At 41.6% G+C, this 72089-nt stretch overlaps 5 protein-coding genes across 6 annotated transcripts in view; all 5 read right to left on the reverse strand.

Moving 5' to 3' along the window:
• Positions 1–2167: 2167 nt before the first annotated feature.
• LOC306704101 (interleukin-1 receptor type 1-like) lies at positions 2168–10508 on the reverse strand (the record flags this gene model as incomplete). The annotated part of the gene is made up of 11 exons (XM_079170314.1): positions 2168–2865; positions 3370–3509; positions 3888–4052; positions 4514–4651; positions 4752–4900; positions 5625–5751; positions 6382–6447; positions 8771–8921; positions 9197–9386; positions 9473–9716; positions 10448–10508. 11 exons carry the CDS (start codon positions 10506–10508, stop codon positions 2617–2619), a joined length of 1680 nt encoding a protein of 559 aa, XP_079026440.1. The 3' UTR covers positions 2168–2616.
• Positions 10509–15610: 5102 nt separating this feature from the next.
• On the reverse strand, positions 15611–28525 carry LOC306703798 (interleukin-1 receptor-like 2). Its single transcript, XM_079169871.1, is given in 12 exon segments — positions 15611–17420; positions 17422–17591; positions 17832–18035; positions 18565–18729; positions 18821–18964; positions 20241–20380; positions 20591–20717; positions 22136–22207; positions 22318–22492; positions 23579–23741; positions 24259–24469; positions 28319–28525. Coding segments are annotated over 12 exon segments (1677 nt in total). The 5' UTR covers positions 28386–28525; the 3' UTR covers positions 15611–17381.
• A 1238-nt stretch (positions 28526–29763) lies between these two features.
• Positions 29764–50296, reverse strand: LOC306703690 (interleukin-1 receptor type 1-like). Of its 2 annotated transcripts, XM_079169743.1 has the most exons (13): positions 50185–50296; positions 46762–46925; positions 39293–39370; positions 37948–38200; positions 36838–37030; positions 35418–35589; positions 35166–35228; positions 34543–34678; positions 34229–34383; positions 32828–32971; positions 31714–31881; positions 31145–31407; positions 29764–31009 (listed from the first exon to the last, which is right to left on the reverse strand). In XM_079169743.1, the coding sequence occupies exons 3-13, from the start codon at positions 39366–39368 to the stop codon at positions 30758–30760; spliced, it is 1875 nt and encodes a 624-aa protein (XP_079025869.1). In that variant the 5' UTR covers positions 39369–39370; positions 46762–46925; positions 50185–50296; the 3' UTR covers positions 29764–30757. The 2 variants fall into 2 exon arrangements, with proteins under 2 accessions (XP_079025869.1, XP_079025870.1); XM_079169744.1 differs by lacking the exons at positions 46762–46925; positions 50185–50296 and adding an exon at positions 39459–39690.
• A 2815-nt stretch (positions 50297–53111) lies between these two features.
• LOC306704102 (interleukin-1 receptor type 2-like) lies at positions 53112–58363 on the reverse strand (the record flags this gene model as incomplete). The annotated part of the gene is made up of 9 exons (XM_079170315.1): positions 53112–53257; positions 53624–53769; positions 54484–54619; positions 54723–54788; positions 54883–55011; positions 55812–55992; positions 56541–56715; positions 57874–58132; positions 58279–58363. The coding sequence occupies 9 exons, from the start codon at positions 58361–58363 to the stop codon at positions 53112–53114; spliced, it is 1323 nt and encodes a 440-aa protein (XP_079026441.1).
• Positions 58364–68366: 10003 nt separating this feature from the next.
• The window catches only part of LOC306703826 (mitogen-activated protein kinase kinase kinase kinase 4-like), a 69481-nt gene continuing 65758 nt past the window's right edge, over positions 68367–72089 (reverse strand). The window contains 5 exon segments of the mRNA XM_079169938.1: positions 68367–69020; positions 70120–70259; positions 70608–70767; positions 71196–71345; positions 71447–71547. Of these exon segments, the coding sequence (XP_079026064.1) occupies positions 68937–69020; positions 70120–70259; positions 70608–70767; positions 71196–71345; positions 71447–71547 (635 nt within the window). The 3' untranslated portion in view covers positions 68367–68936.

Below are 72089 nucleotides of genomic sequence, written 5' to 3' on the forward strand. Positions count from 1 at the left end.
AGTAAAGTAACTAAAAAAGTAACTTTAAAAGTAAAGTAACTTTAAAAGTAACTTTAAAAGTAAAGTAACTAAAAAAAGTAACTTTAAAAGTAAAGTAACTAAAAAAGCAACTTTAAAAATAAAGTAACTTAAGTAAAGTTATGACTTTTCGACATGGTACACTGACTTTTTCATGACTTTTTTCGACATCCTATACTATGCTGTTTATAACTCCGCAGCAACTCCCTTCATCAACATCGATTGTCTTCCTTCAGGATGGAGTCCAATCGCCAAAGACGTTGCACTATTCACATTTGTACAATGTGTACTAAATTATTGTGAAATTCTAATGAAGTCTCTCCTGATTGAATGACTTTTTTGACTGTTTTTCGACTTTAACCCCAGTAGAACAAACTGAAAAAACACAATTGGGTTTCATCATTAAATTCTTTTCTTTACTGCATTTGCACATAATTCACTGAACACACAGAAGTCCAGAAGCATCCAATACATAAACTGACCGATGAAAACAAGGTAAAAACAATACGTCTGTAATAAAATACACTTTCATGTTCTTATATGCATAATATAAAAACAATAAAGGAAAATATTTAAATTGCAGTAATTACTATTTACAAAAGGCATTTTCTTTTAAAAGGAACTTTTACAACTTCAGTACCTAAAATAAATCAAACTATATGCAGGTCAGGTGCAGTAGTACAAAAAGGCTTTGATATCAGGAGAGTAAGGTGACAGTTTTACAGCAGGACAGAAAGGCGGGATAAGGCCTGATGAACATTAGGTAGCCTGGAGGAGTTCACCAATGAGGAGCGAGTGCTTTTCCTCCCTTTCGTCTCTGGCCGGTCCAGGTTGCCTTCCAACCCAGCTGATATCACGCAGAAGTTCCAAATCATCAAGGTTGATAGGGTGAGGTCATCGCTAACGGAAATAACGAGCCTGTTGACGAGGGCAAACATATCAATAGTACAAACTACTAAACTTTTTCCCCCTATCATGTCCTACAGCCCGTCAACGGCCTCCCTACTGCACAGACCTGCTTCTTCCTGTTTCGCCTGCCCCCTTACACGAGCCAGGTCATCCTCGCTGAGCGTCTGCGTTACTCCATCCACAACTGCCCCTCCATCGACAACTACATGCTGACCCACAACACCGACGCAGCAGACAGCTCCGACACAGAGGAGTGAAGCGGCCAGCTGTGGTCAACCTGGTGATGAATGTATCTTCTCCCATGCCATGCACATTATGCACTGAACACAGACTTCTATTCGCCAAACCTGTAAGGTAGTGCAGGTAGTCCTGACAGGTAGTCCTGACAGGTATCTTGCAGTGAAGATTGTGTGCTTAAAGTGAAATCTAATGCACATTCTATAACTGATCTATGACACAATAAGGGAGTCACTTATCCTCTGGGCGTAGATACAAAAATATTAATAGTTTAAGAGTTGCTCTGTCACATGACCACTGTTTCAAATGAAAACACCGTTCTTATGAGGAAAATAAACGTCTCCCTCTACTGGATACACGCTGCAACAACAGTTACGTTCAGCCAACGCTTCAGCAATAATACATTTGAGTTTATTCCCCAAAAAGTCAATTATACTAATTATATTTTTTTAAATAATAACTTTATTTTCATATTGAGAAATCCAAACCTTTACAACAGATATAAATAAAAATGTTCCAACAGCTGCGTCTTCATCAATTATACAGGAAGTAAATAACAGGTGCTGCACCTCCTGACAAAAAGTTCATAAAACACAGTAAATACAATCACACGAACGGTAACACAATATAAATAAAGTGCACATTCAGTCACAGCTCCTGCATCTGTAAAGGTCCTGTATCTCTAAAGGTCCTGTATCTCTAAAGGTCCTGCATCTCTAAAGGTCCTGTATCTCTAAAGGTCCTGTATCTCTAAAGGTCCTGCATCTCTAAAGGTCCTGCATCTCTAAAGGTCCTGTATCTCTAAAGGTCCTGTATCTCTAAAGGTCCTGCATCTCTAAAGGTCCTGCATCTCTAAAGGTCCTGTATCTCTAAAGGTCCTGCATCTCTAAAGGTCCTGCATCTCTAAAGGTCCTGTATCTGTAAAGGTCCTGTATCTGTAAAGGTCCTGCATCTCTAAAGGTCCTGTATCTCTAAAGGTCCTGTATCTCTAAAGGTCCTGTATCTCTAAAGGTCCTGTATCTCTAAAGGTCCTGTATCTCTAAAGGTCCTGTATCTCTAAAGGTCCTGTATCTCTAAAGGTCCTGTATCTTTGTAGGTCCTGCATCTCTACAGCTCCTGCATCTCTAAAGGTCCTGCATCTCTAAAGGTCCTGTATCTCTAAAGGTCCTGTATCTCTAAAGGTCCTGGGATCAGCGGTCATGAAACCAGCAGATTGCAGGTGACCTATTACTTTAGAATAAAATCTCTTTTTCCAGATGTTTGATGGAGCAGACACATACTTCTTCCGTTAGTTATGATTATTTTATATTTTCTTACACTTTCTTTAACCAAGAGTAAATAAATGACTATATTAGCAAAATTTTAAACGTAACTGGAGCGTCTGGACCCTTTTTATTGTACATGCTACATATCTGTCATTCCAGTAAAGGTCGGAGTAAATCCACCCGGGTTTCAGATGATAGCCGACTGTGGACATCGTTTGGCAGGTGTGGCCGGCATCAGGTATCTCACTCTCTTCCAGAAGCGGGAGTTCCAGGCGGCGGCGCCCCGCGAGTCCTCGTGCCACCTGATGGGGGCGCTCTTGAGAATCAGGTGCTGCAGGCCGGCAGGAAGGTGTGCGTATCCTTGTGGGCCCTCGTCCCCCAGCTGGATCAGAATCACACTCATCTCTCTCTGCAGCAACGCGTGGTGGAGCCCCACCTGGAAAACGATGAGGACATTTATGTTCTGACTCCTGGACGTTGTAGTTGGATGAATATTCTCCCTGGAGAAGTTGCAACAGTTCGTTTTTGGGGCAGTTGTCTACGGATAATTGTCTGATTATACTGTTGATGATCTCTAATATTATTTCATCTTGACCACAAGAGTTTTACCTTCTAGACACAACCTGACGAGTGAATGTTGACTTCTGGATTCACACGGGACAAGAACCGCGGTCTTGGTGATATACATATAGCTACAAACAGTGTGTGACAACAGCCAGTATTTCAGTTTTTTAATTGTTATTTTTTGGGGCTTTTTGCCGTTATTTGATAGTAATAATCAGCAAAAGGCTGTGGGTCTGATTCCCGTAAGGGCTCAGACTTGGTGCGCCCCGGTATTTCTCACTTTTATAAGTGTTAAAGGGAACTTACCTTTAATTCAAAACTGCCACACTCTGCAGATAAACTCAGATGTAATGACTTCCTGCTGAAAGACTCCTACCTGCCAGTCAAACCCTCCTATGAGCGGGTTTTGGGGAGAGATGGGATGCTGGTCTGGGCTCTCTGACTCTGAATCCGGGGTGAGGATGACCATCAGCCTCCTGCTCTGCTTCATGCGGTCCTCCACCAGCTCCAGGCGGTCTGTGGGGTCAGACACGATGTTTGAAAAGAATCCCAGGCTGCTCTGAAGCCTAAAGGAGCCTCTGAAAGAGCTTCAACATGTCGGCTCTAAGAGTTAGCTGCTTATTCTTTCATCGCAAAAGCACCATCGAATGCAAATTTCAAAAAAGAGAAGAAGAAGAAGAAGACAGAAATGATAGGAGAGAGAGAATAAAACGACATCATCGTGTCAAATAAATTGTTCTTCAAAACAATTTGGAGAAAATAAAAGAAGTAGTAATGTTTATGCAGAGATATGAGCGGCGCAAATAATGGTATTTTGAAGTTTCCAGTGGTTTTATCCATATTTGTGTCCATATTTGTTTGTAACTAAACAATAAAAACACATTAAATGACGACCTTCTCCGGGTACGTCGTCCCTCCCGTGGATGAAGAGTCGATATCCGCACTTCTCCTCGAGGACGGAGGGCAAAACCTTAGCGACGAACTGACAGAGCGCGTCCTCGGTGACCTTGTCCACGCTCTGCATCTGGTAGACCACGTAGGCGTCGAACATCCTCCCATCTAACAAACACAGGCAAAGTCATGGAAGCTGACGAGATTTGTTGTTATTCGATCGTTGTGACGCCTCTTATGAATGTGAGTGCGGCGTAAAGAGCTCCTGGAAAAACACTGCGGTCGGTGAAACTACTCTGGTCTCACAAAGGCTAAACAGAAACTGTAGCTGTTTGTGATTCTTGTGAAGGAAAAGATGATCTCATTGTTTCAAAATATAATTCCTCCCCGGTTACACAACCCGTCTGACTCATGGTCACCAAGGCTACGATAATTCACCATCGGAGAGCGCAAACTGAAGTCACCAGGGTGAGAGAAGAGCCTGGTGGTGGGAAGTTCATTGACTTCATTATTTATTCTCCTGATAGAAAGAAAGAACCTCAGACTTTCCTCTAAGTTGTGCAGCCCTCCATGCAGAATGCTTTGACTTCTGAGTCCTCCACAGATACACAAAGAAAGACGTTCCTCACCTTTATCACAACGGCTGAGTGGGAAGCAGGGTCTGAAGAAGAGAGCGAGGTCGATGGCGAAGCACTTGACCAGCACGGCGGCCAACACACAGAAAAACAACACACACACTCCTCCGACGACCAGCGGGATGATCGACTCTGGAAAAAACAAACGTTTGTGTCAATGACGTATTTCAATGAACAAGTAACGCCTGTGAGGCCAAAGTCTGATGTACTCGTCCATGATCCCGACACCGACCTCTCGGCTTCAGAGTCAAAGTGACGTTCCGCCGTGTGTACATGCCGTCGCCTCGGCATACAAATTTAGAGTTGAAATCCTGAGCAGACACTTTGTCGATGGTGAGGATCGCAGTGGAGATGGTGATCTTTGAAGGGCTCTGATCGACTCTGACAAAGAGAAATAACAATGAAGTGACTCATTGCAGCCAACAAGAGCAAAGAAATGCACCAAAAACTAGATTTCATAGCTGCGGTTTCTCGTCATGCTGGTGGATTTTCCCCTAATGTCGGGTTGAAATGTTCATTTACCACTAAAATATCTCGACATCTGCACAAAAGATCGGCACAAAATGTGGTACAAATATTTATGGACGACTTTAACACTGGACCAGTTGAAAATGTTGGTTCAAAGTAAAATAATGATATTAATTTTACTTATGTGGCACTTTTCAAACTTCAGTACAAAGTGCAAAATAAAAATAATTATATTCATGTAAGTAAGTAAAATATGGAAAGGGAAATAAACTAATATAAAAACAGGTGAAGAACAGGTGAAGAAGTGGTCTATTATATAATATAATACATCAAAATAACAGAATATTGAGAACTGTTGGATGTATTTGATTTTTCCCACAGGGTAAATTGTTAATCCTCTTTTCATCGAGCTAAATTTAAATTTGTTTAATACTCTGGTTGGCTAAATACCCGCAAAACTAATATCATTCCAATCAGCCGCAGCTGTACTTTGTTTAGTGCTAATTAGCTAATGTGTTAGCATGCTAACACGATAAACAAAGATGTTAAACATTACCTGCTGACTAAATAAATAGATATTATTACTATAGATAGAATTTACAAGTCATTTATTTAGTTGTGTTTTAGTGACGCTCACGGTTTCATGGTTTCGTTGTATCCAGCGATCTGGTGCGGAGAAACGCCGTCAATGTGCCAGCTAGCTTTGCAGTTAGCTTCCACGTTAGTCCCGCAGTGAACGGAGCAGGTCAGCTTGATCCCAACGCCTGGTGGAAAGATCACGCTTTTATTTTACAAATTAATATTTCTGGGTGAGCAGGATTGACAAGCAAGATTATTCTTACTTTTAATAAACGGACAAATTTGGAAGTGAGTTCTCCAAATCTTTGTGCGTATAACCTTAAGGTATTATACAACATTTCAATGTTTATGTTGAAATAAAGACAAAAATGCTGTGAAATCAACTGTTATTTTTTAACCTTTTCAACTGCAAATCACCAAAATCATTTTTATGTCAGATTACGAGGTTACACGAGGTCTTATGTATGTTTTATTATCTCATCTTAAGTTGTTGCCACGTGCGTTTTGTCTGCAGATAAATATAAATATATATACTATAATATGTATTTCAGTCCCATGGAAGACATTAAAGTCTGGTAAATGAAAGATTTACAGATGAGTCCAGGTATGCACCTCTCTGGAATTATCAAGTTTTTTAACTCTTAAAGGATCTCTATTGGTTAGTTAATCAAGTACCAACAATTCTTCTTCAATTCAACAAAAATACAGCACAATTCAACCGATTGACTGAAAAGCAACACAACTACAATAATCAATAAGTCGTAGGTAAGGTGTAAGTGTTTCAGTGGATAAAGGGGTCGTGGTTGTTTGCTTACCTTCCTCGGCTAACTGCTCCTTGTCGGCTGGAGAGATGATCTCGATGTCTGAGTGAAATCTTTGATCTGTGAAAACAAGACCCAGCAATGAGATTAGATCGGCTGTTGTTTGTGAAATGTTGCATGCGGGCTGTTTTTCCAACACTAGAGTTTACTTTGTAGAGAACATTGGTCGTTTGTTGTAAAATCCACACCGACGACATGTTGCAGTGAAATGTGTGTCAGGCAAGAAATGGATTCATGTTCATTCTTAGTGTTGGACGTGAACGAACAATCTTCAACACTGAATCCTTAAACTGGAATCCAATCTTTGTGGATTCGTCCCTGAGTGTAAAAAAAATAATAATTCAGTAAATGATTAGTTATTCCTGAAGTCCAAACTAAGTTCTACTGAAAACCATTTTAAATGAACACATTGGTTGTATTTCGTACCAACCGGTCCAGAGAAATGTTGGCATTGTACGTTTCTTCAACTGATTACTTTGAATTTCGACCTTTCTGATCCAAGGAATGTTTTATGAATATGTTTCATATCAGCCTTGTATCACGCTTGCAGAAATGCACAATGCCAAATAAGTGGTTAGGATTAGGCAACAGACTTGGCTGAGGTTAGAAAAAATGATCACGGTTTATCTAAAAATGATAACCAAACAACATAAACATGTAACGCAACAACGTAGCGCAAAAACTGAACAAAATCAGTAGTTTTTAGCAGTGGAGCTCCTCTTCAGTGGCGACTGAGAGTTCATCTCGTGGTGACCGTCGTTCATAACCGACTGCTGAGCTTGTAACTTGATAAACAACTTGTTAAGCCTTGTTTTGTGCTAAACTGAACACGCCAGTTTAAACCAGCACCAGACTGAACGTTCAGTACAAAACTATTCAAATAAGCAAATATTTCTATTTCTAGGCCTAAAAGATAAAAACATAGCATAGCATTGCACATTGTGCATTGAGTTGAATTAAAGTAGATACTTTGTAGAAAGGAGATTTAAGGAAGGGAAGTCGAGTTCAAAAAGCTGATTCAACATTCAAAGCTTTATTGTTCTACACACAAAGACACACTCCACAATACACTTTTTGAGGCTGCGGTTTTCTTTGATTTCCATCTATACACACTAAACTAGTACAAGAAAAGAAAGGGGGGAGATGACTTAGCAAAAATATAAAAATACATTGTAAAACGTATATAAAGTACAGTTTAATTAGGCAACAGACGCAAATTGTAGTGCAAATTCCAGCGTGATTTGTGTTTGCAGCAGTCGTATGAGTTTGTGCAGTACATTTAGATATGTAATACAATACTTCAGAGGTACAATATGAAACCAGTGATTTTATACATGAAGTTCAGTTGGCCTCTCAGGTCTCCATATGGCTCCAGAAAACCCCCCAAATTAAACAAAACAACAAGTTTGGTGTAGCCCTTCAACTATATGTTGAGGTGAGCAGCGCATGTCTTGTGATATGGCAGCAGTGGTTTAAACAAGTTTATATGTATTATGTGTGTGTGTGTACTTAGATAGTTGAGGGTGGGTCGGTATCTGAGGGTCTTGTTTGAGGTCTTATGGGAGATGTTCTGCAGAGATGGAAAGATCGTCCTCATGGATTTCTTGCTCTCAGCGATGAATCACGCGGTGTTTTTTTTCCACGTCGCTTTTTCTTAACTAGCAGGGTGTTGCAAATGGAGGACGTGAGGTTCAGCAATTCAAATTCAAATAAATTACAGTCAGCGGTACATTTAATTAACTTTTTACAACCAACAAGTTAGATAGATATTCTTACCTCTAATTGAACAGTGCATACGTAAAGAAAAACAGATCAGATATTCATTTTGGGTTGGTCACCGTTGACAAATGTTGACTGTGTCAACGTATTAGCCAAAAGACTCTTTGTTGATGACTGTGCAGTTTACTTGTAAATTTCAAAATTTCAAAATTGCAAAAACATTATTAAAATAAATCTTCATTGTCTGATGAATTGACAGTTAAGTTTACCACTCAGCCAGTAACTTTACATTTACCTTTATAAGGGCGCCACAGTCATTTGAGATCTTCCTGCTAACTATGCTAACAGGGGACGCTATGCTAACAGTTTAGCCTATTGGGAGAAAATGAAAATGTGCAACAGCACTAAAGCTAAATGTGTGGCTCAGTCATCAGATTACTTGTCTGTATGATTGGAGAATATATACAGCTGTCAATTAACAAATTGGCCATTAAAATGAAACTTTTTAAACTCCTGCACGTTCACCTTGTTGTTCTGTATTATGTTAGCGTTCTGTGTAGGTGGAAGATTTAGTCGCCACAGTGGGATGAAAATCAATCAGGAAACACATGGATGATGTAAATCATTAGTAACAGTACATCAAAACCAGAAAATGCTCCCTCACCTATATGTTTCAGCCACCTGGAGGCCGACGAGGTGTACTCCATGCCGTTGTGCGTCCAGGTACACATGCACGTGTAGATGCCCTCGTTATCCTTGGTAGCATTGTTAATCCACAGGTCTTTTTCGTGTTGGTCTTCAAGGGGTTTGGAGTCCTGCAGGAGGGGCCACAAACGTGCAGTAATTTGAAGAGGGAAATAAAGAAGGAATGAAATAAAGCCATATGAAAAGAATTTGGAAACAGGACATAAGAAGGACTTTGTCCACAAAAAACAAAACCAATAGATTGCATTTCGTGACTTTTTCACAAACTGCCGTGATACTGCTGCTCAATTTAACGAGGTCATTTCTGTTAAACTGATCACATGACTTAAGTTTCCAGGTTTAAACCTGAGCACCATCACACCAGTGTAACTGTAATCACACGTACCTTGTTCCAGCTGAAGGTTCCATTCAACATTTCACAAAAGTGTCCGATCGTGGATGGACACGGGACCTTCTTGTTCCCGTCAGAGTTCCTTATTTTTCCGAAGAGGAGTTCGCTGTTAAACTTGAATTCTTTTTTGAAAACCCTAAAGGTTACGTAATAGTTGTAACACTTTCCTGATGAGCTGTTTTCCCTGAAAAAAAAAGAAGTGATTACAATCAGGGATCGTATCAACAGATCATCTCAGTGTGAAGAACGTATTTCAGAGAGTATCCTGACCGAGCGGTGTAAAAGCCAGAGTCCTTCAGGACGGGGTTCAAGAGGAAGAGCGCTCCCCCGTGGTGATGTACGTTCTCGTTCTCGTCGCTGGTGATATTCTCAATCTCATCGTCGTTATTATTTCTGAACCAGGTGAACTTTTCATCCAGACTCTCCACTGCGAAGGGCACAAAATAAAACGGCTCCCCTTCAATCAGGTTGTACGACTCCGGGGTGCTGTTGTAACATCGGCGCTCGGCTGACTCTGAAGATGACAGAGATGATGGTGATGAAGATCAAAGTGAAAGGCATGGTGTTTATTCATGGGTATGTACATTTTAGGTTTACTTAACAAACCTACTCGGTTTGGTTAAAATAACGTTACCTAAAATACTTATACTTGTTACATAACAAAACTACAGTAAAACAAGTCCAAATACTTCCTTTAATCACCTTTTTTGACTTTCTCTCTATTTTAAACAATCTGATCTCACAGGGAGGAATTTAAATAGCGTGACATGTCAGATATTATCGCGTCTTATTTAACAGCAACAAAACCACACAGTTTAATTTATGAAATACACGACGGTTGGGCTTAGAGTAAGTATGGAAACATGCGTTTACATTGCAGTCAGTACAGACGACATGGCATACAAATTACACGCAAAAAGCAAACATTGTTATTATATAAAAAATGATTATTGATTTGGTGAGAATAACAACGGCTTGATACAGACAGGATGAAGTCCATTATACTCTGAATATAGTGACTGTTATAGAACTATATATAAATATAGATCTCTTCATGAATGTATTTGTGCACCTACACTCCATCAATGTAAGTTTCAGTGGTCCATTTAAGAGGGAGCTTCCTCTACATGTGCAGCTTCAGCACTATGAGGGTCCATCCTGGACCTGTGGGTCCACGGGGATCAGCTAACAGCCGCATAAGCAGATCCATTAATGCACTCCTCTCCATCATAATGCATGCCCTACCTGCACATTCACATGTAGTCATCACCATGAAGATGAGGAGGAGAAGTCGGGAGGTATCCATTTTCTGAGAGAGAGAGAGAGAGAGAGAGAGAGAGAGAGAGAGAGAGAGAGAGACGGGGAGAGAGAGAGAGAGAGAGAGAGAGAAAGCACTTAAAGTTAAGCCTCGTGTGTTTTTGTGCTTCTAGTTGAATAATTAACACGATATATATTCGTGCACTTTTTAGTCCTGCAGGAACCTTCAACCGTGCTGCTTCCTGTTCCTCAGAGTCCCCCCTTCCTCTCCCACACACAACGATACCATCATGGCAGTTTCGAAATAAGTGGAGTAGGAAATTCTTATCAAAGGTCGCGCGGGCGGCTGTTGAAGGGACTAGCAGCAGGAAGTGAGATTAGATTTCTCGGTACTTGTTATATTTTTTGTCCTTTTTCATGTTATAAGATGACATGAAAATGTCTGTTTAAGTTACATGTAATATACAGTCCGCCATGTTTCTACAGAAGCCCAGAATGGACAAACCCAGTGCTGGACTATTGACATTATTATAACCGTGTTGCACCATAAATACAACAGTCTCACTGCATCGTGTTTTAATGCCTAAATGGGATAACTAATAAAATGATAGTTAATACGAATAGTAAGAATCTGATTCGATACAATGTAATAATTCTTTATTGTGTATATAGCCCAATGCCACAAATGTGCCCGAGAGGTTTTAATACAGTACAGTGTGGGACACTCTGTCCTCAGACCCTCACATCTGAAAAGGGAACACAGAGGGATCACTCTCCCAGGATGGACAGAAGTGCAATAGATGTCATGAATACAGAATGAACCACATAACGGTGTAAGTCGAAAAACATGTTGTATGAGCAGCAGCAGTTTGCACGCATTGGAAAATATGACGTTCTCAAACAGTGTCTGCCGAGGAAACAAGGATCTTATCTCAAGCAAGTTCCTCTCCTGATAAGACGGAAAAGATGCAGGTTACACAACCCCGGCCATTAAATACAAGTTCCCGTAAAGACATCAGCAACTTTGAACAACCGTTTCATTGGAAGGCATTAAGAAACACTTAACTGGAGACGATTACGTGACGTCTGTTTGAGAAAGCAGCGGCCTAAGTGCACATCCCGCATCCTTCAGTCAACCCACGTCTCCAACTACACTACGTTCTCAAGTACGTTTAGAGGGGGAACGGTTCTCCTCCCAGAGAGAGGCTGCAGCTTGAAACACAAAGTTAATGTTACAAACAACGCAACAAAACAAAAACTACAAAACTACTTTGTTATTTTTAGGCAACAAGCTGTCTTTGGGGTGAAAGTCCTGTGTGAGGCAGTTCACATGGTAGTTTTGTTGGTTGTTAGCGGCTGCTAACTGCTAACTCTGCTGATCAGTTAGTGTTCAGTGAGTTTCTTCTAACAAAGCTGCCTTCTGCTGCTCGAAACAGCTGATGAGAGCAGAGAAACCCAAAGCAAAGAGCTCAAAGAGGCTACAAAGCTCAGACCCCTTTCACATCACTCATAGTCATCGCCTGTTAAAATAAAGATGTTGATTATCACAAACCGTGCTGCATTTCATTCTTATTTAACCTTCATTTAATAACCTCATTGAGGCTTTGAATCTCATTCCCACGGGGCTCCTGATGGCAGAGCTTAAAACACAAATAACACAAACTGCAAAAGGTTAAAACCAACAAAAAAGCATTTAAATAAAGGAAATCACACAAAAGAGACGACAGAATTAAAACAAACCATCAACCAAAAGTCATTCAGTGCTGAAAAAAGTCTATAGCAACATATAAATACATTGATGTAATGTTGAGTTATGGTTATTCATACATGAAGCCTCTGTTCATATGAGACTTGAGACTTCCAACAGAAAGAACGAATGGATTTAAAATACATCATATGAAAAAACAGACTGATGTGGAAAGCGTAATAAAAAAGCATCGGTTAAATACAGTGAAGTTCAGTTAACAGCATGCTCACTAAGACCGTAAATAGAAAAACACCCTGTAGTTTTACAGTTCAATGCCGTTTGAAATAACCATGGAGGACACTACTTAAAACCGCTTCGCTTACCTGGTGAACGTGTGTGCTGACGGCTGGAGTGGCGTCTCCTGCTGCTGCTCTACCTGCTTTTATATCTTCTCTGCTCATCACTGAACTCTGCAGAGCGAGTGAGCAGCAGAGAAAGGAAATCACACACACACACACACACACACACACACACACACTCATTCAACAACATGCTCCCTCCCTTCTCCCACTTATCTCCCTCACACACACTTCACTGGAAAATCCCAAGAAATATCCTGTTTTCAGTGACAGCAGTTTCTAATTCATCATCCTGAGCAAACACAGTAAAGGACATGTGTGTTTACTCTAAGAGGACTCTCTGAGGTGCCAACTGAGGCCATAGTGACTTTATTCAAAGCTAGGCTTGTCTACCCTCTTTTGCATGGGACGTAATAAATATTTACATAATATCTCAGCAGACAGCTTGTGTCAGAGCATCATGTGAGGTACACTTAACAGAACAAGACACTGCTGGTACGTTGTACGTGTATTCCACATGTTGACGAAACTGTCGCGCTGTGTTGTTCCCCAAGGCAACAACCGGATCAACAACCGCCTTCAATGAGCAACGTGCTTCCTACTAACTGACCCGAGTGGCATTTTTGCATCGAGCTAAAGTTATTGAGTGTTACGAGGTATAATTACGAGTCTAAAGAGCAAGAAAGTCCACGAAAAGCGTGTGGAGGGGTGGGGGGGGGGGTCAAGGAGACCGCTGTTTGTGTCCTGCTGTATAAAACCAAAAGTAAACGTCGACTTATGTAAGAAAATCTGCAAGGGACGGTTGTTTTTTATATACGTTACATTACTTTACATTTATATGTTATAACGTTACATTTATATGTTGTTATGCTCATTTTGTTCCGTTATACTTTTCAGTTGCGTAGTTAACTGTTACGTTGCGCTGTTACATCAAATTGTTGCGTTGTTTAGTTCCGTTGTTCCGATACATTGTTTCGTACCGTTGTTCCGTACCGGTGTTCCGTTCCATTACTATGTTTCATTGTTCCATTACATTGTTTCGTTCCATTGTTCCGTAACGTTGTTCCATTACATAGTCACGTTGCTCTATAATGTTGTTCTGTTATGTTTTTTTTTAGTTAATAATTTAACGCAAACCATAATCTCTTTTCTAACCTTAACCGCGTAGTTTTGTTGTCTAAACCTAACCAATCATGTTACAACATTAAACACGTGGCATTGTGCGTTTCTTTCTCTGTTCCCATCAGAACTAAAAGTGGTGACCTCAAATGTCTGCCCCCGTCACACCAACAGACCCGTGTTAGTACAGGAATGTGACATGCAGGTTGTTGCCCAAAAAAAGCTTCTTGCACAGTCGACTGTTCCTGGATACGAGGCTTCCTCGTAATTGGAGAATCCCAATGAAGTAACAGCAAGAAATAAGAAAGTAGACGGTACGTGATTTGCTATGAAATGACTCGACGCGAGTAGAGGACGGTGAGTGCTTTCCAATACAGTGATCAGATGACAGTATAAGTGCTTCATCAGAGCTCATTGTCTGTTGAGACGCAACAGGTTCAGAACAAAAGCAATGCAGAAACATTTAGACACCATCAGTTTGCTGCAGAAGCCACATGTCATAACACGTCACATCTCTACTCATTTTCACAAAGTAAAGGCAGAAGAAACGTTCATCACTCCCTCTCAGCCAAACATGGCAGGTTGTGAAAGAGGCACCAAACGAAATCTATTCGCTCAGGACGATAACAATGTCAATGGAAAGTCAATTAGGATCCTTATTTGTGGTGAACAGACAAATTGAAATGATCCATGAGACGAGGTCAGAGCAATGGACTTGGTATCGTGACAGTTGTGTTGCCTAAACCTAACTGTACGTAGTTATTTTAAGCCCAACCGTGATGTTTTACCTAAACCTAACTAAGTGCTATTGTTGCCTAAACCTGGCTTTTGTTTTGTGCAATTTGTGACACATGGTAATGTGAGACTGTGATGTCACTGTACAGTGATGCTGTCAGGAGACTCACCTTGTGGTTCAGTGTTATTTGCTGTTGGTCAGAGGTCTGTGGGCACAAATGGAAATAAAAAGTAACATGAATACGAACATGAGTAACACGGTGGTGGGGCCTTCTGCACGTCTGTTATGAGACATTATGGAGATGAGTCATTGTGCAGTGGGTATTCGGCTTTAGATGTTTCCCTCTTTGTTGAGGCAAAACATTCTGGCCCAGAACACCAACACACTTTACACAAACATTTGTCATCGGACGTCCGTCGTCCTGATCTTCCCAGAAGAACAGACTGGACGTCAGTGCGGTTGTAATCAATCGAGACCTCTTTAATCCTGACAACGCAGGAAGGAGCGTTAAGGATTTTCTTGCAGTGAGTCCAACTTTCACGGACCAAAGTTCCAATAATATCACATACGTTAGATTTAACGCTCCTCTTTTATTTTGAGTGTAACCACAATTGTTTTTGATGCCTGAAGCTAACTATACCAGTTTGTAATAATCACAAACTGTCCATAACCTCAACCAAACCGTACAGTAGTTGCCATTGGCATAATTTCAAAGGTGAGGGTTTTAAAAACGATACGGGAAGTGACAGATCTGAACTGACGGAGACACGTTGTATACGTCTCTGGTAGAGACCTGTCAATCACTGTGTAGCCCCGCCCCTAAAGCATCCCCTGCTTTATGGTCTGTTTGACTCTAAATGGACCATCATTTACTAAATGAACATCATGCTGTATTGAAGAAGACTTGAGACTAGAGATTGAGACCATAAACTCATGTTTACAATGTTTACTGAGGTAATAAATCAAGAGAGAAGTAGAGTCATTTTCTCATAGACTTCTATACAACCAGAGGAGTCGCCCCCTGGTGGACACTAGAGAGAATGCAGCTTTAACACATGAAGCTTTTGATTCAATTTTCGGAACCTTTATACACACATACCTGTGTCATGCTGCTGGATTTATCTTTGGAGTCAAAACCTTTAGTGTCTCAGTTTGCAAAATCTCCATTCAAAAAAAGTTTTCTAAAAAATATTCTAAAAAAATTGGATGCAATTCAAATTTTAGAGCCAACAAACAAACAAACTGTTGTATAAATATTTATTCATAAAATTAAAATTACAAAAAGAGAAGAGCAAAGTAAAAGGAACAGGATGCCTGAGATACAGTGAGATAAAATGACGAAGATTAGAAAACAAGATGTTTCTCTGCAAGACTGAACAGGAAATGTTGCTGCAAGATTCATAGAATCTCTCAGTCAGCGTGATTCTGTTTGTGCTCGAAGTTTCTACCTAAAGAAAGAGACTAACGAGTTTTTAAGATGAGACGAAGCGTGTTTTCATCTCAAACACATCAGAAGAACGTCAGATAGAAGTGAAACAAACTATGATTCAATTATCTGTTAAACGACCCGATGAAGCCGTCAAAGAGGCTCGTTATCTGTCTGTCCCTGAGAGTGGGCTTTCAGGAGCTTTTAGGGATGTGATGCACTTCAGCTGAGCCCAAAATGCACATTTACAGACTCAGATGCTGACAGGAAACAAGCGATCAGACGGTGACGAGCTGCCCACCGGTGACGTTCACCACGTCTGTTACTGGGTAAGACGTGTGCTGACGGCTGCAGAAACAGACAAAGGCTCGGAAGGCACTGACACCACGCGGAAAAAGCAAAGGTCCACACTGTGTTCTTCCTCCTCCTCTTCCTCTTCCAGTTTCCTGACATCATCATCAAAAATGGACATAGCAGCCAATAGTTCTCATCAGCCTGCTGGCTTAAACTCTGAATGAGCACTGCTGCCTCTTCCGTCGTCGACACGTTGAGGTTGAAGTTCTCACCATATCTGGTGGCCACATCCAGTCAGCCACCTCCATGGAAGGATTGTGGCACAACGGGCCCCTGGGCACGGACACGCTAAAGGGCCCACCCTCTGTTGTTGTTTTGAGTCTATTTGTGATCATTTTGTGTCTCTTTGTGGTCGTTTTGGTCTGCTTGTTGTCACTTTGAGTCTCTTCCTGGTTGTTGCTTGTCTCTCTGTGGAGGCCCCTGACACTTTGGGCCCCTGGGCCTGTTGTCTGGTAGGCCTATGAAGTAATCAACCCCATGCTCATTTCTGTAATAACGTCTCTTTGTTGGTCATTTTGAGTCCCCGTTGGCTGATTAAACCTCCGATCGGGTTGAGGTTTGGCGGTGTCGGAAGGTTTTTGAGATTGTGTGGCGAGATGTCAATTTGATAGATTGTCTTATCAAAAAAGCATCTTTGACCTCATCCTGTCCTGATGTTTCCAGCGTCTCCAAGAGATACAACGATACAACAAAAAGTTCAAAAGCATCAAGCGTCAAGGTTTCAAGTTAGAATTAACGAGTCCCCTCCACCACTGATCCACATCTGGCTGTGGGCTCAACAATGTTAAACTCAAGTCCGGTTCATGCAAATGATGCATGCAGTGATATTTCATGTGTTCGTGTTTCTGGGGAAATTCAAAGAGACTCATTTGAGTGTAAACAAGGTGGATTCCAGAAAGTCAATCAACTAACCAGATAAAAAAACACGCCTGTTCCAGATCTGAGGATTACTAATTATCACCAGGTGTTACGGCGACACTGGTAGATGAACAAACAGATGAAGGTACCCAGAATTTTACCTCTTATCCAACTTCCTGCTGGGTTCCAACGTTGGTGAAGTATTCCTGTTCTGTGCCGGGAGTCCAGCAGATGTTTCTGTCTGTTTGAAGTGAATCTGGTGATGATGAATAACGGATATAAAATATGTTTCAGGGATGCCGTCTGGTTCCCACATGTCAGATAAATAAACCAAAGTCTCCCGAGGAAAAGAGGTCTGAAGGTGTCCTGAAAAGCACGACGTCTCATTTGTGTCTCGGTTCAGACGGCGGTCTGGAGTCTCCCCACGGGCACCGGGGGCATGTGGTACCGCAGGTTCTTCCAGAAGTTTCTGTTTGAGAGCAGCTTGTGGAGTTTGTTGGTTCGGAGGGAGGTTCTCTTCCACTTCAGAGCTCCTTGTTTCCTCCTGAAGTAGCGCAGAGACTCCGGCAGGCGACTGTAATCCACCGGACCGTCTGGAAGAACAGAATACAATCTTGATTTTAAGCCAACCTTCACAATAACGAGTGAGTTTTACAGCATGTGTCGGTGCTTTTCTCAGTGTCGACATCACACACCTGTTAATGGATTAAAAATGGAGAGGAACTGAAGCCCTTCTTAAAAGAATAGTCCAACATTTTTTCATTTTGTTGCTGAGACTTTTCTGAAGATTGAACTCGTGTTTTTGTATAAAATACATAAAAGTCCGTCCTCACCGATTTCCACCAGAATCACTCGGGGGTCGTTCTGGGTCAGCGCGTCGTAGAGGCCGACCTTCTGCTCGTAGCTCAGCTGGTTCTCGTTGGTACACAGCGGAACCTCCTCTGTTTTTCCGTCGGCGGTGGATTTCACCTCGGGCGAGAGGATGATGATCAATCTGCGGCATTTGCGCACCGTGGCGGCGATGACGTCGTGCACCGCTGGCAGAGATTAGACACGGGAAACGAAAGACGAGTCAAATTGAAAACACAGGCCTTTAGATGAAGGACAGATGGTCTTATCAAATGACTCATTCTACAGCTGAACATTTTCGAAACTTGTTCTAATTTCACAAAAAGTATGCAAGGAAATGTCTGACGTTGGTGGTGGAAAGTCAATAAATGTATTGACTCTAGTACTTTGGTACAACCTTGAGGTACTTGTACTGTACTTGAGTATTTACATGTTGTGCTTCTTTCGACTCCACTTCCACTTAGAGGGAAATATGGGACATTTTGAAAGCTAAATTTCAAAATTTCAAAATTTTTATTTATATATCTATAAATATAGATTTATATTATTAATGCAAATTATACAACAAAAAGTAATAAATAATAATGTATAATGATAAATTAAAGTACCCAGCAATTTCCGCAAGTGACAAACAACCGGGTTTGTTCCCTAGCAAACCTCGGCATGGATTCTTTATTAAACCTTCACATGTGAACCAGGTGAGTGTCGGTTGCTGACCTTCTCCCGGGCAGTCGTCCCGCCCTCTGATGTACAGGGAGTATCCGTGTTGTCTCTCCAGCTTCTCGGGAAGGATCTGCAGGACCAAGCTCGCGGTCTCGGCCGAGCTCAGGGCGTCGGCGGGGAGGAAGCTCACATAGGCGTCGTAGAGCTTCCCATCGGGAGCTGCAGAGAGGACGACAGCAGCTGTGCAGTAAAGCAAACAAAGAGAGTTCCCGGCAGCGTGCGGTCGGTCGGATGATTCCACCGACTATACCTTGCTTGGAAAAACGTCTCATCAGCTTCCTGTGGGCCAACACCAGATCCACTTTGAAGACCAGGACGGCGGCGGCGAGGAGCAGAACGGCCAGGGAGGCGGAGAGGCCGTCGGCCACGAGGGTGTAGAAGGCACTGTGGTCGGCTGGAGAGAGAAGGAATAAATAAACCAGAATAAACAAGGAGAACTGGGCAGACTGTCAGGTGTGATCTGTCCCCCGGGGGGGGGAACTTTTCTCGGAAACGAGCAGTTTATTTGTAAATCCCGGTCCAAACAGAAACTCAAATCCTCATTTCACTCTGCATTCATTAGTGACTAAATCTGTGTCACACAAGACCTGAGCTTTGTAGGAATGTTTGACAAAACACACATTCCCTTAGAGGTAAAGAATAAGAATAGACTGATGCATCTACTAGACAGAACTATATATATAATATATAATATATTTCAGTGCAGACACCAGAACATCACATCTTATCCTAAAACGCGGGGCAATAACCTGCAGCTGAAACGGCCTCCACTCTTCTGGTTTCAGGCCTTTGCACCAGATTTCAGAAGCTAAAGTCTGACAATCCGGTTCACACCAAAGTTGGCGGATGAGTTTTTAAGTCAGGGCCTAGAGGACCGTGTCTTTATGTGGACCTGGTTTCGTGCAGAGGGGCTCTGAAACAGGAGCGAGCCTCCATCAACCCAAACCTTCAGAAAGCCCCCGACTCAAAGGTTAGTGCGTGCACATACTTTAAAAAATGAAATGAAGAGATTCATGTCACAGATTTGTTTCTGCTGTGTTTGCACTTAAACATTTACATTGTTTTCACAATGCGTCAAATGATGAAACCTGCTGTTTTCCATGTTTGTTCTTCTTTGTACAGAAGCCCCAAGAGGACAAAAAGAAAAAGTGTGAGTCTGATCTCATTAGTTTTCTCTCCTGTGTTTATGACTTATGAACAGGTTATGAACAGGATAATTATAAGTTCCTCAAACTATTTCTTTTTTTTTTACCTGGGAGAAGGTTTTGCAGGATCATTTTTCCAAGTTACTTTTTTTTCATCTGCTTTTCCTAAAATGATTCATATTTTTTCTCCATGTGAGTTTTTATTTCCATAACTTGCTCACACATAAGTACCTCGTGTTCAGAGTGCATCAAGAAAACTCACATGCAAGAAAACATGAATGCTTTTCGTCCCATTTAGAAGATAAAAAGTGGAGCACGTCAGCCTCTTGTGTTCAGAATGAGTATTACAACAACAAAGAAGATAATGTAGCTGGCAACACGTTTAACAGGAAGAAGAAAAAAGTAAAGGTACAAATGATCCTGGCAAAACAAGTTCTTAAGTTATAGTCCGTACATTCGTGTTGATTCCTGCACATTTCTGTAATGTTTAATAGAAGGGAAGGAAGAGAGGAGAGAAGAAAATACCTTCTTTAAGCCACACGATGCCGTTTGTTTGTCCGGCTGGGTTTAATACCCAGCAATAAATGGGAACATTCAGGAAGTGACGACGGACTTTGGAGATGGACAGAATGGACCGACCGTACACACGGCCTCCCTCGTGCACACTGAAAGGAACAGGACCAGTCAACCAATCAGTTAATAAATCAAGCAACCAAGCATGAAGACAAATGTAATGTCTTTTTCTTGTCTTTTGCTTTTTCCATTCTGCGTCGTTTAAAAGCAACAAGGAGGCGGACATTTTAATCTGTGCATACAAATGCAATTACGTACACGTATTTACGTATGCGTACATGACAGGAAGCAGAAAAACTCACAAGTTCCAGGAACATTTAAGCTCCTCGTGTTCGTCGCTTTCGGTCTCGTTGACGGTCCAGTACATGAGCGTCTCGCTGTCCTCGCTGTAGCCGATGTAGGCCGAACACTTGAGCTTCACGCTCGTGCCTGCGGTCATCATCGGGGGGGGGGAACAAAGCAGCCGTCACTCCACACATCCTGGTACTTCGGTACAAACGGTCACCGGGAGGTGAAACACTCTTGAACTTCATTGTTATCAGTTACAGGAAATGACTTTGGGGAAAAGTCCAGAATGCACGTTGACCTCTGACTAAATCAAACCTGGTCAATAGAAACCACCATTTCAGAGGAGTTTGTATGATGAGACAGGATTTGAAGACCTCACTTGGTCCCTGAACACATCCCACCTGGTGAAGAAAGCCCAGCAGAGGCTCCCCTTCCTGAGGAAGCTGAAACAAGCTGGCCCGCCCCCTGAGCTTCTGGTAAACTGCTACAGAAGCGTGATTGAAAGCATCCTCTGTCGGGGCTTTACTGTGTGAAGGGACCCGGCCCCTGTGGTTAGAACAGCACAGAGGATTGTGGGAGTTACCCTGCCTGACCTGGACACATCACACACCCGGGTCCCTCTCTGTTTGTTCCTCTGCCATCAGGAAGGAGACACAGGACCATCAAAACCCGGACTAACAGGCTGAGGAACAGCTTCTTCCCCAGAGCGGTTTCCTCCATCACCCCCCGTTTATCCATCGTCATATATTTATTGTCTGGTTTTAATCAGAAATGTCTCATCTTAATGTGTTTATACAACTTCATTTCGTTGTATCTTTTTACGATGACAATAAACATCCTTATCCTTTGATGCAAAACTGTTCACTTTGCTGGAATATGCACGTCAGTGTTGTTGCACACAAAGGTCTGAGCTGTGGGAGGGAAAGGACTGCAGACCGAGAACAGGAACACGCTGTGATCTTCAGATTACGGCCTTGAGGTGTGAGCAGACCAACCTACGTGAGATTTGTTGTCAGATTGATTTATTATTATTATTATTATTATTATTGCCAGATCAACCCTCCAATCTTGGAACCCCTGGAAACATACAGTATGTCTTCACTGCTGCTGAGGAAGTAGTTTGGATTTTAATTAATTACTTGATGTTACAAGGCTACACACTTTTAGAGCCACTGACAGTTTTATTTAATTTATTTATTTAATTAATTAATTTATTTATTTATTTATTTATTTATTTATTTATTTTATTTTATTTTATTTTATTTTATTTTATTTTATTTTATTTATTTATTTTATTTATTTTATTTATTTTATTTATCTTATCTTATCAGGGACAGTGCTCATTAATCAACATTTCACTACATTCGGACACAGTTGAACAAATGACTCATTATTCATTTCAAATGCTGAATAGAAACTTGACACCAGTAAACCTGCAGTAAGAGGTGAGAGAGAGATGACTCAAACCTGACAGACATACAGTGTGTGTGTGTGTGTGTGTGTGTGTGTGTGTGTGTTACTATGACAGTGGTTATACATTGTTAGAGAGTGTTACACACCTTCTTCAACCACCACCACTTCCCCTTGAGGGTACTCCATTATGGGCTCTGGACGAACTGTGTCCGTGATATCTAAAGACACACAATGAGTGTAACCAGCAGAGAATAAAGCACGTTATAACACAGTAGGGTAATAACAGGCTTAATAATGGGCTCTATAACAGTGTGGGTGCAGCACACACTCTTGTCAGCAGTCAGCCGGATGCTGCGTGCGGCCGTGTACGTCCGGCCGTCCACGCTGACGTCCACCAGGCAGGTGTAAATCCCAGCATCCTCCTTCAAGGCGGCAGACATCCTCATGAGGCCGTTCTCCTCCACAGAGATGTGGTCGCCCGGAGGCTCCATCAGCTGGCAGTCCTAGTGTCACCAAAAGGACCAGAACGTTACAGAGCACTGTTCACAATAAAGACCACGGTCAAATCACCTGAAAATGAATTCAAATCAGGAGAAGCTCTCTAATAACGGTGTGTTTTCAGGATGACTTCTTGGTCATAAATAGTTCAAACATAACATCCCATAAACCACTAACTGCACTTTTTATCATGCATTAAACCAATGAGGTGACACGTGGAAATGAATAAGCTTTAGAGTTGCTGGTGGACAGATTTTGATTTTTTAATCTTCAGATGGAGCCATGCTAGCTGTGTCCACCTGCTTGCACTCTGTATGCTAAGCTAAGCTAACCGTGTGCTGGTGTAGCTCCAGTAGAGGCAGGAAGGTGAACGAGTGTGTTTCCTAGAATGTCTTTGGGAATAAGAAGTCGCTCTACATTGTTCTTCAATATTTGGAAGTTAAAAAGAACATTATGAAAAGTTGCCTGACTTAAAGGACAAAGATGGTGTTATTGCATATTTATTTTAAACAATGCATCACTTTCCAAACTCCCTGCCCGTCTATATGATTTAATATTTAAAGGCTCAATCGTGTCCTTAATCAACAGCTCCATAAAACAGTTTTTATGGAGGATAAATAGTGCATTTGTTGTGTTTTTCAGCCATATTTCAGTGACTGATGGAACGATGGAGCTCCACCGAGCAAACACAATGAGAAATACATGCAGACAGACGCTCATAGTGATTGTAAATGAGCGACAGCTTTAGGTTTCCTGATGCTACTGTGCACTACTGTGTGCTGCATGTTATCTACAGCAACCAATCAGCAGCAGCAGACGGGCCAGATGTTTTACACATGTACCTGAAGTGTGCAGCAGCAGCAGCAGCAGCAGGGGGCAGTGTTGCATTTATCAAGACACAATGTAAATACAGGACGTGATGCAACCAGAAATAAGGAATATAAATGTATATATGGATCATAAACTATGCTGGCTCTCTCCATTCCTATGCTTTCACTGATTGTTTCTTGGTATTGAACAGGAAGAAGACATGAAATAAGGCGTGCAAATGCACTAAAAAGAGCACATGGACATCACGGAGCTGTGCGTACCTTCATCCATCGTATGTTCCCCACGTTGTTCAGTTTGAAGATCTCTGCCTGTTTGCAGGACACGCCTTCACTGACTCCCAGGGTGAGGGATTTGTTTTCAGGCGGATCAGGACACTTTCCACTGGACACCGACACCCCAATCGTCGCCCTCTGTGGTCCAGACCTGAAGAGGAGGTGGACTGTGAGACCACCAGTAACATATGGCCGTATTTAAAGAATGTAACTAAATAACGTTTAGTATTTAAATCATTCCCTATATATTTAAATATGTATATAGGGAATGATTTAAATAATTAGATTGATTTTCTATTTGATCATTATTCTTTTAATCCTAATTATTCATGAATACACAAAGCAGTGTTGGATCCTTTATGTAGTCGAACCCACGAGTCATACAAGAGATTCACTCAAAATGTTTAGTTTAACTAATGCTAATATTTTTTTTAATTACAAATTAAGTTACAAAATATATATTCAGTTAGCTTAATTTGTTATTTGTATTTAAAAAAATATATTTCAAGTTCTCTGAACTTAAATCAAATATTTCTATTCTCTCAATATTTAGCAATTGCTGCATACTCAGTTAAGTTAAACTTACTTATTAATATTAACTTCCACTGACTAATCCTGAAGTGAATACAGTCACGTGTGCACATGCGCCTGTAGAAGTACCAGAATACCTCTTCTCACAGGTGTAGGATCCATCATGAGACATCTGCACAGGTAGAAACCACAGCAGCCCGTCCCTCACCTCCACTCCGGCGGGCAGCCTCGGGCCGTCCTCCCCCGCCCTGCTCCACGTCACGTTGGTGTCGTCGTCCTTAAAAACGCAGCTCAGCAGGAAGAGGCGGCCGACGCTCACGCGGTAGGTGTCTGTCGTCTCGCTGTGGTCTGCGTGTGATAGTGCAGCGGGAGGTCAGCTGTTAGTCTGTCAGTGCATCGGTAGCATCACAGAGCATCATCAGTGTGACCGGTGAGGCAGATCTCCAGAGTGAACAGTGAACAGTATGGATGACGAGGCTTTATATTAAAGTGTTCACCTTGTGTGATTTTAATCCATTCATCACCAATGACAACAACGAGAGATGTTAATGTTTTGACTCATAACTTTTGAACTGCAACATTTCCTTCTATCGTAATATTATATTGGATTGCTTCCATACATATTGCATATATTGCTTTTGATGCTTTATCTGTCAAAGCACTTTGTAAAGTCTGTTTTTAGAGGTGCTATATAAATACAGTTATGATTATTATTATTAATGCTAAAGATACACAATTTCCTTTGACTGTTAACTGTTACCAGTGATGCCAACATTGAACAACCCCACTTCAAAAGCAGTTGTTCAGTAGTACTCTTATTGTGTCTGTTTTAATGCATATTTTCTACTTTAAAATGGTGCACAGCACAGACCTCTCATAGCCAGCGCTTAGTTGGAGGCTTATAGTAAGTTATATGTGATTTATCTGTGATTTATATGGTCATCACAATAAGCTTAAAGTGCATGTTTTATTCGAGGTGCTGTAGCCTTTTGTATTCTCGTTGCATCCTCGTGTCTTTACTCTCATCGCCACAAGGGGGCACTGCTGCGCACACATTGTATAATGCTGCATTCACGTAAAGTGGGCACTATGGGAAGAACGAATACTCATGTTGAAATATACCAGTAAACCAGTACAAACAACACAACAACACAGACTGAAAGGTCTATTTGTAAACAGCGTAATTCATCTCACCAGATCTCATATTCATATTATTTTAATACCGTTAGAGCTTTCAACCGTAGACTGTATACGGATTTCAACGAGTGTACCCGTTGATTGTTAGATTTACTGTCTTACGTGAACGCAGCATGGCACTCACTTCAAATGGCGGGTCAACTTTACTATGGATGCACGAGACAAACCGACGTTAATGGACATAAAAACAGGCATCAGAGTTTAAATAAATACAGAAGCAAATAAATAAACAGACAACCACAACAATTAGATAATAAAAATGAGGAGAAAGGACACACTTTGAGGACATTTCTGTGGTTACAAAGTTTACGGGCCTGGGATGAGTCCGGCTGTGCTCACCTTTACTTTCAGGTAAAGAACAAACAGCCTGCAGACGTTTGTTAGCAGCTGGCTTTGTTAGTTTGCTACAGTTGGTAGAGGAGTGATACCGACTTCTGAAGGCAGTTTAGTGAGACTCAGTCAGCCTTTATTTACCAATATTCACTGTGATATAACGGTGTATACACAATGAATAGCAGACTGATTGGTTTTGATTGGAAACTCCAGTATTTTGTTAAAACCTGTAACAGGAAGTGATGTTGTCTACCTCATGATGTAACTCATTGGTTGCTGTCTCTTTGTTTCACTCAGTGAATGCTGTATTGACACATGCAGGTGCTTATGATGTGCAATGCTGCACACTAAAATGTGTGTTTGCATGTAATGTTTGTTGTTGGCACACTAAACTCTTCTTATCTAGACTACCTGTATGTCACTATCTTATGTGTTGTAGTAGTTTATATCCAGCTCTGGATGTCGGGGGATGTGGGAGTTGGTGTTTCTTTGCATGTGTGCAAAACATGATTCCTATTTTTTTGCAGTAAAATATTTCAGCTATTGATGTAATTATAACGTCGGTTTCCCTTGTAAAGCTTGCTTTTATTGCGTAACTTCACACCGAGTGGAACAATTTCCTTTGTGACACAATGCTGACGTCTTTCCTGCAGACTCAACCATGAAGGTGTGATACTGAATGTTTGCCACCTTTGACCTATTTCATTTACAGCGGCGGCAGATAGAGAGAAGCTACTGACCGCACAGACCTTTGCACCCTGTCGTCTGTTAGAAAGTCTGTTTAGGTCTCTGCTCACCAGGCCAGATGTCTCTCCACACTAAACCTTCCACATACTGTATACCTCTGCATGTGAATGGCCTCAATAGACACACAATAAATAAAACATCTACTTAGGTTATTGTGTCTATTGAGCAAGCGAGGCCTATTTCTGGATGCACACAGGTACATAACATACAGACAAACCACAGCAGAGGATGCTTTACTCTGTGTTTTTGTTCTAGATGTCTTTTTAAATAATATATTCTGCCCACCTGACCAATAAATAGATACAAACTAAATCAATTGTCTTAATTGGCATCACTTGTCAACCGTGTTTACCTGCTGAAGACCTGCTTGACTTTGTACCAATGTTTCAGCCGACTTTAGTTTCCACGTAGTTTAAAACCAGCGGCCGGCTTTAGTTCGAGCGTAGTTTAGCTTTAGATTACATTAAAACTGTGTGGACGACGTTTCAGTCAACATGAAACAGGACAAAAAGCTCAATATAAATACTGACAGATAGTCTTCCTACTTTAATATATTTAAAGTGAATTAATGCCAGGTATAAAAATAACAACAATAAATATCTGCATGTCTTTCGACCACGATACTGTGATTACAGACCTCGTCTGCCTGATCTGCAGAAGATCTCTGTGACCTCACAAAACACATTTGTGGCCATAATTTAAGAATTGATATGCTGATTATGACAATTTCACACAAATGTCTAAAAAGATGAGATGATGACGTGACGATATTTCGGACAGGAATGGACGTAAACGGTATCTTGACTGGTTGACTGAAGGCGTTGATTTTAGTTTCTATATGAATCTCTTTATTGTTGTTCAGTTCTTATCAGTTAATATTCATCATCCGGCTTCATGACTCACTAAACCATCATAACTTTGATGATTGTTATCTGCTTTCTTTGTTCCCTTCCCATATTTGAACCTGCATCACAATCCCATATCTCTAAATATGATACCTACATATTGTAAATACCTTTCGATTGACGAGAGAAAAGAAATTTGTCAAATGTTTGTTTCATTTGTCTTTTAATATCCTTCAAGTTCCCAAGAAGTAGAGGAGTGAACGTCCGTTCGGGTTCATTTAGCTTTTGATGGTCCGGCACCCGTTAACCGTTCCTTCATCAGTTAATTATGAATAAATAAAAGGCAAATTATAAATGACATACAAGAGGCGCTTAATTAACTCAATGAGCTTCATCCATCCAGTCTGAATGTGTCGTGTAGTTAATGTCGTGCCTTCTTAGTTATTTGTCTTTGCTGAAGTTTATTGGCGTCTGTCTGTCTGTTAGTCCAGCTGTTGTAAATTAATTGATATATAGATTATAAATCAACCTTTAGGGCGACATGTTAACCTATTAACTGTTAACCGTTGACTCTTGAAATACATTTGACATGTTGTTGACAATAAGGTGTTTGGAATAAGAGAAGAAGCGACATGATTATTATTAATAATATAATAATATAATAATATTATGATTATCATAACTTCTTCATGAGTTACTTATTGAGAGATGTTTTAAATCTCAGATCATAATCATCTCATTCAATCATGGAAAACATTTGCTGTAAGTGCAGGAAATCCTTTCTGTGCTTCTCACTTTTAAAAGGAACTCCTAACAGTTTATGTGCACGTGAGTCTCTGGAGTTGTGTTTAACAGGTTCTAAACAGGAAAAGCAGAGTTGACTTTCTGTTTATTGTAACAGGTGTGGAATACGTCTCTGCTTTCTATTTATCTGCTGGTCAGCTTCACCTACGTGTAATTCTTTTACATTTTTTAAATGTTTTCTTTGACCCCTCAGCCCATAGAAGCCACGTTAACTCTGAAAATGAAGAGTCAGCTAATATATCAAAATCACTTTTATAGAAGAGATACTCACTGTGAGCCGCGGTGAACGCTGGAGACATCAGTGCAGACAGCAACACGATCCATCCTGCCGCTGCCATTGTCCTCGTTTGTGGGAAAAGACACGTTAGATTTCATTAAAGTGCTCCACGGTGTCTGCGACATGACTCGTGCTCTCGGCCGCTCTGACTCTCTGCAGTGAGTGAAGGGTTCTTGACACATTTCCTGGCGGCTCTCAGACTCAAACCGACTCCCAAGAAAGGGAAGTGAGAGAGGTTCAGTTTACACCGCGGACGAGACAGAAAGGCAGCGCCCGAACACTCCCAGTGAATTCCCAGAAAGTTCCTCTATTGTTCTCCAGAATACAGCGGATAATAGCAGCCTGCTAAACCCGTTTTCCTCTCCACATTCTGTCACATTTTTTCCCCAAATTCTGTGTCACATTTTGTCATCAGAAAAAAAGAGTCTGAATCAGGTGGTGGATAAAAGTCCAACAATTCATAAGAAGATATTCATAAATATATATATATACATATGAAAACTATAAAACAGTCAATATGAAACTAGTTTCCCAGATGCTGATGTGAAGCATAGACACGTTTAATAAATAAAACAGTAAATACATGTATAAATGGAGCCTGTAATACCTTTAACAGGGTGCTGAGGTTGAGCAGCAGCGCCTCACTTGCACTGACCTTCTTGAGAGCTGGTGGGTTTTCCGTCCTTCTGTCTTCACAGCGTCTCATAATGTTCCTCTCACGCCTGCATTACATGTTCCACTCAACAGAAGAAGAATAAAAAAGTACCTCTGGGTTTTGCACCGCAATGATTAATCCTTAGTTCAGCAGAGCTTCAGCTCAGAAATGTAGGCCAGCAGACCTCATCGGCTTCAGATGTGAAGGTGACAGTTTGTGTATCGTCTCAGTGCAACAACAGAGCTTTAAGAGTGTTTCACGTTTACCTTTGTGGAAGGAATCCCACAAACAACATGTTGAGACCTTTAAGATGCAACTCTCATACGATGTTCTTCTTCACTGATGACTTCACACCGTGTGCATTCTTGATAGAGATAAAAACCTTTGAGTATTAACGCCCTTTAAGGGCCTCCTCATCTCGCTCCATGTCTGGAATTAAATTGAACGTTTGTTGTGATCAGTCAAGTTTAAACCACAATGAAAAGCAGATCCTATTTTGAAGAAATGGTGGTGCATTCAAGGACACTCATCCATCATTTCAGGGAGCTGTCAAACCCTTTTAAAGAACTTTATTCAGACCTCATATCCACTAAAGTCCCTGTTAGCAGCTGTATTACTACATGACATTATGTAACTCGGATAAAGAAATATTAAAAGATTTAAGTCTTTGGAAGATCATTTCTATGTGGTTTAGAGATTAACTTGGCCACATGTAAAGATAAAGAAAGAGGAAGAAGTGAGTTATCACAATCAACTAAAGAAGCGCTCCACATCCGTTTTATTTTTGAAATGTTTCCATTTTATTGACAGAATAGTAAAGCGCATCACCGTCCACAGTCATTTACAATCATTTGGAAGCTTTAGCATTCTGCTCAGAACACTTTAACACGTTGTGTTGCCTTGTTGCATGAGATTATGAATACAAACGTATATAAATAAATGTATTTCTGATAAACATTTTCTCCCTTGGCTGTTGCTCTTTTTCCAATCTGCGGTTCAATAACTGTAAATAAATGGCAATAATCTAATATAAAGTTCACAGTTTGCTGCTCGACCTCTCAATGTATTTTCTTTATGTTACACATATTTACACGTTTCATCATACGTACAGTATGTACATTCATGTACAGTCACTCGTGTGGTTCGATCCGTCTTTCTTTGTCCACGTTATCCTTCAGTCTCCACCTTCATGTCAACACTTCATATTCTGATACCGGTAAACTGAGGAATCCTGCATTAGCATATGATGCACATGGTGCAAAAGTTGCACAATTAGACGCTTTCTTCAGCTTCTAATGATGCTCCCCGTTGAGGTGACAGTTGCGTTGAGAGAACTTTTTTAGTGCACCTTTCTGAGCGTGTACCTGACAGCTTCTGGTGACAATCATAGACGTTGGACCCAGAGCTTTCTGAGGAACCGCTGTGAGGCTCAAAGAGTCTCCGGTTGTCTCCATCTTGGCATTGGCGACACCTTCCAACTCAAAAAGATGATCAAAGAGGTGGATCGTCTCTGGAGCTGAGGCAGGCGGAGCAGACAGCTAGCAACCTGAGACGACGCCCACCTGTCACTCAAAGAGGCCACGCCCTCAATTAAGCCCAACTTTAAACAACTTAATATAATTTAAACGATGTGACTCCAACCTGTTGAACCAAAGGTTGAACATAGAGGTCGATGGGGATCGACTCGCTTTAGGACGCAGGCTCCATCTCTCACCAGTATTTCAGAATTGTCAGTGATAGATTTAAAGACCAGCTTCTCTCTCTGGTCCAGAACCTCGTCAGAAGTTCAGCAGGGCGGTTTTCTCGGCGGCCCTCTTGCCCCTCACGGGCATACGATACCTCATCTCCTTCCAAAACCTGGAGGAGGTGGAGAGGTCCTGTCCTCCTTTCTCTTCGTCCTCTATCGTCCTCGAGCTCTTCGCGTTCTTCCACCAACGCACGGCGCCTTGCTTCTTCCTCAGGTGACGCACGGACTCCGGGAAGAGAGCCAGCTGAGCCGGGGAGATCTGTTCCAGCTCCACCAGGATCACCTGCGAAGCAGAGCTCGAATTAGAAGCGAGGCGCTGAAAATAACTGAAACGGAACTAAAGAAATCTGAAGTACGTTCAGTATTCGATAAAGTGTGACCGGACGTATTGCAGCCTGTGAATATTCATCATTCTCACCTTGAGAGATCTCTCCAGCAGCGCTCTGTGCATCGCCGTCACGCACTCCAGCTGCTGCCTGGTGTCCGGATAGACGTCTTCACTGCCGTCAAAACTCGTGCTGTTCTCACCGTCGTCTCCGTCGTCTCCGTCGTCTCCGCCGCTCTCGGAGATGTTGTTGTTGTTGTTGCTCGCGTGTCTTTTGCTGAGGAACGTGGAGGCGGTGTAGAGCAGGAGGAGGCGGCGACTGGCTTGTATGTTCTCCTCCACTGAGTCCACGATGGCTGAGGAGACACAGCGGAGTTGCATTAGAATAAACACATCATATTTATTTTTAAACGCTGTTTATTGGGATCTCTGGTTGCAAATATGAAGCTAAATATGAAAGAAATCACTTCAGTATAGAGGTAATCAGATTACTGCGTACCATGTCAGTTTTGTTATTATTACATTTTCACAGTTTTAATTCATTAAGATTATTGCTATGGTACCAGTTCAGTATCGGTATGGAGATATGTATGCAGGGTATCGTATTGGAATCACTATTCTATTATCGCGTCAACACTAGTGACACCGCAGAGTGGACTCACCCGTCCCGGGCATGCAGTCACGGCCCGGTATGAAGAGTGTGTACCCGCAGGCCTTCTCCAACACTTGGGGAAGTTTGTGGAGGGCAAACGCCTCCACCTCCTTACTGAACCCGACGGCACAGGGCTGTGGGTACGCCACGTAGGCGTCATACGACTTTCCATCCAAATCTGACACAGAGGAAGAAGAAGAAGAAGAAGAAGAAGAAGAAGAAGAAGAAGAAGAAGAAGAAGAAGAAGAAGAAGAAGAAGAGCTCTTTTAGGATGCTTGTTGTCAAGTCGGATTCAGCCGTGTCACCTCATTACATTAAAACCCTCTGAGCCCTGAAACCTGCTGACGGGATTGAAGAGCAAGTCATTATCATCAGATTCTTTTTTTTTTTCGACGGTCCTTGAACACATCGTGTGCAACACATGCTTCCATCAGAAAAAAGCAGCCGAAACAAAGCCCAACATTGTGACACGTAGAGCTGACATTTCTTTTTGCACGTTGGTAACACTTGAAAACATGTCGGATAGATTCTAGTGTTTTCAAGTTTTCGTAAAATCTATTATCAAAGAAGTTCAACTTGCGTTTCATTTCTTTTGTCATGATCGACGTCATCGTAACTGTGTTGTTCTGCACTAAAGACATCTTGTAGTTCTCTCTACTTCTAGTCGTGATGGTTCTGTTCCCATAGAGGAGCAGAACTTTATATTACAGAGAAAATAAACACAGAGAGAAAAATGTGACGGAAGCAGAAAAACAGCTTTGGGTGTTCAGGGAGTAGAGGTCAGATTTGGAGGACTTGGTGCCGTTCCAATGGGCTCAAAGTGAACACACAGTCCTGCACGTTAAAGCTTCCACTGTTTCATCATCGAGCAGCAGACGACATTTCCCCAGAAGCTCTGCAGGCAGCGCTGTGGTTAGCTTGTTTCCCTTGTTTGCTCTTACTGTTGACACATGCGGTCATGTACTGGGTAGAGCTTAAGCTTTAAGTGATGTAAGCGTGTGTGTGTGTGTGTGTGTGTGTGTGTGGCACTGTCAGAGCGTCACTCTGGGTTTTTCCCATCTTGGGAGCGTTGTGAATGGAGTGTGGGAGTGTTTCTTTGTACAGGCCGTGCTGTGAAGTGTTACCTGTGTTTTTGTAGAGGACTGGAAAGGCTCTCCTGAACCACAGCACGATGTCGACCTTATAAACGTAGTAGACCACGACGCCGACCACGAAGAGAACCATCACACCGCCGAGCACCAGTCCAATGGGGAGGATGATGTTGGGATCTGTAGAGATGAACGTCACACATAAAACAAACCATTTTCAATATGTCAGCACCGTGTGTGTGTGTGTGTGTGTGTGTGTGTGTGTGTGTGTGTGTGTGTGTGTGTGTGAGTGTTGGGCAATATGGACCTCTGTATCTTTAGGCTGAATGGCGATACACAACATATATATATATATCTCTGCATTTATTATGGTTTTATGTTGTTTTACTGTGTTGTTTCTTCTGTCTTGTTGTTTTTTTAATGTTCATGCCGTCTAGTGTTAAACCCGTAGTCTGTAGGTGATGAATAGGAACATGTGGCCCCTTTTTTTGAGTTTTAAAACCAATTTTAATAGAACAAAAGACATCCTGTTAAATCTCGTTAGCAGCAGACAAACTATTCATTTTAGAAGAGCGACGGCCGACGTTGTGACGTCGTCACTCTGCAGCTTTATGACTCAGAGTCGCTCAGTGAGTCAGTGACATACATTAGTTTACTGACCCCGCTGCACTGAGGTTAAACCGCAAAGAGCGAGTGGGGGTTGAGTTGCACGGAGATGCAAACACTGGCTCGTTATGTAACGACAACTAAATCCATATAAACGGTCTCATCCTATATGTCTCGCTTGAAAATACATCGATATACCTTGAAAAGTTGCTCTACCACTCAGCCCAAGTGTGTGTGTGTGTGTGTGTGTGTGAGAGAGTTAAAAGATTGCACCTCATTCTTTCTTATTCCTTTATTATATCACAAGCAATGAAAGCATTGAATTTAAGCAGTAGAAAGTAAGGATCGACCGATATACAGACCGTTATTTGGAGGCGATATACAGTACATTTGCAGTAAAACAAATTTAAAAACAGGGATTCAAAGTCCAACACACAACTTTGTTTAAATGCCTTTAAACATTATCTTTAATGAAAAAGAGAACTTTTCAACATTATCTTTATAAACAATAGAGCCTTTGCTCCTGTCATGCTGACATCTTCTCAAACTAAACTTGCACTGAGAGTTTGTGTTTTTCGAGGTAACGGCTGTTGGTTTTCGGTCCAATGAGACATTTTTTGGGACTGTTGTGGAATAAAAGGCCTTCAAAACAATGTTTGGCTGGAAAGGTTTTCGTTAAGTTGAGTAGACATTATTATTATTTAGGAGGAAACTCATTGTGCCTAAATGACAAAACAGGGAACACGGCAACACGGATGATTTGAGTTGTCATGTGTGAAATTTGCACGCAGATGTTCTGTACTTTGAAACAATGCTACCCTGTGTTTTTACCTGCAGGTAGCATAGAGAAATAGCCAGTGCTGTGGCCCCTGGAGCTCTGAGCCATACAGGTGTAGTTTCTCTCGAAATCCTCCGTCGTCAGCTCAGAGAATATCAGCATCCGCTCCATCCAGACGCCTTTAATGGGTTCATCCTGCTTCCACGAGCTGGTGAGGACAGAAGGACCGTACAAGATGTTAGGTGTCGTATAACTTAATATTCTACGAGCGTTCTTCTACCTTCTAGACTGCTTCTCTAATCAAAAAACTACACCTGAAAAGGGGTCGCTTAAAGGTTAAAACAGAAGTAAAGGTGACGGTGCTGACCGTGGTTTGGAGGTGTAGATACGGTCGGGTTCGGTATTGAGAATGAAGAAATCGTCGGCGTCCTGCCAAACGATATAAACATCCGGCCTCCCGACACACGGGACAAACACCCGGCACCGCTTGCTGAAACTGGACCCTGAACACATGCAGAAAGAATTAACACCAGTTATACTCTGCAGAACTATTTATCTGAATCTATAAACCAAAGGAGCTTCAGACCTTAGCTGTTTCTTACAGTGAAAAGATGAGCTTCAGTCAGAAGTTGAGTCTAATTAAGATAAAACAGCTTATCAAGCACCTATGCGCTGTAATACATCAATATTTAAAAGCCACAAAGAGTTCGGCCTGAGATTAAATCGACTAATTGGTGAAACAGTCGATAGATTAATTGATAGAAAGTTGTGAGTGTTAGCCCTACAATGAGACAGGATTTTACAACTCTGTAAACTTCCTCCTGCTACAATCATTTCATCCTCCCGTTAGACGGAAGGTTAACGGTAGACTTTGCTCTCTAGCTGTGGGTTTGTTTTCGACAAATGTTGGTCTGAAGAAAAGCCAGAGTCGGTTCCAACATCCGCTAATTAATCTGCCAAACACTTTGTTTGCTGCAGGCGGAGACTCACCCATCGGTGCCTTGATTATTTCATTGGCCGGTTCGTGGACTTGTGGAGTCAAAGAGTACTTATCTGAAAAGACATGAAATACAGACGTTGAGGTTATCGAATCACGGGAATATACCGTAAATAGAGTCACTCGCTCCCATCTGTCGTTTGTTTAGTTCGGTCTTGGGAATGTTTGTGCTGCTCACTATGTTGATGATTTTTTTAGAGAAGTGAAGTGCACTGTTAAAGTATAACACCAATGTCCGTTCTAACCTGAGACCCACGCCTCAATGGTCTCTGACACGGATCCCGTCACGCCACCGAGAGTGAAGGTGAGCGTGCAGGTGTAGGGGGAGTTGTTGTTGCGCTCCACCCCGTCGATCTTCAGTTTGGCCGAATCCATGTAGGTGTACCGGCCCTTCCCGTCCACGATGGGTTCACAACCCTAGATGAGGAGAGGAAACAGAAAATGACTACACACGTAATAACTACTTTATTATCAGCCACGTGGTTCTGATTGGTCAAGTCTGATCAATCTTGACGATCGTTTAATCTTTTTTTTTTTTACTCATTTATCCTCCTCTGCTTCAGCTCAGACTTCAACCTCCGGTTCTGCAGAGTGTTGTGGAATATTTCTATGTAGATGCGGGATAAGAGTTGATTAAATAAACAGAGTCTGATAAATGCTCAAAGTATTGTGTCAATTTAATGCTTGCAAGCAGGAGAGTGGACACACAGACACGTATCTCAGTGAACTGTGCAAACCACTGTCAAAGAAATACAAGGCACATCATGTTTTATGCATACAAAAGGTCACGCCTTTAGTGACCTCACAAAAAGGGAGTATAGGGTCTCTGGACATGGGTTGATTTGTTTCTGCTCCTTATCTGTTATCTCCAGGTGCGATCAACTGGGGGTCAGTTCATGCAGAAACAGGAAACAATGGTTCCCTGTTTCTCCTTTTAGTGTTCATGTAAACATCAACACTGGAAAACAGGACCTAGGTTTTATGACCTGATTCACCTCTGTAGGAATGCAGTGTTTATCTGCATCTCGTACCTTCCCCTCAGTAGAACACCCATCTTCCAAAACATCCCAATATACTAGAATATATTTTACCATTACAAGAGTGAAGTCAAAGCTTCACGTGTTAAAGCTGCATTCTCTCTAATGTCCACCAGGGGGCGACTCCTCTGGTTGTATAGAAGTCTATGAGAAAATGACTCTACTCCTCTCTTGATTTATTACCTCAGTAAACATTGTAAACATGAGTTTATGGTCTCAATCTCTAGTTTCAAGTCTTCTTCAACACAGCATGATGTTCATTTATTTTGTTTATGGACATACTAATAGTCACCATGCTGAACAGATAAAGACTTAAAGAAAGTTGTCAACTGAAAAAAGAGAGCAAGTTGGAATAGTAGCAGTACATCATTCAAATTCATCAAATCTTCTATTAATGTAACTTGAATCTATATATGAAATATCATCCTTTTTTAATTTGCACAATGTTGTATTGTACATACCTGCGGGATATTTCAATTAAAATGACCTTCTCTGATTTAGAGTGTGGTGTGAAATTCCCATTTATGCCAGTTTTCCCCTGATTGTTACGTCTGTGTACATCTGGTCCAGCAAAAACGTCTCCACAACATCTGGACTGATGTGAATGAATATTGTAATCACCACTCACTCTGTACCACGTGATGTGGGAGGTGATGTTGTAGCCGTCCAGTGTACCGATGTAGTCCTTCAGAGGGCAGTTCAGCATGTCGGTGACCATGTTGGTCAGTGTTTGAAGAGCTTTCCTCGGCCGTCCACACTCTCCAGGAACCGGCGGCTCCACCACCAGCTTGGTGGCCTGCCGGTAGCACCGAGACGGAGTTCTGGTGAGTGTAAAGACGAGAATTAGCCACTTTTTCTTCTCTTTGATCATGTTAAGAAGATATGAAATATGGTAACAATATTAATACATTACAACAAAAGAAACAGAAGTAATTGTGTCGAGTGCGTTCGTGCAACAACAGCTTCAGATTCTCAGAATTTACGAGGTGCACCTGAATGCACCATGAAATGCTCCACCATGTGGTCTTGTTGCTGGATCCTATGGAAGCCCATTCCCGACAGCAAAATAAAATAAAAAATCCACCCGAAAAAAATAAAATAAAATCCACCCCAAAAAAGTTATATATATATCCACCCAGAAAAAAAAAAAAAAAAGATTATGTTTTTTTTTGCATGTTGTATTTGTTCCGGAAAAAAGTAAAAAAAAAAAGATGTTTTTTCTTTTTCTTTTTTGCCGGAAAAAATACAACATGCAATTCTACAAAAGGTAACTATTACTGGTGACTTTTGTAAATGTTGGATGTTATATATCATTATAAGTATTAATATGTAGAATTGCATGTCGTTTTCATGGAAAGACTGGCGAGGGGATGAAAGGACCTGTGAGGAGATCGTCACTGAAGCGCATGCGCACTGCTAATCTCTTTTGCTAGCAAAAAAAAAAAACATCATAATCTTTTTTTTTTTTTTTTTTACTTTTTTTCCGGCTACAAAAATTCTGGGTGGATATATATAGCATTTATTTTTTGGGTGGATATTTTATTTTTTAATTTTTTTTTGGGTGGATTTTTTATTTTCCTTTGCTGGTGGAAATGGGCTTCCATAGAATTCTCTAAATCTTCTGCAGCCTAAAAACACAATGTGTCGTCTTTGAAAGTTTCTTTTGTTTCTTAGGAAGACAAAACAGTTTCTTTCACCTTCTGTTGATGTTTTCTAGTCTCTACTGATGCTACCGTACCTCAGGATGCTCACATATTCTCCAGAGTCGTCCATCTGTAACTTAAGAAACCACAGCGTCTCCCCGTTCACCAGGATCCGCCCGCTCTGGTCGGCCATCTCTCGGCCCGTCTTGGAGTCGTACCAGGTGATGTTGTACGGGATGGCCGTGAAGTCGAAGACTTCCGGAGACACCAAGGTGCATTTCAGCATCGCTGTGTCCCCGGGAACAGAGAAGACCCGCTCGAACTGGAGCTCGTAGTTGGTACAGTTCTCTGAAACACAAACGGACCGGTCGTTTACTCTTTGTTCATGTCAAACGTGGGATTTTTCCAGCAAGAATTGTTTGGCAATTGTGTTTATGTAGCACAATTCATGACAAGAAAACTCAATGTGCTTAACTTTAATATGATTTAAGAGTAAACTTAAAGGCCCTGATCAGATGCGCACCGCGCTGCATGCTTTGTTGCTGCTTTGTTGTGTTTGCAGTATGTTGAGGCGACTCCAGCTCGAGTAATGACATTGAACTGTATGCCACCCTAATAGTTCATAGCACCGTTTACCGTTTACAGTTGGTAAAGTCATATCCTAGCCTAGCCTAGCATAGCCTAGCTTAGCATAGGTATGCAGATAAAGTCACCGCTTTTCCGCTCTTATTTGAATGTTTTTCAACGCGAGACGTTCAGGGTGCAAAAGCAGCACGCAACTCTTCACTCTCATTTAAATTACAAAAGAAAAAAGTTTAGAGTCTTTACTTTTGCTTCCTGTTTATATCTGCAAAAAAAAAGATCAATCATCAGAACACTGAGTCTGCAGCAAACCTTTCCTTCATATCTCTCTGTCTCATGTAAAGCATGCAGTATTGCCTTCACTTCCTGTATTTTTTAATGCTTGTTTATAATATTTTTGTTTGTTTTAACATTTCTCCGCCAGCTGAAGCTAAAATCACAAGTCGGTTTTGCTTTGTTCCCATCATACACCCACGAGATAACTGAGGCTGCAATGAGGATTTCATTAGTGCACCATCATTTTTAAAACTGTATATATATATATATATATACGTGGCCATCATCTGCCTTTAATGGTCAAAGAGCTGTTGAGTCCAATGCCTCACTCCACCCTCTCAAAATATATGAAATACAATATAATTGGTAATGTGCCATTATAGCTGCACCATGAAGCGTTTCATCTGGAATTCTGTTTATCACAGAAACACCAAGTCACTGCAGTTACACCAGTGGCCACACGGGGGCGGTAGAATGCTTCTGTACAGTCTGGAGGACAGACGTTAGAGTGAGTGTGCACAGTATGCAGGTGTGTTCCAGAGCTCTAGTAGTATTTTATGTATAGTTTTTTTTTTGGCTCACCTTGTTCAAATCCTGCACAGATCCCAAACAGGCCGAGGAGAAACACGACGGTTCCCGGTGTTGATTGCTGGCCCATGGCTGAAAAACACACATTCATCCAACCGTCAGAGATGAACATATACACAAGAAGCGCAGGGTGGGAAGTGCAACTGGAGACACGACTTACTGGAACACTGAGAGGTCACAAGAGGCTTTAATTAAAGTACAGCAATAATCAGCGAAAAAAACAGTTTTCTTTCCCCTTTAAGACAAACTTTATCCTCCCGAATATTTCACAACTTGCGTCTCTCTCTCTCTCTCTCTCTCTCTCTCTCTCTCTCTCTCTCTCCCTCTACCTCTCTCTCTCTCTCTCTCTCTCCCTCTCTCCCTCTACCTCCCGCAGACATAGATGACTAATGTTCTGGTATTTCAGGAGTAGTTCTGGTGCAGAAGCGTCTTACAAAACGCTGCGTAACGCTCCGGAGCTGGCAGGAGACCCGGCATTCCTGAGCACTGCTTTTACGCAAGTGAGTCTATAATGAGCGCTGTAACCTCAGGAGAGACGCGTTTCCTGTTTGTCTCCCAACGCGTCCCGCTGCTAGAGGGGCTGTGCTGCAGTTTGGCGCAATGACCATATTCAGGAAAAAGTGCCAGTTCATGGTGAGTTTATTAATGCGTTTGATTACCAGAACTGCTCACTCATTTGATGACCAACCAGCACGAGCCAGTTATATCAGCTTCATGTACGTCCAGTCATGTGGATGGATGTCCTTAAAGTGTGTGACTAAAGCTGGAGACAGGCACAGACCTCTCTGTGTGTGGACTGACTCAGTTAAACTCAACTCCCCAGAGTGAAAGTATTTCTCAAACACACATAACAACCAAGTAATTCATCCTCATCCGTGACGTCACACGTTTTACTGTCCAGCAAAGGTTTGGCAACCTGATCTGAAGCTTGGAGAAGACTTAAAGTAATAATAGTTCTCGTTATAAAGGATCATTAGACTTGATTCAAAATGTGGTCAATGTCAAACAGACGTCAACCAGAACCCTGCAGGAGTGTGATGCATGATGGGTATGCTCACATAAAAACAAAGAGGGGAAAAATGTATACGGTTTGTCTTTTACCGCTACGCACTGAAAAGAGTTCAATGAACCGGTCGATGAGCTGGAAGGAACCTTGAAAACATCAACGAGTCCTCAGTCAACGGTTCGTATGATGTTTAACAAAATGTGACTCCTCGTTTTCCTGCAAACGGCAGCAACACGTGGAGACTCCTGCCCGTTACATGCGCATACGTGCATTTTCAAACCACTTCTGTCTTCACGGGAAACGTAGTTAGGTTTAAGACAAGATGGCACATTATGTTGAGCCTGGAAAACACACAAGTTAGTTTCCATGAAATTGGTCGGAGTACGTATTGGCTTTCTGTATAAAAATGTAATTTTGTTTTAAAGCGGTGGTTATGGCCCTACTACAGTATCGGTGAATCTAACAGGATACTCATGACCTGCTGGTTAATTGTGAAGTGTGAAGTGTGTCAGGCCACATTCAGATCAGCTGATCTAATCTAACCACATCTTCACCGCATGCATTCACAGTACAGCAGCTCCACGTTATTCAGCAGCTGAAGCTTCGCTGTTTACATACTTCTGATAATTGTACAAATGTCACATCTGGTCCATCAGCAGATCCATTGTTACACGCTCATCTGGTCAAACATCTTGTAAACCTGCGGAGCCTTCCTTTTGTTTTGGGGAAATGTTTATACAAATGATGCACAAGACATCCAGAATATTGAAACATGAAATCTGGCATTTTTGCTCAATATTTATCATTTTAGTGTTGGAGCAAAGACACAGAATATGTGTCTGTATTAAAGGTAATTCAGGGGATATTTAAGGGAGAAAACTTCAAACTTGTGTTGCTTTGTAGTTTGTGTTCTCTGAAAAACTGAAGGCTTGACAAGAAAACAGAAGCCACAGAGACTGTGTGAAAGTTCTGTGGGGGGAAGATGGTGAACGAGAGGAACATTTTCCAGACCGCAGCATCAGCATCTCCATCTCACTACAGGAAGACTCGCTGCCGAAGAGACGCAGACACAAACGAATCGGTGGTTCAGCTGCAGAGTATGAAGTTCTGCAGAGTGTTGTGGTTTGACTTCTCACCACCGGCCTCTTTAGATCAGCGTCTGCACAGACGGTAACCTGAAACTGTTTCCTTCTCTCACCTGCAGTTCACTTCATTTAGTCTGAAGCATGAAATGCAACGAGGTGTTGCTGTCTGAGCAGCAAACAACAGACAGACTGGCATCAGTCTATGAAGCACTTCAATGCTTCTAAAGAGTATTTCATGTTCTCTGGGGTCACAGAGAGCTGGTGAAAACGTTTTTTTAATTATTTTTAACTATTGTTTTTGTCATGAATAATTTGACAAAGAAGGCGGATATAATACTTGATTTTTCTGAGCTTTCACAACACATATAAAGTTGAGTTGAGCCTTTATTTATATTTAAACCTCCGGTTCTGCAGAGTGAAGTCAAAGCTTCATGTGTTAAAGCTGCATTCTCTCTAGTGTCCACCAGGGGGCGACTCCTCTGGTTGTATAGAAGTCTATGAGAAAATGACTCTACTTCTCTCTTGATTTATTACCTCAGTAAACATTGTAAACATGAGTTTATGGTCTCAATCTCTAGTTTCAAGTCTTCTTCAATACAGCATGATGTTCATTTAGTAAATGATGGACATAATAAAATACCAAAATACACGTAAAATATTAGTAGTTTAACTTTTAAAATCATGCAAAGATCTGTTATCTAAATATGCTGTGGTCACTATCGATTCTTCTGTAGGTTATATTTCTCAATAGTCTCGTCTATAAAATGTCATATTTTCTTAAAGGTGATGTCTTCAAATTGCTTGTTTAGTCTAAAACGAGCCATTACAAGTCAGAATTATATTTAAAAAATGGGAAATGCATCAAACAACTTAGCAACAGCTGGTTCCAGCTAACGAAACAATTTACAAGATTCATTGTTTATCATCATTTCTGTTTATTTAATTATCAAATATTTAGTGTTTTCTAAGTCAATGAAATATAACAAACAAAAAGCATTAGAAATGATTGAGACATATTTTACCTTGCTTGGTGTTTAAGCCTAGAAATACTGAAAGGGATAATCCAAAAACAGCAGTATTCAAGTAAATCTTAATTTAATAAAAATGATGTATTCAGAAAAGTTGCCTGTCGTATCTTTTAGAAGCCGGAGGACGAGTGTTTCTCGCCGAGACGCGTCGAGCAGATTGTCAGAGTTGCTCAGGCAGCAAAGCTTCACTCCGGGACGAGCCCAGACAGGACGGGGGAGCGTGGGATGAACACGAGGTCAACGACACTGAGTCACACACCAGGAACGTTTAGCCGAGCGCTTTCTCTCGCTACCGGAGGCCTGAAGCTGTTGGTGGTTGTAACGTGTTCAGCGGTGAGTCACACGGTGTCTTTTGTTTACCGAGAGACGGAAGACCATCCCATTCTGTTTTTACTTTCCTCTCAACGCACTCTTATTTGACTGATAGATGGATAGAGAGAGAGGGGGATGGAGACTTTATTAATCCCGCAAAGGGGACATTGTTTCCGCTACAGCAGCATTTATAGATTCAGGGAACTCAATAAAAAATAACTGAGTACAAAATATGAAATAAACAAAACAGAAGAGAAGAAAAAGTGAAAGAATACTGATAAACACACACAGGGAGCTGCTGCCACGAGCACAGCGCCGTCTTGCATGTTTACGTTATTTTATTGTAATTAAAGCGTTTGTGGTTCTGATGTATTCGATATATTCATCTTAAACGTGTCTCTCTCAGCAGCCCTTCGTCTGAACGTCTCTGCTCTGCGCTGCAGACAGCAGCTCGGTGGAAATATCTTCCTGGCAGGAAACTGTTGAACGGAAAACAAGACGTCTCCCCTGCCAAGCTTGTGGTTGTCTTTTTATAACCGGGCCTGCTTTTTTAACCTCGAGGCTTCCAACTGTGACGTAGCAGCTTGAACATGTGCAGTTCTGTTATTGGAAGAACACGAAGCCGTCACATCGAGGACATCCTGTTAATCAGCTTCTGATCTTTTCCTCAAGTTCAGGGTCCGGATCCTCTGAACGGTGGAGCGTATAGAAAGAATTTTGACTCCTTCGTATGCTGTTCAGACTAACTGCAGCTAAACAGCTAACGCTAACGGAGGTTGCGTTGACTTGCGTGGTGCGTTCAAGCTCTACTCAGTCAAAATGAGTATCAGGAAGGCAAATCCTGTCATATATACCGTTACAGTGCGTTCATCAGCAATCACCTCATTATCCGTCAGGACAACTGGTTGGTAAACGGCAGAATTACACCTTTCACATGATAACGTTATCGATCTGAAACGAGTGCTAGCTCGTATTTGATTGGTCAACGCAGCGTGCTGTTGATTGGTTGACTCCGCCCTTGATTCTGGAAGCTTCATTGGCTTCCACAGCTCGGATGGACTTTCTATCTTTTAACAGGTGAATCATCAGTAGAGCAGTGATATGTGCTAGAAAATATCCAGGTTTTTTTGGGGGGTTTTAATTTAAAGTTGTCTCTGAAATGGGAGCAGCTGTGTGAGCACGTAGTCTTCAAAGGATCCAGATCCTGAAACGAGACCCAGCTGCTGCACCTTATGTTGAGCCACCGGGTCAGATTTTGGAGGAAACTGTTGGATTCTTTTAAACAAAACAAGAAGCAGATGCTGTTTTTTTTTTTTAAAGCTTCTGTTTTCTGGCATCAGCAGAAGAAATGAAAGGTTGATGTAAATATCGTGTTCATGAGCAAAGGCTGCTGGGAAATGTGGCACATTTTAATCAATGTCTCTACAAATGTGAGATAGAAGCTGCTAACAATCTTCTTTTTCTGTGTTTGAGGTACACTTCAGTTGACTGAGTGATATGTTGAAACAGTGACGTAGAAAACCAGACAGACGCTTTTGGGAAACGGAGCCTCACTGACTGAACACATTTGCGCAACGTTTGTTGTCACGGAGCGAGCGGAACAAGCGTCCGTTTGCTTCTGTTTGCACACGGCTAAGTGGTAGCGGAGTTTGTTGAACTACTGAATCTGCTCAGTTGTGCGAACTTTGTCCGTCTGTTTGTGGGACAGCGAGTCCAAGGTCTAATTAAACAACATCTTTCTATTGTCAACCTCGTGTTGTGTTTACTGTTGCCTTTCCTCTCACTGCAGATCCATTTAATCGAGCGTAATAACCTAGTTAGAGTATAAAAAACATTAAATATCAAGCTAAAAATGTAGAGTTTCAACACGGCGACGTGTGAAGCAGCGATAGCAGTGATTTGGTGTCACACCAAGTCCTGATATGAGTCAACATGAACGTGGAGATTCCCTCGTCGTTTACTGACAAACGTGAGGCCACAGCAGCAGCAGCGCAGTGTTCTCTCACCTCCTGTCCTCAAACACTGACTAATAAACTGCTCAACAGCAGAGTTCACCCACACAGCCCGGACTTCACGCCGCCAACCGTCCTCCTCGCTCTGATTTTAAAGATCGATTTAATCAACGTCGTCTTTGTGGAACATTTAGCAAACGGCCCAAAACAAGTTGTTGCTCAATATGGCGTCATCAACGATGATCAACAGACAACTTCCTCTTGATCGACAGATCGATGAATCAGCCGATTGATTCGTCTCTAAATGATAAAAGACAAATCAACAGACGGTCGCGCTGGAGGAGCTGGAACGAGCACACGCTGTTAAAAGTATTATTAAAAACACAGTCACGCGTGAAGCTGCTCACACGTTTAGGATTCAGTTCAGTCTGAGGTTGTGTTTGGTCTCAACTGATGATCTGAGACTTCAAATAAGACAAAAGATCTTCTCAGTGAATCAGGGTCCAGATTAACATGATGGAGAAGTGCTGAGCAAAGCAAAAAAAAGAGCTTTGGTTTGAGTTTTTCTTGAAGGGGAAGAGGATGTGATCTCAAATGGTGATAGAGAATTGAAACCCAGGTCCTCAATGGAGGTCTTCAGTAGATCCTGTGACCGACGCGGCTTTATTTAATAAGTTACGTTAATACAACTCCGCTCTGTTGGAACCAAAGGTTTTTTTGATTCTTCAGGAAAAACTCTAAAGCAGTTTATTTTTAACCACGTCTGAGAAAATCTCTTTTAAACTAAAGTCAGTGAACGCTCCTCAGCTTGGACTGATTATTAAATGATTAGAAAACAACGTGGGAATATTCTGATACAAGGAGGTTAAGTTGAAGCCATTGAGCTCGTGGGAGGTTCTCCGACTGCGTGAGTCATTCAGCTCCACAAAGGGAAGACGATGGGATTCACCCTTCCTCCTGCGGAGCACGAGAGCACGAGCAGCGTAACCGAATCTGAAGTTTCACACGAGGACGCCGCTGTGTTTGGTGGGCGGTGGCAGCGTTTATTCTCGGGGACAAACAGGTTTTTCCTTCTTGGTTTTCGTGGTGAGGTGCTCCACCAGGCTGCTGCCGGGTGTTTCCCGCTGTGGTTCTGATTGTTTTTGATTGTTTTAATGTTCAGCTACACTAAAGTGAATTACATGAGGTGCTGCAGCAGCATGCGTTAACATCGTACCACACCTCAGAAGGCTTTTACTAGCAGCAATAAATCAATATAAAAATCTATTCTTTGACCCGACAAAACAATTTAACCCTTTAAACAAACTGGATACACACACGGTAAATAGAATAAAGTCATTCTAATGCTGGTGCATCACTAACCACACCTCAGTTAGGAATTTACTCATCAATAAAACCCACAGATATCAAAGTCTAACACACACACACACACACACACATCTACTTTCAGTTCTATGTGATCTGGTGTAAAACGAGGACGACCAAAACTCACTCATAAAGCACAAACATCTGCAAACATCTGCACGGTTCACATTTAAACCACAAGCGGAAAGTAAAAGCTCTTTGTTTCCCTGAACGTTTGACTGGAGTTGCAGCGCGAACATGAACTCGCTGCCGTGTCTCTGATCTTTAGCTGGAGATCAATATCACCGTCTATGAATAGCTGAGAATAAGAGCTTTGCTCTGTGTTGGATACAGAAGGTTTAGTTTATCTCGTGTAGTTTATTCATTTTGCACAATTTAAACAATAAAATAAAATAAACAAATATCACAGAGCAGGAAGAGGCAAACTGGGCTTATATGAAGCCAAGATGTTTTTACACGATATGAAATGTGGGAACGATATCAACACATTACAAACAAACAAAAGGTGCCTCTAATGTGAAAGGAAGTGTGTCTTCTTCTGTGGTTAGAGTTACAACACTTCTCTTGAGCAGTTAACGTGCAACGCTTAACGTTGCTTAAAGATTGAGCAACCCTGATTTTCCTAACAGGGCAACTTAATTAAGCAGCTGATCTGAGGCGTAGAACTTGTGTCTTCTGATAAGCAAAAGTGAGCAGAGAATAGACTTTGACTCACCTCGGAAGAAAGCGACTCAGAGGCACCGACGTGGACGAGAGGAAGCAGGCTGAGGGAGGAGACGGAGTAGACGGAGCTGCCAGAGCAAAGCTCACCTCTGACCCTCGCTGTGCAGAGTCTGGACCTCACAGCTCAGCGGTGACTCAGCGGCTCTGCCCCTCTTTCTGTAGGACGACGGCACAAAACAACTCAGACAAAGAGGGAGGTTCTCATCGCACCTCGACCGTCTGCCTTCCATCACACTGTTCAACACAACCTCCCAAACACCTCCCGTCACCTCGACATAGATAACTTCAACCGTAGTGACCTTAATGTAACATAAACCAAAGTTTAGACACAACAACACTTTACTTTACATGCAGAATGACAGATATAAAATATAAAAAGTGTTTTCCTCAGGACTTTGTGACCTCAGACCCTTTTAATAATAATAATAATAATACATGTTATTTATAAAGCGCTTTAAAAGGTACTCAAAGACACGTTACTAGGTAAAAACACAAACAATAGAAGTAATTACAATAAAAACTAAATAGATGACATAACAATAAGGAACAGCACAAGAAACACACATAACCGACTTCACCTCCTTAAATAGGAGAGTTTTAAGTGCAGAGAACGATGCACATTTTAAAGTTGAATGCGTGAATCTGGAGCACGTTGAGAGCAAAATGAAGAGGCTTTATCATAAACACATTGCTTATATAATACGAAAGGCGATGACATGGAAAAAGACCCAGTTTAGCACATTAAACGAGACGATGAGGCAGACCACGACACCACGACACCATGACGTGATGGTCGTGGTGCTTGGTCGTGCACCTCTGACTTTCTGTAACTTCCAATAGAACTGGATTGATGCATATTAATTGCAAATAGAAGATTGGCCACAATCCTAACAGCTGCACAGCAACAGTAGAGTTAATATGAAGACGTACAGAAATGAAAACTAATCACTTTGTTTGTGCAGGCGATGGTTCTCGCTATGCTCGCTATCTTTGCTTTTAAATGACTAAAACTTTTAAAGGTTAATAATAATAGAGCTGAAATACTGATTAATCACTGAATGTGTGAATGTGTGCATATGACTCACACACATCTGCTCTCATGTTGTTTTGGTTTGCACAGGTTTCACTTTATTGTTGTTTTGAAAAGATATGCAGAGTAAAACTCAGTAAAACGCTTTATTGCCAAATATTTGAACTTGTTTTGTTTAGTTTTTCACAAGTTGCACTTTATTGTTATTATCTTGAAAAGATATTCAGTGTAAAACAGGTTCATTGCAGCCTCAATAAGCTATTTTATGCCAAATATTAGTTATTTTTTGCACAGATAGAACTTTATTTGCATTGTTCTAACAACGTGTTAGCACATTGGAGTATTGGAGCGATCTGGTTTACTTGAAAGTGATTGCAATTTTATTTATTCTATTATTTGAAAAAGCACAGATGGAATAGTAGCATGCACCATGTTGTTACCATGTTGTTAACATGTTGTTTCCATGTTGTTTCCATGTTGTTACCATGTTGTTAACATGTTGTTTCCATGTTGTTGGGGCGGTCGGGCAGGAACATCTTTCTTCCTCCAAAGTGTGACAGAGAGAGTTTGAGAACTGCTCTATATGATAAAGAAGTGTCTAGAATCTCATCCTTCAAAGATCAGACTAAAGACTCAGATGGAGCTTTACATCTGCAGGGACAGGTTTTGGTTCCCATCATTTGCATATTGAGCTGACTTCAAAGGCAAAGTGCTGTCTTGCAGCCACACCTGGGCTTCCCCTGGAGAGAGGAATCCCCAGAAGACACATCGTTTCAGCTCTGAGTTCGTCCCTGACTAAATGTCACTGTAGCAGGATGCATGCTGGGAAAACGTGAACTACATTTAAAGCCACACTGTGGCCGTTAAGAACACACTTCCTGACTTTACGAGCGCTCTGTTCTCTTCTCTGTTCTCACACAGTGAAAATGTTTCCACCATGTTTTTCTTTTTCTTGCCCATCGGAACTTCTTTGTGGTCAAAACCTGACTTTTGTTCGTTGGTGATGATCCTAATAACAGAAGACGTGTTTCATCTTCACCACACAGAGTTCAACCTGCAGTATGAGGATTCTGACTCTTTGGATAATTCAGCACTGATACTGTTTAAGTCAAAGCCGTACGTCAGAGATCATCAACTAACAGTGATTTTAAACGTATATATCTGCTGATTACTCTTTTGAATAATAAATGATTTGTTCTATGCTGTCACAGAATAAGGAGGAATCCCAGAGTTGACATTTAAATATCTTTGTTTTGTTCGACCAACAGTCAAAAAGAACAAATAGATTCAGTTTACTTTCACAGAGGATGAAGAAAAGCAGTGAATCCTCACATTCATCCTTTAAAATATGACTTTCTTGATTGTCAAGATTGTTTGTGATTCATTTTCAGTCAACAATCAGTCGATTGTTTCAAAACAGAAATACCGGTTTCATTCATGTCAACGAGCTAAATTTACATGAACTTATAGAATTTTGAAGCCAAAAGTTGAAACGGCAAAACTCTGAAATACTTTCATCTCCATCACAGGTTGTATTTGGATGTCAAAGGTAGAAGAGTGATGAATGAGTAACGGTTTAATCGAGAGCTGGAAATGAATCTGCAAATATTTATTTTATTGATAAATCGTCTCAGTCGTTTCTCTGACTGAAGGTTCTCAAATATGAGAATTTGCTTCTTTTCTTGGTCTTATGTAATGGAATATTTTGGGGTTTGGACTGCTGGCAGGACGGAACGAGACATTCTCCAACAGAGAAGAGATGCATTCTGGGATGTTTGCAGCCTTATTGTTGCTAAGCCCAGTCCAACATACGAGAGTTTCTGAAGGTTCTTGTAACAGATGAGGAGCACAACAACAACGATTTTTGTAATTTTGATCAACTTGAAGAACCTGATGTGTCTCTTACAGACGAGCTGCACACATGTGGGGCTGACGTAATGACGTAATGGAGTATTTTTATCTTATTTTCAGGGTTATCTAATATAGAAGGTGATGGATTAGATCGATTTCTTCTCCATGAACAAAGTAGGAAGGAGGATGGATGTTGTAAAGTGAGGTTGAGACCTGGAGAGGACACGTGGATCAGGTCTAAGTGAGCTTGACTTGTAACTAGAGATTCGCTGATGACTTTTAAACTACATTTTTCAGAAAATCCAATAAAGTGGAATTTTCTGGGGTAAATTGCGTAAATGTGGGAAAAAAACAATGTTTTTGACCCAACAAAGTCCAGCTTGGTTGACTTGACGCTGATGTATTGATCCGGAACTTAACAGAGTCCAGATGTGGAGCAGACGACGTCACAGCCAATCACATGACGTCATGATCCTACATGCATTAAGATGATCCCACCTCTCAGTTCAAAAGGGTTCAAGACCGACAACTCACCAAACTCTCGGTGTTACTCTCGTCCTTCCTCCTCAAGTCACATGAAAACCCCGTAGAAACAGCATGGTTCCGACCTTCAGACGCGTCCTCTCCGCCTTTGACTTCCCTCTTTTGTGGAGACTTCAGCACATGTTGCAATTTCCTTCAAGGGGATCTTTTGAAAGCCGGCATGTTTCATAATCTGTTGAGCAATAACTGGGAGGAGATCCGTTCGTATGATTCACACCGAACGCAGAGATCCTGCTCAGCACTGAGACACCTGGCTGCTTTTAAGAGGACACAAGTTAATTCACATGATAAAGTCATTTACTCTGCATCTCACCCGGTTCTCTCAGATTAATCCTCCCGGCATTAATTAATCCCAGTTTGAGCCGTGCAGATCATCCCTCACTCTTTGTGTGGTCATGTTGAGACCTCTTGTGGCTAAACAGGGAAACAACTTCAGATCAAAATACCTTTAAATACACTGATCAATGTAACCCTAACCAACAAAAAAACACATATGTAATAAAAGTAATATGTAAATCATAACTGCTTTAACCGTGAAGCTATTTATTATTACTATTTATGTTTCTAATCCTCTGCGGTCCTTAACACTACGTCTTCATAATGACCTTATTGCTCTGTATTGATGATGAATGACGTTTCTTCTCTGAACATCTGTATTTTATTTGTATTTAACCTTTATTCGTTCAGGATAATCCCATTGAGATTCTACATCTGGTCAAGTAGCTTCTGCACTTTAAAGTTGTGGCACTTTTTTATATGTAGTTTTATAAACTTTGTTCAGGAACGGGATCACGCCCAGATCACGGCTCATTTCCCCCGCACAAGTATTTAAGCTCAACGAACCCGTTCACTTCCTCTTTGACTCTGTTCTCACATCCCTCCCCCCAACCCCGTTTTGTTTTCCTATTTTCTCTCCCTCTTGCAGGATTACAGGAACGACAGGGGACTCAGCACCACCAGAGCTTCCGAAGAGATAGCCCCCATCCTAACATCTCCGTTCCCCCCGTTCTTGCCAGCCACCGGACACCAACGGGACAGCAACGGTCCCCCATCGATCGCCTAACCTCCTTTCTACAAACCCTCCTCATTTCTTCTTCCTTACAACCCTCAATTTCTTCATCCCTACCCTACATCCCTCTACCTCGACCCCTACCCCACATCCCTTCATCCCTACATCCCTACCCTACATCCCATCATCCCTCTACCCTTTACCCCTTCCGCTTCCTAATCTATCAATCATTCCGTTATGCAATAAACCTCTCGAAACTCATACTGTTATTAGCGTGGTCCTTGTTAGTGAATCGTCATTAAACATTTATTCTGTTTTTGCTTCAGAGGAAACTTTTCACTTTTTACTCCAAATAACCACAGAAAATGATGGCTGGTTGGATTTTAGAACATCAACAGAATTAAATACTAAATAATGAAGAAAAGCACATTTTAACATTTGAAAGGCTACATTCCACCAAACACACACGTTTTAAATGGACTTCATACAGTACAAGATGCTTCCCTGAGAACATGTATTACATTACACACACATTTACACACACAGTATATGATTTACACTGGGTGACCACATTATTAGGTACACTTGTAAAATCTAATAAAATGCAATAACAGCAATGAACAGCTATGAATTCTACCTGTTTATAAAGATAATAACGTTCAGTTTTGAGGTATTCCTTCATATGTTTGTTATTGAGGTTGTAGTTTGCAGTGGTGTTGAACTTTAAGCAAACTTTTTTTTGAAGCGGGTTAGGCACGTTTCCTACTCAGGCGTAGTTCAGTCATGATTTACACATGACAGTAATCAGCCAGTAAACAGACTAACTAACGTCTAACTAACCTTCTACCAGAGAAAGAAGCGGGACATATGTCTTTTAAATAGTTCCTTCATGTCAGCTAGTATTGTCCATGTTTCATGGTGTCCACAGATGAAGAAATACAAACGTGTGTCCGGTCATGTGAGCTTAATGTTTGCCAAGTCAGAACTTAGTCGACAAAACTTGTTTTTGAGGAAGTTTTATCAAATGTAGCTGTTTCCATTCTGCTTTTTCTGATGCGATACTTCAGGCTGTGCATGAAAATAAGTTGACGTGAAGACGGCTGCTAAACTGTTTCTAAACTCTCTGACAGCGTCGGACTCAAGTCAACAGTGTTGAATTAAAAAACAAGGAAATAACTTCACACTGAGTTTTTGCCATTGTATTGAATTTGACCTCGTATTAGAAGTTCTGCTGTATTTCAACTTTCAGTTTGGTTATTCTGTATTACATCACATACATCACATACATGACATAAATTACATACATCACATCACATACATCACATACATCACATCACATACATGACATACATCACATACATGACATACATCACATACATGACATACATCACATACATCACATACATGACATACATCACATACATCACATACATGACATACATCACATATATCACATACATGACATACATCACATACATGACATACATGACATACATCACATAAATCACATCACATACATCACATACATGACATACATCACATACATGACATACATCACATACATGACATACATCACATACATGACATACATCACATACATGACATACATCACATATATCACATACATGACATACATCACATACATCACATACATCACATACATGACATACATCACATACATTACATACATGACATACATCACATACATTAAAGCACAACACACCAATACGAGATAATGGTGGCAACTGTATAAATACACCAAATGCATGTAATCGCCACATTTACACACGTCACATATATAAAAAGTAACAATGCAGCTGCTGATATGAAAACGTTGAATCCCTGTAAAAGGAGTGTTTGACGTGGTGACGTCACAGTAAAGAAGGTCTCTGTCTCTGGAGGGAGTGTGTTAGAAGCTGCTGTTCTGACGAGTCAGGAAGTAATCCGTCTTCTTTCTCCCTTTAGGCTTGAAGAGGACGTAGAGGAAGACAGACACCACGGCGAGGAAGCAGGACGCGGTCACAGCGGCGACCACCAGCCATGTGGATGTGGAGTCTGTGGAGAGAGAGAGAGAGAGAGAGAGAGAGAGAGAGAGAGAGAGAGAGAGAGAGAGAGAGAGAGAGGTGTTCACATACAGAGGCAAAGGATGATTCAGTGTATCAGTAAACTAACCTCCATAGTTAACCAAACTTGTGTTGAAAACAAGGACGAGACTTTCTCGTCAAAGTTAGCGACTTCTATTGTTAAAGAGTTGACAAAGCTGAGCTGGGTTTTTAGGTTGGATCATTGTTTAAACCGAGCGTACTTTTGTTTGTTTGATTAGAACGTCCTTTATTAGAACGTCCTTTATTAGAACGTCCTTTATTAGAACGTCCCCTGTGACAGTAGTTACTGTAACTAACACACAAACACACAACTCACCCTCTAGTTGAAGCCTGATGACCACTTCCTGTCTCCCTGCTCGGTTCTGAGCGACGCACCTCAGCTCCGTGTTCATGTCTTCGTCCGTCATCGTTACGACAACGAGCCTCAACTCAATGTGACATCCTTCAGACGCGCCGGTTACCCTGGAAACATTGAGCAAACAAACACTTTGTTTACACGACTGAAAGGGTTCAACTGATGAAAACTAGACATGATGTTTATGGACTGATGCTCCTGCACGAGCAGCTTTAAAGGGCCGATATCAAAGACATTTACTCAAACACATCAAGCTAACACTTTGATTCTGCGTGATGCAAAAGGAAGGAAGTGAGAAACCAGGAAAAAAACACAGAAAATAAAGATTTGGTTCCAAATATAAACGCATCGTCACTTCTATGAAAGTACGAGAAAGGATGATGTCGACCAAAAATATGGACTTTCTCGTCATCTGGGGAAAACATTCCTTCATTATTTCATCTCTAAAGCTGTGCAGCCCGAAGCAAAGTGAAGAAGGTACATAAGTGAACAGGTAGTATCACGTCTTATAGTGTTTTATGTATTTGTGAGAAGTAGTTTTGTTGTTTACACTGGACAAAAGAACCCTACTTCAAGATGTCCAGTGTGCCTTTTACATAGATTACAAGATTACAATGTTTTCAAAGTTGATTGTAGTTTTCAAACTAATCTAAAGTTTTCCTCAGTGTCTCTAACGGTCACCGTTTCCTCTGTGAAGTGTAGTTTGTTGTGCTGTTTGAGTCACACCGGTTACGTTTCAGGTTTGGTTAAGTTCCCGTTGACTTCACACCTGCTTTAAACTTCAGCTGTCAGTGTTAGAAATAGCTCAGATCAGCGGTTACCTCCTCCCCCCTTGCAGAGCCCGCCCATCGAGGTACGAGGACTCCACCGATTGGTTGTTGACGAGCCATGTGACCACGGTGTGCTCCGCCGTTTGACATTCAGTGAGCACCGTACAAGACAGCTCCAGTGCTGACCCTAAACGAGGTCAGAGGTCAATCATCATCATCTATTCATGAAGTTATTATGAAGATACGCATCAGATCTGATGTGTTCGTGCTGATCATGTCTTATCGCTCACCGTGCAGACTTTCAAAGATGGTTCTGTTGCGTGGCGAGAGAATCACAGGTGGTTGAATACGTGGAGCTAGAAGGACATAAAGAAGAATAAATCAATCAGTAGCACCACATTTATTAACCACGGGGTTATGTTTATTCTATAAAGGGAAATGTGAACTCACTGTGAACCGTGATGAAGCTGCTGCTGGTCAGCCCAGAGTCAGAGGTCTCGGAGAGGTCAGGCTCGCTGGTGGTGACGGGGTCTATGGTGGTGGTGGTGACGGGGTCTACGGTGGTGACGGGGTCGACTCCTTCACACATATAAACAAATGTAGACCAGTGAAAACACATTCAGACAAACAACGCTCAGAATGATCCTATATTAACAATAATAATAACAATTATTATTATTATTGTTATTATATTAACAACAATAATTATAATGAAATAATACTATTACTAATAATAATAATAATAATATTAACAAAACTAATAATAATGATACTAATAATATTAATAATGATAATACCAGTAATAATGACAATAATACAAATAACAATAATAATAATGACAATAATACAAATAATAATAATAATAATGATAATAATAATTATGATGATGCTGTTAATAACAATGACAATAATACTGATGATTTAAATAATGATAATCCTGGTAATAATAATGATTATATTAATTATACCAATAATTGTATTAATAATAACATTTATAATAGTGATGGTTATAATAATAATTATTATTAAAATAATATTTACACTATATTATTAATATGTCTGTTATTATACAGATTATTAATAATAATCATTCATGCTCGGTAGCAGTGTTTCCTGTTGGCTGAACTAACTCAGTGTTACACTTACCAGTCCAGCAGAGGGCAGCACACGCTAATGATTTATTGTGTTATTGTGATTATTATTACTCATGACCCTATAACTGCAGTAACTTATGTTATATAGATTTTTAAACATGTGTAGTTGTACTGACGCAATTTGTTGATTTAAAAAAAATCATTATATAGAGTATTCTTAATTAGGTTTTAAAATAAAATACATAACTAGAATACATGAAAGAAATGACGTGTGTCGTCACTCACCTTCCACGTTCAGCACCACGGTCCTGCTGACTTTGTACTGCTGGTCATCGATGAGCGCTCGGAGCCGACAGGTGTACACACCTGCGTGTGAGCGCCTCACCGCAGGAATGAGGAGTCGACCTCGGTCCTGCTGGAAGGAGCCCTGAACTCGGCCTGACTGAGGGGGGGTGAGGCCGGAGTCCTGTCAGGAAGCAACACACTGCGTCACTCACAGGGAAGGAGCAAGGCACTACCACCGGGAGGGTTGAGGGTTCAGCTTGAGCCGAGGTCTTTAGTATATTATGAGGTAGGAGGAGGTTAGACCTCAGTGTCTCTGTAGCTCCTCTCCCTTTAAGCCGACGGACATCACAATATCTCACCGTGGTGAACACGTCTTTATCTTAAACAGCTTTAACATGTTTCATCCTCTACATATTAGTTTTAGAAACAAGTATTTTTTGTATATTATTAATTCATGATTGTATGTATTCTATAAGTCATTATTTATAAAACTCACATTTTCTTAAAAAAAGAAAGGAAAACATTGCTTTACTTAATTCAAAAGAATGAAAATCTTTGAAACACGTTGAATTAGGAAAACAGTAGAAGAGAAAAAAGATTTTTGGTAACAAGGTTCTGGTTGAAGACACAGAGTTTGAATTGTGTAACAGATCAAAGAGAGAAAATGAGTTTTAAAAGCTGTAAGTCTCATCAGTGACGGACTGATCGTTCACGGTGTTCCTGTCTCACCTTGTGCCACTCGATCGGTCTGTCCGTGCTGTTGAAGTCACTCAGCGACGGACACGACAGCCTCAGGTGTTCTCCCACTGAGACGGGGATCGGGTAGGACAGCTTCTCCACGTCAGCAGAAGAGGACTCGTACACTCGTAGCCCGATGCTCCCGGTGACACAGTAGGTCTCGTTCCTGGAGAGAGAAAAAGTGAGGACACACACTTTACAGAAGCTGGAGCAAGTACAGCTAATTGTTCTCATTGTTAATCTTAATGGTGAAGAGCATTTGCCCCAACCGGCTTCAAGCACAGACACTAACTACCACACAGTGTGTCCCCAGACATAGAACATCAAACGCAGGACGTCCTACTGCATCCTGCTACTACACAATAAATAAGAAATAGATTCAAAAGTTCAAGGTGCAATGTTATGATGAAGTACGTCCCAAACGAATGCATACTGCAACAGTGTGTACTTTACAAAGACAACTGCAGTACTGCACTAAAAGTACAAAGTAAAAGTGTGTGATTTAGAATGCATCTTAAATTAACATAACCTGTCGAGAAGGAGGAAAGATTCAGACTTCTAAAGAGACGTCTGCTGTGTTCTCAGAATCATTGTCCCGGGACTAGTATTACCTGCAGACCTCTAGTCATTATAATCTAATCTTAATCTTAATCTTCAATCTAATCTTAATCTCATGCAAATCTGCCATTTCCCTCATTTGTTATATTTCTCTAAACACAGAGGTTACGTCATAATATGAATCCTGTGAGAATCAGTTTTGTTTCATTTATTTGCCAGTCAAGAATCACGGCGATATAAAAATAAAAGAATAAAGTTTTGACAGCATTTAGGGTCCAAAGTCATGAGACCCGTTCACACCGGAGCGATAGTTAATATAATGTATACGATATTCTCTGTGAATGTGACATAAACAGGCAGATATGACATCAGGTCAAATCAGATTTTCTTATGAAATTCTTGTGCCAATTATTACAACAGAAGAATAAGAAAATATAAACATATTAGAACAATAGAGTGATACATATTAGAACAATAGAGTGATACATATTAGAACAATAGAGTGATACATATTAGAACAATAGAGTGATACATATTAGTCCTGTGCATGAGACTGAGGGGATGTTGGTAATGGTATTGAAAAATAATAGAACGTTATATTGCACACAATGTATTGAAAGTAATGTTGTTAAATGTTTAATATTATAATATTAAATAAATATTAAATAATATGTTACGTAGAGCCTTGATATCGTATCCGACGGGTTAATGTTAATAAATGAAAATGAAATAGTTAGTAGTAGACCGTGGAGGGAATGATGCTCACCTGTAGGTGCAGATGTATTCCCCTGAGTCAGCAGCCTGAGCCGGGAGGAACCACAGCTGGTGGTCCCGCTGCTGGACACGCCCCTCGCCGTGATAAGCCCCGCCCTGCGTCCCGTTGCCCCTGGTGACGAGGTACTTCGCGGTGGGGGGGGCGATGTTGTGTACTTCAAGGACTCTCTCGAACATCGGGAAGGAGAGGATCACGGCCTCGCCCTCCACTCTTAACACGTTGACCTCTGGAGACACCAGGTAGCAGCCGTCTGCAGAAGCAAACTACGTTTAACTTCCACCTTTAAGTCTTTAAACACTGGAACAGCCTGCTGAGCTTTAACTCCACCATCACAGCAGCCATCGTTTCCTTTACCCTCTGCCGACAGATAGTGGAGTATAATGACAGCGTGCTCACCTTTCATAGGCAGAGGAGAGAGGAGAGGTCTCCCACAGACAGACGGGACGAGGAGCGCAGCAAACATCAGCACCGAGCGGACCATGATGGCAGTCTGCAGGGAAACACACGATGCTCAGTGACGTCTAACGAACAGAGAGACTAATAATTTAATAACTCATGAGTAAGACTGCTGGAGGAAAACGACACGATGATGAAGACGTGAGTCCGGAGGTCTCGTTTCCTCTCCAGCAGCTTTAAGTCTCAACGACGTCCCGGCTTTTATTCAAACTCTGTTCTTTAGATTGTAAAAACGTATGACATCACAAGAGTCGTCATCACCCCCCCACACACACACACACACACACACACACACACACACACACACACACACACAGACGCTCAGCAGCCACTGTTAACCACATGAGATGAGTCACCTTAAAGGTTTAAAGGCCGCTGATATCAGAGGTCAGCAGGATTAATAACGAACAATAATGATGAATGAAAATACATATTTTCATCTAAAAACATAAGCGTGTGTTTCCTGCTGTTTAAAGGGTTAATAAAACATGAATAATAGATGAGAGTTGTCTGGTGTAGGTCATCATATTAAAGATATATTGTATAATAGATCCTAATAATTGTTATTTACTGTATTCTACTGATGTATTCTGTTTAAAAACACATAAACATATCTATTATTCATAACATATTATGTATAATATCACATCTTAGTTTAATATATGCTACAGACAGGAATCATTGAAGCTCTCGGCTTCGTGCAGAGAACGTTCGCCGCAGAGTTAGAATCATATTTTCCACAGAAACCAGAACATTTTCACTTCTGCTTCTGATTCCTCGTCTGAGATTACAGGGAGCAGTAGACACTTTCTCACACACACACACACACACACACACACACACACACACACACACCAGTCACAACTCTTTTCCCCTGACCGTGTCATCAGAAGGCAGCTCCGTCCATTCAGTGTCTCTGTTTTTACACACGAGTCACGATGCTTTCAACACTGAGATTAAAATGGAAACTTAGAAAGAATCTATTGATGAACCGGAGCTTGTTGTTGATGAGTAAACTCATAGTTCTACTCTCACAATGACATCATACGCACAAAACACTGTAAACACTGTTTAACTGTGTTTATGTCCAATAAGAGAAGAATAATAATAATAAGATCATTTCAGTCGTTACGTTGCTGCAGTTTGTTACGTTTGCATTTACTCTGAACATCACTTTCATTCCTTTCATGATAATGAAACATAGATGGCACATATATAAATACTTTTCTAATATTTACATTCTCTTTGTCAAAAACGTGTTTACACAGTTTATTTGAGCATTTCAGGATAAATGTGTATAAATGTGTATAAATGTGTATAAATGTGTATAAATGTGTATAAATGTGTATAAATGTGTATACATGTGTATACATGTGTATACATGTGTATAAATGTGTATAAATGTGTATACCTGTGTATACATGTGTATAAATGTGTATAAATGTGTATACACGTGTATACATGTGTATACCTGTGTATACATGTGTATAAATGTGTATAAATGTGTATACATGTGTATAAATGTGTATACATGTGTATAAATGTGTATAAATGTGTATACCTGTGTATACATGTGTATACACGTGTATACATGTGTATACCTGTGTATACATGTGTATAAATGTGTATAAATGTGTATAAATGTGTATAAATGTGTATACACGTGTATAAATGTGTATAAATGTGTATACATGTGTATAAATGTGTATAAATGTGTATACATGTGTATAAATGTGTATAAATGTGTATACATGTGTATAAATGTGTATAATTCAGTCAATTGTCAAACTAGAAAACGTAATCAATAGTGTAAAATACATTATGAAAAGTAGAGAAACTACAAAGTAAAATAATGCATCAAAGGTTTGTATACAAATATAAATGTCAATAAATACATAAATCATATTTTTGATACAAACTGCATATAGTATAGTACATACAAGCAATACTTATTAACATGAAACACTAGTAAAAGTATAAAAGATACACAATACATTCAATACATGTACGTACAAATGAACTATATATAATATATAATATATATAATATATATAAGATATATATAATAGGCTTTACTCACGGTGTGACCGCGCTGAGACTGGAGCTGCGTGTGTTCGGCTTCCTGCCGGCTCTCTTTTCTACGTTCCCTCCGCTCTGAGATGGAAATTTCTCAGGTTTCCCAACGTAACGCTGTGTGCTGTACAGCTCAACCACCACCCATATATCTGCTGACTCAACACACAGTATATACACACACACACACACACACACACACACACACACACACACACACACACACACCTAACATATGTTGTTTCCTGCAGGTTCATTCAGAAGAACAGACAGCGGCGTAGTTTTAGTGTTTTGCGACTGTTGTTGCTGTTCCTCTGGCATCATCGGCCTCTTGCGTCAGTGGTGGACATCTCTGTTTGTTTTAGCACACTGACACACACACACACACACACACACACATGCACACACACACACACACATGCACACAAGAGGGAAGGAAAATGTATAATAAAAGAACATTTTCTCACTACTAGCAGTCTAGAGCCATGCAAATAGTTTTTGTTTCCCAGCAACCAGTGGTGGTTTTGGGTGGGAGACACACAATATTCATACAAAACAATGTGATGATGCAATCCAAACATACCGTAGATATGTCACATTGAACCACCAGAGATACTGCGATTGCTGTGACCAATGTATCGCCAACAGCAGAGATCACAAACATCTGGCCCAATAATGGCCGACTGGAACCACACACTGAAGATCTGAGCAGACATCTCAGCAGACATCTCAGCAGACATCTGAGCAGACATCTCAGCAGACATCTCAGCAGACCAACATGTTCAAGATCTCTCAGCATCCAACAGCCGACTCGTGACCAGCAACGAAAGGTTGAGCAACCTCATCCTAAACATTGTTCATGCAAACCAAGAGTTAGTGTTGAACGATGGCTGAAGTCCTTAAAATAGTGTTGATCGTCGTAACGGTTCCTCAGTCTGGAGACCCGTTCCCCCCCACACACACACATAGTCTCAAATACACATCTAAATATGTTTAACTCGTCGTGTCCAAACTGGTTATAAGTCTGAAGAATGTGTTCTTCAGACTGCCGGTCGTATTGTTCAAAGTCTTTAACTCCACTCGCTGTCCAGACGCTTTCCTCTCCGGAGAGAAGACATGATGGAGGCTGTTTGATTCGAGAGCGTTAGAGGTGACGTCAGAGCATTAGAGGTGATGTTAGAGCGTTAGAGGTGATGTTAGAGCGTTAGAGGTGATGTTAGAGCGTCAGAGGTGATGTTAGAGCGTCAGAGGTGATGTTAGAGCGTCAGAGGTGATGTTAGAGCGTCAGAGGTGATGTTAGAGCATTAGAGGTGATGTTCGAGCGTCAGAGGTGATGTTAGAGCGTCAGAGGTGATGTTAGAGCGTCAGAGGTGACGTTAGAGGTGATGTTAGAGCGTCAGAGGTGATGTTAGAGGTGATGTTAGAGCGTCAGAGGTGATGTTAGAGCGTTAGAGGTGATGTTAGAGCGTCAGAGGTGATGTTAGACCGTTAGAGGTGATGTTAGAGCGTTAGAGGTGATGTTAGAGCGTCAGAGGTGATGTTAGAGCGTTAGAGGTGATGTTAGAGCGTTAGAGGTGATGTTAGAGGTGATGTTAGAGCGTCAGAGGTGATGTTAGAGCGTCAGAGGTGATGTTAGAGCGTCAGAGGTGATGTTAGAGCGTCAGAGGTGATGTTAGAGCGTCAGAGGTGATGTTAGACCGTTAGAGGTGATGTTAGAGCGTCAGAGGTGATGTTAGAGCGTCAGAGGTGATGTCAGAGGTGATGTTAGAGGTGACGTTAGAGCGTCAGAGGTGATGTTAGAGGTGATGTTAGAGCGTCAGAGGTGATGTTAGAGGTGACGTTAGAGCGTCAGAGGTGATGTTAGAGGTGATGTTAGAGCGTCAGAGGTGACGTTTGAGCGTCAGAGGTGATGGTAGAGCGTCAGAGGTGATGTTAGAGGTGACGTCAGAGCGTCAGAGGTGACGTCAGAGCGTCAGAGGTGACGTCAGAGCGTCAGAGCGTCAGAGGTGACGATAGAGCGTCAGAGGTGACGATAGAGCGTTAGAGGTGATGTTAGAGCGTCAGAGGTGATGCTAGAGCGTTAGAGGTGATGATAGAGCGTTAGAGGTGATGTTAGAGCATCAGAGGTGATGTTAGAGCGTCAGAGGTGATGTTAGAGGTGACGTCAGAGCGTCAGAGGTGAGGTCAGAGCGTTAGAGGTGATGTTCGGCGTATTTATTTTATACTCTGGAAACAGAAAGGCTAGCTGTTTACCCCTGCTTCCAGTCTTTATGCTAAGCTAGGCTAACCTTTGATCTTCTCGTCTAACACTCGTACAGAAGGCCAATAATCATATGTTCTTAAATGTCTAACTCTTCCTCTTAGCATTAAAGTTGAGATAAAGAGTTCTCTTTTGTTGACAGCTCTCAATTATTATTTGAATATTATTTGAATTTGACAACATTTCAGTCACTAAGAACTTGTTTACTTTCCAATATTCAGCTGAGATTTGTGCCACCGCGGTGAAACGAGTTGACATTTTCTGAGTGAAAGCGTTTGACGAGCTGACTTTTGCTCCTCATCACCGTGTGTTTCTGTTACTGTACGCTGTACAGATGATCGTGTGATCATGTGATGAATATGTGAATGAACTCTTTACTGGTTCCAGAGCTGCTGAGTCATCTGACCTCATTCTCCGTCGTGGTGACGGCCTCTACACTGCTGGTTTCTACCTCATGATTGGTGAACAACAGGCCGTTCTGTGATGAAACTCCCTAAGTTCTTCTTATAAACTCATACGTGAGCTTCTGCACGTTCATGGGGAGCAGGTGACTGTTGATGTAGCAGGAAGTAGAAAACAGGGCGCGGTTCGGGGCTCCTGTTTAGTCTGTGAAGAGTTTCTCTCTGTGTCGATGGTCTGAATCCACTCGTGTGATGTCATCAGTAGATACACAGAGCGAAGCTAACGAGCGTTAGCCTGGCGAGCTAACAGGCTTGTTTTGTGTGACCTGGATACAAATGTAAACTCATGGCCAGTAACACTAATATATATAAATATAACTGATGCTAATGTGAGTAAAATGTGGGTCACGTTCTACTAACTGAGCAAACTGAAATGTAATATCTGTCTACGATCTTTATTTGGCTTTGGAAACAGTATGTTTTAGTAAGTTTGTGAGAATACTTTGTATAAATATCAGAGTAAACTATTTATAAAGACGGTCGGGGATTTATCTTTACTAGAAATAGAAGCTCTAACAGCGCCGAGCTTTGTGTGCTTTCACCTTTTTATTAGTTTTAAAAGTCAGCAATGTCATTTATTCTAATGTACGTTTGGTTTAAGATCCACTAGGAAGGATCGTTTATTAAGTGTTTATTAACGGCCGACTGTGAGGAGCACAGAGAGGTTCATCAAACCGATCGACCTCCTCGTCTCGCTGTGTGAGAACGCAGGCCGGTGATAAAAAGCAGAGAAATTCTTGCACGAAAACTTCCGAAGAAGAAAACGTTTGATGTTTTTCTTCTGACTAACTGCTCCGTCATCTCACAGCGTGGAAACCACGGTGTCCCCCCCCACGCATCATGCATTCTGGAGGATTACTCAACCGATGTGACATACTGCTCCGTGATGGAGCTTTACCAACATTCTGCAGACTCACGCTGATGACATCAGTGCTCCTCGGTGACGCAAGCTCTGGCTGTCATCGTAACCCAGAGCTGAGCGACGGCCGCTGTTACCGCTGCGTCTACGTTCAGATTCACTCACAGTCGAAGCAGAACGTTTAGTTTGGAGCTAAAGTTCTGTTTTACAAGCAGAAGCAGCACTTTGTAAACACAGGACAGAGATTTGGTAACATGATGTCATGTGTGTGTCTCTGCTTTAGAGAACACGTCAGAGACACAAGTTCTTCATTAATGTCCTCACACTTAGGACTTTAAAACTAAATATATAAAGAAAGAGTGAAATACAATGAGGAGCTGCGTCTTAATGAATCTCTTCACTCAGCAGCGCTCGGTCGTGAACCTACGACTTCTTGTAACTTAGAATGTGATCACGTGACTGACAAACAGATAAAAACATTATTTACATTTCTGAGGATTTTACAAAGAAAACAAATTAACTTTTACATTTTAGAAACAGGAAGTCTTAAAAATCTACATCTGAGTAAATATTTATTTCTTTAGAACACATTTAATACTCGACTTCTTTCTTTGTATAAAGGCCATGATGTAGTTTATGAACATGAGATATGAGTTTAACCCTCCTCTTCATCGTGGAGGTGAGTTGATGGCGTTTATCACACTCGTCTTCTTCCTCTCAGTTCATTTAGTTTGTTCGTCCTCTGATGTTTCAGAGAATAATGTTTTCATGATCACATGAACTTCACCTCAGTCATGTGTTCATTATGGTTTGTTTTTCCTCTGACAGCCAACAGCAACACATCAGAAGGTTAAAGGTCACCGGCTCAGAACACAACGTTGGGAAAGATGTTGCGTGTTTTGGGAATTCCTCCCGTCGGCTCAACACCTGTGAGCTCCTGATGCTGCAGATGACTCAACGTTATCACTTTATTACACCATCGTTATCACTTTATTACACCATCGTTATCACTTTATTACACCATCGTTAGCTCAAACGGACCCGTTTCTGCTCAGGAAGCATTAATCAGCTGGACGGCAGAACACGCTGTGCAGTTCCTCTCATAACCTTCCTCTACATCACCAACATTAAAACCAGCATGTTGAGTCCATTACTTGCCTCCTTGTTAGCTTTGGTTCGACAGAAACTCTGAAATAATGAACTCATTGCTGAGCTTCAGTCATCTCAGAGGAGATCAGCTTCAGACTGGTGAGTTCAAACACGTGGATCTATCAGGACGACGTCTTTCTACTGAAAGCTTTTAAGACCAGTGACTTCAAACGTCGGATAGAAATACCGTCAAGTTGAGTCCAAAGCAGTTTGAATGAAACCAGCCTCCGTCTGCAGTTATAAAAGTCACATTAACATGAAATAATGTTGCAGAACTCCCCGCTGTGGGACAAATACAGGATGATGTCATCTTATCCCAGCACGACTGTAATGAAACGTGTTTCTGTTCTGAAGTCTTTCGGTGGAAACGTTTTAGAATATAAATGCTTCCACCTCAGAGCTCAAACAGGATCAGCTTTTGTTTCAGAGCTGTTACAGAAAGGTTTCCCAGGCCCGGGAAGTTTAAGGGCCCGACAGAGACGACATTTCTCGAGCGGTTTGCGTCGCTGTAACATCTCACAGTTTGCATGTTGTAAAGGTCGGCCGGTTGAAGGTCTCCTGCAGAATAAACACCGTTGTTTCGTCACAGAGTCGGACGACTCCACCAGAGTAGCTTAACATTAAAGTGAGAACCGGAACAACAACGTCACCCTAAACTATGACTTAAGAGAATCTAACTGGAGCTTTAGTACAACATGAGCCACACACCTGTGGTTTTCATCGTAGGTGTGAGACGACGGCTGCAATAACAGAATAATAGAATAAATCACACACATACAGACTGAATCCTGTGTGCAGGGAACAAACCGCTCATCTGAATGAGACATCCTCACATAATAACACGTTACTTCCCTTTTCCGCCGGGTTCAGACGTGAACACCGCGGACTCAACGAGAAGTCAACGTTTGCATCACACCGATACCGGCTTTATTTTAAGCGAATAGTCTGTGTGAGTATTGAGCGTGACTGTAACGGTGAGCAACACTTTGCATGCTCGGCTTTACATAAACGGAGTCTTCACTGGGTGCAGAACTTTAAAAAAAAACCTCTGGCGTCTACGTGGATGTGCTGTTGAAACAGAACAAAGACGTGCTTCAGTTGGCCAACGTGTGTCCCAACACGGCTGCATGTGAAGCTTTTGGGGAACTTTAAAAAAAAAAACAAGAGGACACGCGCTTCTTTTTTAAAATGACTTTTTAAAGTTTATTCAAAGAAAAACTAAAATACAGGACTTCCTGTCGTACACAGAGAGGACATAAGTTAGAGTAGCAGAGGACACGAGAAACAACGTCGACCTCACGTCCTGCAAAGCAGCGCGGCGTGAATACCTGAAACGAACACGCGTGTTCTTTATGGTTTAGTGAAGAAGGTAGTTTAGTGGGGAGACGACCCAGAAATAAAAAAACACAAACAAATTTAAATATCCAATTAAAAGCAGGAATATGCATCAAACATAAACAGCATCTCTGTAAACATGTGTGTGAAACACAGTGATGTGAAACACGCGCACGTTTACAGAAACTAGCGTTCAGCTTCACGACGAGCTCTAAAGCTTCAAACACAAAGTTTTCTTCCTTTCTTTCTTTTTTCACACCAACAGTTTGAAACGCTGCACTCTGTGCACTTTCCCCCCAATACGAGTCAGCAAACGACCATCGAGCCCGTGAAGAATATCAATAATAACCTTTTTATTATTCATGAAGTCAATACAGCCGCTGGTCAAGGCCTTGATGCATTAAGACACACACACACACACACAGCTCGTCTGCAGCCTGTTACTGGTGACGTCTTCACAGCCGAGATGAACTTCTTTGTGACGTTTGTCTCTCAGAGTCGCTGTGGAAACGGAGCTCAGCAGACGTCCTGAAGGAGGCGGATGCTGCAGTTTGCTGCCGGTCTGTTCACATGTACGGACAACTTAAACATCAGGAAGAAGAAGAAGAAGAAGAAACGGGGTCTCCAGAATCTCCAGAATCTCCAGAATCTCCACCAAACAGTCGAGGGGGGTCAACGCTGAAGTCCAGAGTCTGGAGTTCTGTATTTGATGAGGTCGACCTTTAAACAGCAGAATATCTCCTCCGCTGCTGCTGCTGCTGCTTTTTAAAACTCCAAAAATCGAACATCTAGGATTGATTACTTGTGACAAAGATACAAAAGCAAAAAAAACATTTCATCTCATGCCTCGGACCGCAACACGTCTGCTCTACATTCTGGACACTTAGTGCTGCATTCATACAGAGAAATGAAGTGATTTGATGAAAAATAATAACCTGCTGACCGTGCGTTTACCTCTCTGACCACACACACACACACACACACACACACACACACACACACACACACACACACACACACACACACACACACACACACACACACACACACACACACACACACACACACACACACACACACACACACACACAGTTATCATCGTATTATATCTGACTATTCACAGCAGTTCAGCCGTCATGTTTGACTGGTGGGGGAGAAACATGACGCTATCTGGAAGATTCAACGAACTTTTATTGTACATAAACACCTTTTCTTTTTTCATTTAAACTGTTCTTTTTTTGGACCCACATCTCTCTTCTCCTAGACACAAGCGCACTCCTCTCACTCTCTCACTATCTCACTCTCTCACACCTCTCACTCCTCTCTCTCACTCCTCTCACTCCTCTCACTCTCTCACTCCTCACACCTCTCACTCTCTCACACCTCTCACTCCTCTCACTCTCTCACACCTCTCACTCCTCACTCTCTCACTCTCACTCTCACACACCTCTCACTCTCTCACTCCTCTCACTCTCTCACTCCTCACTCTCACTCTCTCACTCTCTCACACCTCTCACTCCTCTCACTCCTCTCACTCCTGCGGGTTCAGAGTCAAAGCAAGCAAACCGTGGGTGGATGTGCGTAAATCTTTAAAAACAAAAGAAAAGGTAAAGACATGTTTTTACTCCACATAGTTACACTTTATCTTCAAGGAATAATAATAGTAATAATTCAAAAAATACTATTCTGAAATCATCTGCTTCAGCCTCGTTCTCCCTCAGTCACCCCCCCGCTTTTTAAACTTCTTTCTTTAAAGCACCTGTCGAAACAACACAATACTTCAATGACCCCCCCCCCCCCTCCCCCCTCTCTCAAGTCACCCCTCCACCTCTAACCAGCATGTCAAACAGAAGTACATGTACACACACTACTGTAGTATTAATACAACAGACTCCCACCACACCGGCCCATGAACCACTCGTGAGAAAGGGCGGGAACGTGGGGGGGGGGGGGGGGGGGCTCTCTCACAGACCTGCAGAAGGTAGTAGCAGTAGTAGTAATAATAGCGGTACTAGCAGTACTAGCAGTACTAGCAGTACTAGCAGGTAGAAGACCTGAAGCTGACCGACCGGTCCGGTAGAACGGAAATAATGAAGGAAAATAATAAAACCTGTCCCGTCTCAGTCTGAGGAGCACCAAGAAAACACAGAGGGGGAAACAAACGCAGCCCCCCCCCCCTCTTCTTAAATTCACATTTAATATATTTCTACTTTCATTCATATGTTAATAAATCGTCCCTTCAGGTGTTTCAGCGAAGCTGCAGAGTTTTAAAGGCGACGTCATCGCTGAGGACCGCTTCAGTCCGGTCCGGGGTTTTGTTCTCTCTCTCTTTTTATTTTTTTTTTGGTGATGATGACATCGACGGTGGTGGTGGGGGGGGTTCTGAGATCCAGTGTTAGCGAAGGGTGGAGGACGAAGAGGAGGAGGAGGAGGAGGAAGAAAGAGGGGCGGGGCCTCTGATCTACCAGCTGAGCAGGTTGCTGCGGCCCAGAGTCATGAAGTAGACCTGGCTGGAGCCTCCGGACCGAACGGAGGCAAAGAACACCTGAAGAGAGACAGACAGGTGGAGGTTCAGTACCAGACAGACAGGTGGAGGTTCAGACAGACAGACAGGTGGAGGTTCAGTACCAGACAGACAGACAGGTGGAGGTTCAGACAGACAGACAGGTGGAGGTTCAGTACCAGACAGACAGACAGGTGGAGGTTCAACAGACAGACAGGTGGAGGTTCAGTACCAGACAGACAGGTGGAGGTTCAGACAGACAGACAGGTGGAGGTTCAGTACCAGACAGACAGACAGGTGGAGGTTCAGACAGACAGACAGGTGGAGGTTCACTCTGCATCCAGTTCAATCCGCTCCAAGAGGTTTTCATTCATCTCTTTATACATCAGTCAAATAATACAGGATATGTAACGTTATATACAAAATACTCTCATCAAACTTTGTGCCTTCTAATATTTTATATTCATTTTTCTACATATTTCACTAAATGTATAAAACTAAAAGTTTATTGTCCGACACAAGAGAAGACGTGTTTGTCCTCATGTCTCTCTGGAAAATAATCTGCATGAAAATGAAGATGATTAAAAGATGGAAAAGTTCTATAATTATTATTAATGTAGACGATATAGAACTGATAATGAAATTCATTTTTGGTTGTCATCGTGTCATCTCACATTCTTCTTTGGGTTTAAGGGAAAGAAGAGTTTACATTTATACAAAGTAATTGCATTTGCGATATTGGTGAGAATAACTACTGTTAAAATATTTCCATAGAGCGTTCAACCAACCAATCAGAATCATTCGCAGATCGACGAGTCGATCCGTCAAATGATTTCTGTGCTGATAAATGTTTCAGGCTCTGGAATCACTGAGTGCGTTTCTATGCCGCTTTTTTTATCCATTTGTTGCAATTGAATCCCAGCTAAGTAGTTTATTTTGTGTTCATACAGCTGCAAACCAGCCGACGTGTGGCTTGCTAGACACAGAGGATTCTCCTCCGGATGATGTTACGACGGAGTTTAGCTTCCAGATATCTGGGACTTCTACAACGCGAGCGAAGCAGCTATCGTCGTTAGTTCAGCCACGACTGACGAAACGCCCGCGAGTAACTACGCAGACGTCGCCGCTGAGCGTCGCTCACCTTGTCATTTCTTTCACAGAGGAACTTGAGTCTCTGGGCTCTCTTGTGCATGAAGACGCCGTCCAGGTGTCCGGTCTCCACCGAGCGGATCTCGATGGCCTTCTCTCCCCAACCCATGATCTGGTTAGAGCGAATGTAGGCTGCAGAGAGGGATTCAAGTTAACCGATGCACTGATCGAGTGTGTGTGTGTGTGTGTGTGTGTGTGTGTGTGTGTGTGTGTGTGTGTGTCCTCTGCAGCTGCACAATGATCAATGCAAGTGGCTCGTGTATAAGAGAGCTGTGTTAGCATGTGTTAGCTAATGATTCATCAATAATCAGAAACTTGGATCACATTGCAAATACAACACATTGTCCGTTTCTAATCTTTGCTTTTATTCTTTCAGATGAGTAACTATTATTCAAACGTATCGACCTCATTGATTCGGTTCATGCACAGTGTGAAGAGATGATCTGGATTATTGTTTATTGTCAGCTTTGTGTAACTCACCCACGGAGGTGGGCATCTCGCCCCACTGCAGCACCACGTCCTTGGTGATGCGTCCGTACGTGTTGACGTAGACGCCCTCGTCCTCGTAGCACACCAGCAGCTCGATGCCGTCGGTGTTGGGCAGGATGATGATGGCGTGAGACTGGATGTGGGTCTGGATCTGCAGGGACGACACAGTGGGTCAGATCATCACGTTGTGAGAGACCAGTTTTAGAAAAATCATTTCACGGCATCTTTTGGCTTCTGATCGACTCGAGGAATTGAGAAAGAACTGATAGAAAAGATATCAGAACGCATGAATCCACGCAGAGAACAGTGATGAAGGTCTTCACAGATATCTCTTCTATCAGTTTATTTAAGATAAATATATACACGATATAGATGAACTCAGATCATTGCTGGATCGTCCTCCTTGCTCTAACGCTATGAGCAGTAACGAGCTCATCCATACGAAGCATGAGGTCACGCATCCTCCTGTCAAAGTCCAACAGATAGATAGTAAACTCTGGGATGAAGCTCAGAAGAAGACTGGATGTGGACACAGACCCTTAGACGCCATCGCATCGATATTTCATGTTTGGTTCTCACGTGTGTCGGCAGGTAGATGTCGTAGACGGCGCCGGAGTCCACGTCCACGGCGTGGAAGCCCGAAGCGGAGCCGTAGATCACCTTTAACCTCTGGCCCTCCTCCACGGTCAGGTCCACCAGCAGGGGCTTGTGCACCAGGTCCCCGAAAGACTGAAGAGCACGAGGTCAGAATGCAGGTTATCAATACGGACAACAAGCTGAACAAACACACTTAATATCTGCCAACAAGCTGAGCGAGCGGAGCGACTCACCTTGAAGGCCATGAACTTGTGGTAGGGTTTGGGGGCCCAGGCGTAGACCTCCACCGAGTTCTTCAGAGCCAGAACCAAGAACTTGATCCGCTCGTATTTCACTGAGGAACAAAAACCAAAACATCAGAACACAAAAGAGCAGAACTGGCCCGTTTATCCTCCATCTTCTTCATCAACGCAGCTCCTCATCTGATCCTTAACTTGATTGTTTTTATGTTTTTATGTTCTTTGTTTGCTACGTGGAGCGCTTTGTAACTTCTGCTTTGATAAGTGCTGTTAGATATTATTATGTTTTATAGTCTGTAACTAATTTACACTTTTAAAAAGCAGTAAAATCGATTCAAACTAATGTTTATTGAGATTTCAGCATGATCAGCTTATTTCCTTCCCTCCTCCGATATTCAGAAAAACAGTCAGAAAAACAGTAAATTCTCAAATACTTCTATGATATTTGGTATTTTCATAATCTGGTTATTATCACCGTTGTTTTATATTCTTATGGAAACATTCATTCCAGCCATATAATCTCTTAATTCTCTAAAACACAGCTTGTTCACGGCCGTTCTTTATTGTACACTAAGTATGAGAAGATGTGTAAGTTTGAACTAATAGCAATTTAGAATTTTAAAACCTTTAGTCTCCA

This window comes from Pholis gunnellus (genome assembly GCF_910591455.1).
Source record: "Pholis gunnellus genome assembly, chromosome: 12".
NCBI classification, from domain to species: domain Eukaryota; kingdom Metazoa; phylum Chordata; class Actinopteri; order Perciformes; family Pholidae; genus Pholis; species Pholis gunnellus.

Coding starts and splice junctions, on each gene's coding strand:
- LOC306703690 (XM_079169743.1), bottom strand. CDS start 39,368: ATGGGCCAGCAATCAACACCGGGAACCGTCGTGTTTCTCCTCGGCCTG. Junction 35,590..36,837: donor CCCACATCACGTGGTACAGA/GTGAGTGGTGAT, acceptor CTCCTCATCTAG/GGTTGTGAACCCATCGTGGA. Junction 31,882..32,827: donor AGTCCTCTACAAAAACACAG/GTAACACTTCAC, acceptor CCTCTGTGTCAG/ATTTGGATGGAAAGTCGTAT.